General features: G+C 44.0%; 2 protein-coding genes and 1 long non-coding RNA gene across 4 annotated transcripts; 1 reads left to right on the plus strand and 2 right to left on the minus strand.

The window, feature by feature from the left end:
• Nucleotides 1–3,592: 3,592 nt before the first annotated feature.
• LOC124127731 lies at nt 3,593–4,246 on the minus strand. Its single transcript, XR_006860057.2, has 3 exons — nt 4,217–4,246; nt 4,038–4,108; nt 3,593–3,671 (listed from the first exon to the last, which is right to left on the minus strand). It is a non-coding gene; the product is annotated as an uncharacterized LOC124127731 (long non-coding RNA).
• Nucleotides 4,247–32,375: 28,129 nt separating this feature from the next.
• Nucleotides 32,376–47,602, plus strand: LOC124126466 (chitin deacetylase 7-like). Of its 2 annotated transcripts, XR_007222827.1 has the most exons (9): nt 32,376–32,524; nt 33,473–33,723; nt 33,884–34,051; nt 39,391–39,551; nt 40,056–40,140; nt 44,094–44,208; nt 45,974–46,100; nt 47,055–47,218; nt 47,319–47,602. XR_007222827.1 is itself a non-coding variant. In XM_048402139.1 (8 exons), the coding sequence occupies exons 2-8, from the start codon at nt 33,510–33,512 to the stop codon at nt 47,148–47,150; spliced, it is 966 nt and encodes a 321-aa protein (XP_048258096.1). In that variant the 5' UTR covers nt 32,376–32,524; nt 33,473–33,509; the 3' UTR covers nt 47,151–47,602. The 2 variants fall into 2 exon arrangements, 1 of the variants encoding a protein (XP_048258096.1); XM_048402139.1 differs by having other exon boundaries at nt 47,055–47,602.
• Nucleotides 47,603–48,542: 940 nt separating this feature from the next.
• Nucleotides 48,543–52,328, minus strand: LOC124126464 (calmodulin-like). The gene is made up of 3 exons (XM_048402140.1): nt 52,098–52,328; nt 50,323–50,420; nt 48,543–49,324 (listed from the first exon to the last, which is right to left on the minus strand). Exons 1-3 carry the CDS (start codon nt 52,239–52,241, stop codon nt 49,126–49,128), a joined length of 441 nt encoding a protein of 146 aa, XP_048258097.1. The 5' UTR covers nt 52,242–52,328; the 3' UTR covers nt 48,543–49,125.
• Between the last annotated feature and the right edge of the window lie 19,761 nt (nt 52,329–72,089).

Genomic DNA, 72,089 nt, shown 5'->3' on the forward strand with positions numbered 1-72,089 from the left:
AGACATGAAGCACCCATAAACATTATGTGTTAGGCGTGAAGCACCAATAAACAGTGTGCTAGACGTGATCGAATCACCAATAAACATTGTGTGTTAGACATGAATTACCCATAAACACTGTGTGTTTGACGGGAATCACCATTAAACTTTGCGTGTTAGACGTGAATCAGCGATAAACTTCGTGTGTTAGACGTGAATCACCAATAAACATTGTGTGATAGTCTCAGTAATACATAACATACCTTGCTAAAGTGGATTCTGAAAGATACCAATGAGCTTACATAAATATTTGCATAACACTTACACAATCACTTTACGAAATTACTTTCATCACACATACACCACTGCTGACCTCATACATTCACACAACTAACATCATACATACACACTAGTAACATCACGCATACACACTACCCACATCACACATACACAGGAGTCACATCACACATAGACATTACTAACATCACACATACACACAAGTAACATCACACATACCCACTACTAACATCACGCTTACACCACTACTTACATCACACATACACACTAGTAACATCATACATACAGACTACTAACATCACGTTTTACACCACTACTTACATCACACATACACACTAGTAACATCACGCATACACACTACTCACATCACACATAGACATTACTAACATCACAAATACACACTAGTAACATCATACATACAGACTACTAACATCACGTTTTACACCACTACTTACATCACACATACACACGAGTCACATCACACATAGACATTACTAACATCACACATACACACTAGTAACATCACGCATACACACTAGTCACATCACACATACACACGAGCCACATCACACATAGACATTACTAACATCACACATACTCAACAGTAACATCACACATACCCACAACTAACATCACGCATACACACTACTCACATCACACATACACACGAGTCACATCACACATGCACACGAGTCACATCACACATAGACATTACTAACATCACACATACTCACAAGTAACATCACACATACCCACTACTAACATCACACATACACACTACTCACATCACACATAGACACTACTAACATCACACATACACACTAGTAACATCACACATGCACACTACAAACATCACACATTCACACTACCCGCATCACAACATCACACATATACACTTGTCATATCATGCATACACACTAGTAACATCACACATATACACTTGTCACATCATACATACACACTAGTAGCATCACACATACACACTAGTCACATCATGCTTACACCACTACTTACATCACACATACACACTACCCGCATCACAACATCCCACATATACACTTGTCACATCATACATACACACAAGTAACATCACACATACACACTACTTACATCACACATATACACTTGTCACATCACACATACACACTACTAACATCACACATGCACACTGGTAACATCACACATACACACTAGTCACATCACGCTTACATCACTACTTACATCACACATACACACTAGTCACATCACGCTTACACCACTACTTACATCACACATACACACTACTAATATCACACATGCACACTGCTAACATGATACACACACACTACCCGCATCACAACATCCCACATATACACTTGTCACATCATACATACAAACAAGTAACATCACACATACACACTACTTACATCACACATATACACTTGTCACATCACACATACACACTACTAACATCACACATGCACACTGGTAACATCACACATACACACTAGTCACATCACGCTTACATCACTACTTACATCACAGATACACACTAGTCACATCATGCATACACACTACTCACATCACACATAGACATTACTAACATCACACATACACACTAGTAACATCATACATACACACTAGTAACATCACGTTTTACACCACTACTTACATCACACATACACACGAGTCACATCACACATAGACACTACTAACATCACACATACACACTAGTAACATCACGCATACACACTACTCACATCACACATACACACGAGCCACATCACACATAGACATTACTAACATCACACATACTCACAAGTAACATCACACATACCCACTACTAACATCACGCATACACACTACTCACATCACACATACACACGAGTCAAATCACACATGCACACGAGTCACATCACACATAGACACTACTAACATCACACATACACACTAGTAACATCACACATGCACACTACAAACATCACACATTCACACTACCCGCATCACAACATCACACATATACACTTGTCATATAATGCATACACACTAGTAACATCACACATATACACTTGTCACATCATACATACACACTGTTAACATCACACATACACACTAGTCACATCACGCTTACATCACTACTTACATCACACATACACACTAGTCACATCACGCATACACACTACTCACATCACACATAGACATTACTAACATCACACATACACACTATTAACATCATACATACAGACTACTAACATCACGTTTTACACCACTACTTACATCACACATGCACACTAGTAACATCATGCTTACACCACTACTTACATCACACATGCACACTAGTAACATCATGCTTACACCACTACTTACATCACACATACGCACTAGTTACATCACGCTTACGCCACTACTCACATCACACACACGCACGAGTAACATCATGCTTACACCACTACTTACATCACGCATGCACACTATTAAGATCACGCTTACACCACTACTTACATCGCACATAAGCACTAGTAACATCATGCTTACACCACTACTTACATCACACATACGCACTAGTAACATCATGCTTACACCACTACTTACATCACACATACGCACTAGTAACATCATGCTTACACCACTACTTACATCACACATATGCACTAGTAACATCATGCTAACACCACTACTTACATCACACATACGCACTACTAATATCACGTTTACGCCACTACTTACATCACACATACGCACTAGTAACATCATGCTTACACCATTACTTACATCACACAAACGCACTAGTAACATCATGCTTACACCACTTCTTACATCACACATACGCACTAGTAACATCATGCTTACACCACTACTTACATCACACATACACACTAGTAACATCATGCTTACACCACTACTTACATCACACATGCACACTAGTAACATCATGCTTACACCACTACTTACATCACAAATACGCACTAGTAACATCATGCTTACACCACTACTTACATCACACATACGCACTAGTAACATCATGCTTACACCACTACTTACATCACACAAACGCACTATTAAGATCACGCTTACACCACTACTTACATCACACATACGCACTAGTAACATCATGCTTACACCACTACTTACATCGCACATACGCACTCGTAACATCACACATGCACACAACTAACATCACACATACGCACTACTAATATCACGTTTACGCCACTGCTTACATCACGCATACACACTACAAACATCCCGCTCACACAAGTGCTCTGTATGTAATTATTAACCCGACTGATCATTAAAATCATTTCCAGTACCCATGATGACCCTACCTTCCACTTGAACCCTCTCTTGATTGATTTCAACACCTGTTTTCTTTAAGTCTTCGTAAACATTGCTATCACAGTCGGGGGCAGTGGAATCTGAAACCAAGGGTGATTGTTGACTGTATGTAGTGAACTTGTACCCATTTGGGGAGTCGAACCTAGGCCTTCGGCGTGACGAGCGAGCGAGTGAGTGAGTATGGTTTTGCGCCGCTTTAGCAATATTCCGGCAACATCACGTCGTGGGACACTAGAGATGGGCTTCAGGTATTATACCAATGTGGGGAAACGAACCTGGCCTTCGGCTATACGAGCGAACGCTTTAACCACCCGACTACTCCACCGCTCCAGTAGTGCTAAGAACATTACTGTTTACATATAGGTGTTCTCCTCTCCTCTCCTCTCCTCTCCTCTCCTCTCCTCTCCTCTCCTCCCCTCTCCTCCCCTCTCCTCTACACTCCTCACCTGCTTGCTGACCAGACTGTTGACCTTCCCGGCGACCTTCATGTTTTTCTGTCCGACGCCTAGACTTCATCCTGCAACAGAGAGTCACACGTACATGTTTGTGGGGGAAAAGTACGTATCGACGAGGTGGAAGTTATTTAGTTGTTTTAGTGGTTTCACAGACTAGAGGAGACACCTACCTTGCTTCAGAACGTCGCCGTGATACACCTGGAATATAACGAAAGAGCTGAACATATGTACACACAACATATGTACACACAACATATGTACACACAACATATGTACACACAACATAATGCGTACTCCTGTAGCACATGTAATGTGGAGCCCAGCCAAGTGACACGGACGGACTGGCAAATTACAAAGTTCATGTGTACCTTTCTTACCTCTTTTGGGCAACTTCAACAAAACAACTTCTTCATTAGTTTCAAGATGGTAAATAAAGAGAAGACGCAACTAACAATAAAACCCTACCACGCACTGTTTCCTGAGATCTCACCTTCATTCATATTCCTGTCCGTCCACGCACTGTTTCCTCAGATCTTACCTTCGTCCACCAGGTTATATTCTTGTCTGTCCATGCACTGTTCCCTCAGATCTTACCTTCGTCCACCAGGTTATATTCCTGTCTGTCCACGCACTGTTTCCTCAGATCTTACCTTCGTCCACCAGGTCATATTCCTGTCTGTCGATGCGCTGTTTCCTCAGGTCTTACCTTCGTCCACCAGGTTATATTACTGTCTGTCGACGCGCTGTTTCCCGTGATCTTACCTTTGTCCACCAGGTCATATTCCTGTCCGTCAACGCACTGTTTCCGCAGATCTTTTCTTCATTCACCAGGTCATAGTCCTGTCTGTCCACGCACTGTTTCCTCAGATCTTACCTTCGTCCACCAGGTCATAGTCCTGTCTGCCCATGCACTGTTTCCTCAGATCTTACCTTCGTCCACCAGGTCATATTCCCGTCTGTACACGCACTGTTTCCGCAGATCTTACCTTCGTCCACCAGGTTATATTCCTGTCTGTCAACGCACTGTTTTCTCAGATCTTATCTTCGTCCACCAGGTTATATTCCTGCCTGTACACGAACTGTTTCCTCAGACCTTACCTTCGTCCACCAGGTTATATTCCTGTCCGTCCACACACTGTTTCCTCAGATCTTACCTTCGTCCACCAGGTCATATTCCTGTCTGTCAACGCACTGTTTCCTGAGATCTTACCTTCGTCCACCAGGTCATATTCCTGTATGTCCACGCACTGTTTCCTCAGATCTTACCTTCGTCCACCAGGTCATATTCCTGTCTGTCCACGCACTGTTTCTTCAGATCTTACCTTCGTCCACCAGGTTATATTCCTGTCTCTCAACGCTCTGTTTCCTCAGATCTTACCTTCGTCCACCAGGTCATATTCCAGTCGGTCCACGCACTGTTTCCGGAGATCTTACCTTCGTCCACCAGGTCATATTACAGTCTGTCCACGCACTGTTTCCGGAGATCTTACCTTCGTCCACCAGGTCATATTCCTGTCTGTCCACGCACCGTTTCCGGAGATCTTACCTTCGTCCACCAGGTTATATTACTGTCTGTCCACGCACTGTTTCCTCAGATCTTACCTTCGTCCACCAGGTCATATTCCTGTCTGTCCACGCACTGTTTCCTCAGATCTTACCTTCGTCCACCAGGTTATATTCCTGTCTCTCAACGCTCTGTTTCCTCAGATCTTACCTTCGTCCACCAGGTCATATTCCAGTCGGTCCACGCACTGTTTCCGGAGATCTTACCTTCGTCCACCAGGTCATATTACAGTCTGTCCACGCACTATTTCCGGAGATCTTACCTTCGTCCACCAGGTCATATTCCTGTCTGTCCACGCACCGTTTCCGGAGATCTTACCTTCGTCCACCAGGTTATATTACTGTCTGTCCACGCACTGTTTCCTCAGATCTTACCTTCGTCCACCAGGTCATATTCCTGTCTGTCCACGCACTGTTTCCTCAGATCTTACCTTCGTCCACCAGGTTATATTCCTGTCTCTCAACGCTCTGTTTCCTCAGATCTTACCTTCGTCCACCAGGTCATATTCCTGTCTGTCCATGCACTGTTTCCTCAGATCTTACCTTCGTCCACCAGGTCATATTCCTGTCTGTCCACGCACCGTTTGTTCGCCAGGATTTCTTCGTACATGTCACCAGTTGATGACGAAGCAGGTACTGTAATGAGTGAGTATTGTTTTACTCCGCTTTTATCAATAGTTCAGCAATATCACAGCGGGTCAACAAAGGAAATATTAATACTTATATCACTTCTAACATTAATTGAAGGCTTTGCATTTTCCCATAATTTCATACGTCCGGACGTCCATACGTCCATAAGTGCATCATTGTGGTGTTTTAATCAAAGTACCTACATCACGAATGCCTGTGAATAGTCGCTTCAAGAGCAGGTGAAACAAGTGACGTAAAGCATCGGCACTCATCCGGGATACAGTCAATAAAACACCCACCAGATGCCCACAATCAGTGACACAGTCAACAGATGCCCACAATCAGTGACACAGCCACCAGGTGCCCACAATCAGTGGCACAGCCACCCAGATGCCCACAATCAGTGACACAGTCACCAGGTCCCCACAATCAGTGACACAGTCAACAGATACCCACAATCAGTGACACAGCCACCCAGATGCCCACAATCAGTGACACAGTCACCAGATGCCCACAATCAGTGACACAGTCACCAGGTCCCCACAATCAGTGACACAGTCAACAGATACCCACAATCAGTGACACAGTCACCAGATACCCACAATCAGTGACACAGTCACCAGATGCCAACAATCAGTGACACAGTCACCAGGTCCCCACAATCAGTGACACAGTCAACAGATGCCCACAATCAGTGACACAGCCACCCAGATGCCCACAATCAGTGGCACAGTCACCAGGTCCCCACAATCAGTGACAGTCAACAGATGCCCACAATCAGTGACACAGTCACCAGATACCCACAATCAGTGACACAGTCACCAGATCCCCACAATCAGTGACACAGCCACCAGGTGCCCACAATCAGTGACACAGTCAACAGGTCCCCACAATCAGTGACACAGCCACAAGACGCCTAAAATCAGTTACACAGCCACCATATACCCACAATCAGTTACACAGTCACCAGACGCCCACAATCAGTGACACAGCCAACAGATGCCCACAATCAGTGACACAGCCACCAGGTCCCCACAATCAGTGACACAATCACCAGATGCCCACAATCAGTGACACAGCCACCAGATGCCCAGAATCACTGACACAGTCAACAGATGCCCACAATCAGTGACACAGTCACCAGGTCCCCACAATCAGTGACACAGTCACCAGGTCCCCACAATCAGTGACACAGTCACCAGATGCCCACAATCAGTGACACAGTCAACAGGTCCCCACAATCATTGACACAGTCACCAGATCCCCACAATCAGTGACACAGTCACCAGGTCCCCACAATCAGTGACACAGCCACCATATGCCCACAATCACTGACACAGACACCAGATACCCACAATCAGTGACACAGTCACCAGATGCCCACAATCAGTGACACAGTCACCAGATGCCCACAATCAGTGACACAGCCACCAGGTCCCCACAATCAGTGACACAGCCACCAGATGCCCACAATCAGCGACACAGTCACTAGATGCCCAGTCCTCCAGGTGTGACGAACCTTGTTCCTGTGTCCTCCTTGATGCGCTGTAAGACAAACACAAGCTGATTCAGTTGTCCATACAAGTGCAGATACTAATGCGAAAATTTCTTTATTATTCCTCTTTGTCGTGAACGACAGCGATACATTACCGATGCTCAATAATGTACACACTTTCGTGAAAGGATGCAGTAAATACAAGGGCTAGACGTACGGTAAAACAGGGTGAAAAACATAGGTAAAGGAAGGTATAAAACAGAGGTAATAGAAGGAATGAAATAACGGTAAAGAAGGGAATGAAACACAGGTAAGAGAAGGAATGAAATAACGGTAAAGAAGGGAATGAAACACAGTAATAGAAGGAATGAAATAACGGTAAAGAAGGGAATGAAACACAGGTAATAGAAGGAATGAAATAACGGAAACTGAGGGAAAGTAACCCAGGTAATAGAAGGAATGAAATAACGGTAAAGAAGGGAATGAAACACAGGCAAACACAGGTAATAGAAGGAATGAAATAACGGTAACTGAGGGAAAGTAACCCAGGTAATAGAAGGAATGAAATAACGGTAAAGAAGGGAAAGTAACACAGGTAATAGAAGGAATGAAATAACGGTAAAGAAGGGAATGAAACACAGGTAATAGAAGGAATGAAATAACGGTAACAGAGGGAATGAAACACAGGTAATAGAAGGAATGAAATAACGGTAAAGAAGGGAATGAAGCACAGGTAATAGAAGGAATGAAATAACGGTAACGGAGGGACTGAAACACAGGTAATAGAAGGAATGAAATAACGGTAAAGAAGGGAATGAAGCACAGGTAATAGAAGGAATGAAATAATGGTAACGGAGGGAATGAAGCACAGGTAATGGAAGGAATGAAATAACGGTAAAGAAGGGAATAAAGCACAGGTAATGGAAGGAATGAAATAACGGTAACGGAGGGATTGAAACACAGGTAATAGAAGGAATGAAGTAACCGTAAAGAAGGGAATGAAACACAGGTAATAGAAGGAGTGAAATAACGGTAACGGAGGGAATGAAACACAGGTAATAGAAGGAATGAAATAACGGTAAAGAAGGGAATGAAACACAGGTAATAGAAGGAATGAAATAACGGTAAAGAAGGGAATGAAACACAGGCAAACACAGGTAATAGAAGGAATGAAATAACGGTAACGTACGGAATGAAACACGGGTAATAGAAGGAATGAAAATAACGGTAACAGAGGGGGAATGACACAAAGGTAATAGAAGGAATGAAATAACGTCAACGGAGGGAATGAAGCACAGGTAATGGAAGGAATGAAATAACGGTAAAGAAGGGAATGAAGCACAGGTAATGGAAGGAAGGAATAACGGTAACGGAGGGATTGAAACACAGGTAATAGGAGGAATGAAATAACGGTAAAGAAGGGAATGAAACACAGGTAATAGAAGGAATGAAATAACGGTAATAGAAGGAATGAAACACAGGTAATAGAAGGAATGAAATAGCGGTAACGTACGGAATGAAACACAGGTAATAGAGAGAAGGAAATAACGGTAAAGAAGGGAATGAAACACAGGTAATAGAAGGAATTAAATAACGGTAAAGAAGGGAATGAAGCACAGGTAATAGAAGGAATGAAATAACGGTAACAGAGGGAATGAAGCACAGGTAATAGAAGGGATGAAATACGGTAAAAAAGGGAATGAAACACAGGTAATAGAAGGAATGAAATAACGATAAAAAAGGGAATGAAGCACAGGTAATAGAAGGAATGAAATACGGTAAAAAAGGGAATGAAACACAGGTAATAGAAGGAATGAAATAACGGTAACGGAGGGAATGAAGCACAAGTAATAGAAGGAATGAAATAACTGTAACGGAGGGATTGAAACACAGGTAATAGAAGGAATGAAATAACGGTAAAGAAGGGATTGAAACACAGGTAATAGAAGGAATGAAATAACGGTAAAGAAGGGAATGAAACACAGGTAATAGAAGGAATGAAATAATGGTAACGGAGGGAATGAAGCACAGGTAATAGAAGGAATGAAATAATGGTAACGGAGGGAATGAAGCACAGGTAATAGAAGGAATGAAATACGGTAAAAAAGGGAATGAAACGCAGGTAATAGAAGGAATGAAATAATGGTAACGGAGGGAATGAAACACAGGTAATAGAAATAATGAAATAACTGAAAAGAAGGGAATGAAACACTGGTAATAGAAATAATGAAATAACGGTCACGGAGGGAATGAAACAGGTAATGAAAGGAATAAAAAGGTCAATTGAAGCAATGGTATATCAAGGTGTAAAACAAGGGTAAAGTTACGGTCAAGGGAGGCATGAAGCAGTGGTAAAGTGAGGCATGAAGCAGTTGTAAAGAGAGGCATGAAGCAGTGGTAAAGTGAGGCATGAAGCAGTGGTAAAGAGAGGCATGAAGCAGTGGTAAAGGTAGGAATGAAGCAGTGGTAAAGAGAGGCATGAATCAGTGGTAGAGAGAGGCATAAAGCAGTGGGAAAGAGAGGCATGAATCGGTGGTAACGGGAGGAATGAAGCAGTGGTAAGGAGAGGCATGAAGCAGTGGTAAAGGGAGGAATGAAGTAGTGGTTAAGGGAGGCATGAAGCAGTGGTAGAGGGAGGCATGAAACAGTGATAAAGGGAGGAATGAAGCAGGGGTGAAGAGAGGCATGAAGCAGTGGTAGAGGGAGGCATGAAGCAGTGGTAAAGGGAGGCATGAAGCAGTGGTGAAGAGAGGCATGAAGCAGTGGTGAAGAGAGGCATGAATCAGTGGTAGAGAGAGGCATAAAGCAGTGGTAAAGAGAGGCATGAAGCAGTGGGAAAGAGAGGCATGAAGCAGTGGTAACGGAAGGAATGAAGCAGTGTTAAAGAGAGGCATTAAGCAGTGGTAAAGGGAGGAATGAAGCAGTGGTAAAGAGAGACATGAAGCAGTGGTAGATGGAGGCATGAAGCAGTGTTAAAGGTAGGAATGAAGCAGTGGTGAAGAGAGTCATGAAGCAGTGGTAAAGGGAGGCATGAAGCAGTGGTAAAGAGAGGCATGAAGCAGGGGTAAAGAGCGGCATGAAGCAGTGGTAAAGAGGGGAATAAAGCAACAGAAAATAGAGGAATGAAGCAGTGGTAAAGAGAGGAATGACGCAGCGGTAAAGGGAGGCATGAAGTAGTGGTTAAGTGAGGCATGAAGCAGTGGTAAAGAGGGGAATAAAGCAACAGAAAATAGAGGAAGGAAGCAGTGGTAAAGGGAGGAATCACGCAGCGGTAAAGGGAGGCATGAAGCAGTGGTAAATGGAGGCTTGAAGCAAGGATGAAAGGTGGAACGAAGCAGTGGTAAATCGAGGCATGAAGCAGTTGTAAAGGGTGGCGTGAAGCAGTCGTAAAGGGAGAAATGAAGCAGTCGTAAAGGGATGAATGTAGTAACGTTAAAGTTGGGAATCAAGCAGCGGTAAGGGAAGGCATGAAGAAAGGATGATTGGAGGAATGAAGCAGTGGTAAATGGAGGAATGAAGCAACGGTTAAGTGGGGAATGTAGCAGTTGTAAAGGGAGGCTTGAAGCAGTGGTAAATGGAGGCATGAAGCAGTGGTAGAGGGCGGAATGAAGCAGTGGTAAAGTGGGTAATGAAGCAGTGGTAAAGGGAGCAACTAAGCAGTGGTAAAGGGAGGAATGAAGCAGTAGTAAAGTGGGGAATGAAGCAGTGGTAAAGGGAGGCATGAAGCAGTGGTAAAGGGAGGCATGACGCAGTGGTAAATGAAGGAACGAAGCAGTGGTAAAGGGAGGAATGAAGCAGTGGTAAAGTGGGGAATGAAGCAGTGGTAAAGGGAGGAATGAAGCAGTGGTAAAGGGAGGCATGAAGCAGTGACAGGGGGAGGAATGTAGCAGTGGTAAATGGAGGAACGAAGCAGTGGTAAAGGGTGACATGAAGCAGTGGCAAAGGGAGGCATGAAGCAGTGGTAGAGGGAGGAATGAAGCAGTGGTAAAGTGGGTAATGAAGCAGTGGTAAATGGAGGCATGAAGTAGTGGTAAAGAGAGGAGTGATGGAACGGTTATGGGAGGAATAAAGAGTGAGTGAGAGAAGCAGTATTCATATACTGACAAACCTTATAATCTTTAATTTCATCATCACGCGATCTGGAAACAATGCGCAAAACAAAATGTATTTTAAGTAAAGGCATACGTAACATATATCACTGATATTCGTTGATATACAATCAATCTGGCAGTTTTACACACACATACATAGGTGTACCATCGATCTAGCACACTCACACAAATTACTGTATTGTACGTTCCTTATACTGACGGTACAATCCCCTGACACTGTATAGTACCTTCCTTATACTTCCTTATACTTCCTTATACTGACGGCTCAATCTCCTGACACTGTATAGTACCGTCCCTATACTGACGGTACAATCTCCTGACACTGTAAAGTTCCTTCCCTATACTGACGGCAAAATCTCCTGACACTGTATAGTACCTTCCTTATACTGACGGCACAATCACCTGACACTGTGTAGTACCTTCCTTATACTGACCGTACAATCTCCTGACACTGTAAAGTACCTTCCTTAAACTGACAGCACAATCTCCTGACACTATATAGAACCGTCCCTATACTCACGGTACAATCTCCTGACGCTGTATAGTACCTTCCTTATACTGACGGCACAATCTCCTAAAAATGTTTAGTACCGTCCCTATACTCACGGTACAATCACCTGACACTGTATAGTACCGCCCCTATACTGACGGCACAATCTCCTGACGCTGTATAGTACCGTCCCTATACTCACGGTACAATCTCATGACACTGTATAGCACCTTCCTTATACTGACGGCACAATTTCCTGACACTGTAAAGTACCTTCCTTATACTGACGGTACAATCTCCTGACACTGTATAGTAACTTCATTATACTGACGGTACAATCTCCTGACGCTGTATAGTACCTCCCTTACCTTGTCGGTACAATCTCCTGACACTGTATAGTACCTTCCTTATACTGACGGTACAATCTCCTGACACTGTATAGTACCTTCCTTATACTAACGTCACAATCTCCTGACACTGTATAGTAACTTCCTTATACTGACGGTACAATCTCCTGACACTGTATAGTACCTTCCTTATACTTACGTCACAATCTCCTGACACTGTATAGTACCTTCCTTATACTGACGGTACAATCTCCTGACACTGTATAGTACCTTCCTTATACTGACGTCACAATCTCCTGACACTGTATAGTAACTTCATTATACTGACGGTACAATCTCCTGACACTGTATAGTATCTTCCTTACCTTGTCGGTACAATCTCCTGACGCTGTATAGTACCTTCCTTATACTGACGGCACACTCTCCTTACACTGTATAGTACCTTCCTTATACTGACGGTACAATCTCCTGACACTGTATAGTACCTTCCTTATACTGACGGTACAATCTCCTGGCACTGTACCTTACCTTCCTTATACTGACGGTACAATCTCCTGACACTGTATAGTACCTTCCTTATACTGACGGTACAATCTCCTGACACTGTATAGTACCTTCCTTATACTGACGGTACAATCTCCTTACACTGTATAGTACCTTCCTTATACTGACGGTACAATCTCCTGACACTGTATAGTACCTTCCTTATACTGACGGCACAATCTCCTGACACTGTATAGTAACTTCATTATACTGACGGCACACTCTCCTTACACTGTATAGTACCTTCCTTATACTGACGGCACAATCTCCTGACACTGTAAAGTACCTTCATTATACTGACGGTACAATCTCCTCACACTGTATAGTACCTTCCTTACCTTGTCGGTACAATCTCCTGACGCTGTATAGTACCTTCCTTATACTGACGGCACACTCTCCTTACACTGTATAGTACCTTCCTTATACTGACGGTACAATCTCCTGACACTGTATAGTACCTTCCTTATACTGACGGTACAATCTCCTGACACTGTATAGTACCTTCCTTATGCTGACGGCACAATCTCCTGACACTAAATTGTATTTCCTCATACTGACGTCACAATCTCCTGACACTGTACATTATCTTCCTTATACTGACGGCACAATCTCCTGACACTGTATAGTACCTTCCTTATACTGACGGTACAATCACCTCACACTGTATAGTACCTTCCTTATACTGACGGCACAGTCTTCTGACACTGTATAGTACCTTCCTTATACTGACGGTACAATCTCCTGACACTGTATAGTACCTTCCTAATGCTGACGGCACAATCTCCTGACACTACATTGTATTTCCTCATACTGACGTCACAATCTCCTGACGCTGTACATTATCTTCCTTATAATGACGGCACAATCTCCTGACACTGTATAGTACCTTCATTATACTGACGGTACAATCCCCTGACACTGTATAGTACCTTCCTTATACTGACGGCACAATCTCCTGACACTGTATAGTACCTTCCTTATACTGACGGTACAATCTCCTGACACTGTATAGTACCTTCCTAATGCTGACGGCACAATCTCCTGACACTACATTGTATTTCCTCATACTGACGTCACAATCTCCTGACGCTGTACATTATCTTCCTTATAATGACGGTACAATCACCTGACACTGTATAGTACCTTCCTTATACTGACGGCACAATCTTCTGACACTGTATAGTACCTTCCTTATACTGACGTTACAATCTCCTGACACTGTATAGTACCTTCCTAATGCTGACGGCACAATCTCCTGACACTACATTGTATTTCCTCATACTGACGTCACAATCTCCTGACGCTGTACATAATCTTCCTTATAATGACGGCACAATCTCCTGACACTGTATAGTACCTTCATTATACTGACGGTACAATCACCTCACACTGTATAGTACCTTCCTTTTACTGAAGGTACAATCTCCTGACACTGTATAGTACTTTCATTATACTGACGGTACAATCACCTCACACTGTATAGTACCTTCCTTATACTGACGGTACAATCCCCTGACACTGTATAGTACCTTCCTTATACTGACGGTACAATCTCCTGACACTGTATAGTACCTTCCTTATACTGACGTCACAGTCTCCTGACACTGTATAGTACCTTCATTATACAGACGGCACAATCACCTGAGACTGTATAGTACCTTCCTTATACTGACGGTACAATCTCCTGACACTGTAAAGTACCGTCATTAAACTGACTGTACAATCTCCTGACACTGTAAAGTACCTTCATTATACTGACGGTACAATCTCCTGACACTGTATAGTACCTCCATTATACTGACGGCACAATCCCCTGACACTGTAAAGTACCTTCCTTATACTGACGTCACAATCTCCTTACACTGTAAAGTACCATCATTTAACTGACGGTACAATCTCCTGACACTGTATAGTACCTTCATTATACTGACGGTACAATCTCCTGACACTGTATAGTACCTTCCTTATACTGACGGTACAATCTCCTGACACTGTATAGTACCTTCCTTATTCTGACTTCACAATCTCCTGACACTGTATAGTACCTTCCTTATACTGACGGTACAATCTCCTTACACTGTAAAGTACCTTCCTTATACTGACGGTACAATCTCCTGACACTGTATAGTACCTTCCTTATACTGACGGCACAATCTCCTGACACTGTATAGTACCTTCATTATACTGACGGCACAATCTCCTGACACTGTATAGTACCTTCCTTATACTGACGGTACAATCTCCTAACACCGTATAGTACCTTCCTTATACTGACGTCACAATCTCCTGACACTGTAAAGTACCTTCCTTATACTGACGGCACAATTTCCTGACACTGTATAGTACCTTCCTTATACTGACCGTACAATCCCCTGACACTGTATAGTACCTTCCTTATACTGACGGCACAATCTCCTGACACTGTATAGTACCTTCCTTTTACTGACGTCACAATCTCCTGACACTGTATAGTGTCCTCAATCTCCTGACACTATATAGTACCTTCTTTATACTGACGGCACAATCTCCGGACGCTGTACCTTACCTTCCTTATAATGACGGTACAGTCTCCTGACACTATATAGTACCTTCCTCATACTGACGGCACAATCTCCTGACGCTGTACCTTACCTTCCTTATAATGACGGTACACTCTCCTTGCACCGTACGTTGCTATGACGACTATGGCGATTGCGATCAGACATCCGCACGCGCCGATTGCGACGCCGAGATTCACGTCCAGCGTCTTGCTGTTGTCGTCTGATGGAGCCAGGTAACATACTTGGGTTACACATTTGTATTCAAACAATTTATACATTCAAGACGTCACCACTACACACCATACATGTCACCACCAAAACAGCTAAATAGCAGCTAACTTCAGGGGTTTTGTTTAAAGATAGTAAAGCCGAGGGTGAGGAAGTGGCATAAGGGCCGATTGTTAAAGACATCCCGTCTATTGTTAACCCTCCCGTCTACTGTTAACCATCCGGTCTACCGTTAACCATCCAGTCTGCTGTATATTTCCAATCCCCCACATGTGCAGCTGTCAACACACTGGCGTCCTCTCGCAGACATAGGGCTTATTCTAAAAATCCCAGAATCCTAACTCTAACCCTAACGTTTCCATTCTTATCTGCAGTTTCAATACTTGTCTTCACATTTCAGAACATTGGACGTTGGAAACATTAAGTCCTAATTTCATCTTCTTCTCTAACTATGAGTTTCACAAGGAAGAAGAAAATGTCATGCTAGAAAATAGAATAATACTCCCGTCTACTGTGAAGTTTCACATTCACTATATAACCATCCCGTCTACTGTGTAGTTTCAAATTCAATATATATCCATCCTGTCTACTGTGTAGTTTCACATCTACTATATAACCATCCCGTCTACTGTGTAGTTTCACATTCACTATATAACCCTCCCGTCTACTGTGTAGTTTCACATTCACTATATAACCCTCCCGTCTACTGTGTAGTTTCACATTCACTATATAACCCTCCCGTATACTGTGTAGTTTCACATTCCCTGCATAACCCTCCCGCCTACTGTGTAGTTTCACATTCACTATATAACCATCCCGCCTACTGTGTAGTTTCACATTCACTATATAACCCTCCCGTCTACTGTGTAGTTTCACATTCACTATATAACCCTCCCGTCTACTGTGTAGTTTCACATTCACTATATAACCCTCCCGTCTACTGTGTAGTTCCACATTCAATATATAACCCTCCCGTCTACTGTGTAGTTTAACATTCACTATATAACCCTCCCGTCTACTGTGTAGTTTCACATTCACTTTATAACCCTCCCGTCTACTATGTAGTTTCACATTCACTTTATAACCCTCCCGCCTACTGTGTAGATTCACATTCACTTGATAACCCTCCCGTCTACTGTGTAGTTTCACATTCACTTGATAACCCTCCCGTCTACTGTGTTGTTTCACATTCACTATATAACCCTCCCGGCTACTGTGTTGTTTCACATTCACTATATAACCATCCAGTCTACTGTGTAGTTTCACATTCACTATATAACCCTCCCGCCTACTGTGTAGTTTCGCATTCACTATATAACCCTCCCGTCTACTGTGTAGTTTAACATTCACTATATAACCCTCCCGTCTACTGTGTAGTTTCACATTCACTATATAACCCTCCCGTCTACTGTGTAGTTTCACATTCACTCTATTACCCTCCCGTCTACTGTGTAGTTTCACATTCACTATATAACCCTCCCGTCTACTGTGTAGTTTCACATTCACTATATAACCCTCCCGTCTACTGTGTAGTTTCACATTCACTATAAATCCTCCCGTCTACTGTGTAGTTTAACATTCATTATATAATCCTCCCGTCTACTGTGTAGTTTCACATTCACTATATAACCCTCCCGTCTACTGTGTAGTTTCACATTCACTCTATTACCCTCCCGTCTACTGTGTAGTTTCACATTCACTATATAACCCTCCCGTCTACTGTGTTGTTTCACATTCACTATATAACCCTCCCGTCTACTGTGTAGTTTCACATTCACTATAAAACCCTCCCGTCTACTGTGTAGTTTCACATTCATTATATAACCCTCTCGTCTACTGTGTAGTTTCACATTCACTATATAACCCTCCCGGCTACTGTGTTGTTTCACATTCACTATATAACCATCCCGTCTAATGTGTAGTTTCACATTCACTATATAACCCTCCCGCCTACTGTGTAGTTTCGCATTCACTACATAACCCTCCCGTCTACTGTGTAGTTTAACATTCACTATATAACCCTCCCGTCTACTGTGTAGTTTAACGTTCACTATATAACCCTCCCGTCTACTGTGTAGTTTCACATTCACTATATTACCCTCCCGTCTACTGTGTAGTTTCACATTCACTATATAACCCTCCCGTCTACTGTGTAGTTTCATATCCACTATATAACCCTCCCGTCTACTGTGTAGTTTTACATCCACTATATAATCCTCGTATCAACTACCTGTTTTTCCATCCCGTCTACTGTTAACCATCCTGTCTACTGTTTACTATCCGGTCAACCGTTAACCCTCCCGTCTACTGTTAACCATCCGGTCTACCGTTAACCATCCCGTCTACTGTTAATCATCCCGTCTACTGTTAACCATCCGGTCTACCGTTAACAATCCCTTCTACCGTTAACCATTCCGTCTACTGTTAACCACCCCGTCTACCGTTAACCATCCCGTCTACTGTTAACCATCCCGTCTACTGTTAACCATCCGGTGTACCGTTAACAATCACGTCTGCTGTATATTTCCAATCAACCACATGTGTAGCTGTCCACAGACTGGCTTCCTCTCGCAGACTTGGGGCTTATTCTAAAAATCCCAGAATTCTAACTCTAACCCTAACTCTAACCCCAACCCTGAAATAATGTTGCATGGTGAATGACTTAACTTACATTTAAGAACTTAAGACAATAAAGGTGATGTGTGAAAAGTGTTACCAGTCAGATCAAGATAAAACTCGCTGCTTCCACAGATGTTGCTGACATTAACGCTGTATGTCGTCGTCGTCCTCTTCCACGTATACAGGGGGGCTGGGTTGGCATAGACACTGAAGTCCTGGACGCTACCGATAGTGAATGATGAACCAGTCGAATTTGGAGCACCTGTACAGGTAACAACAGGTGAGACAGGAGTAAATGTACAGGTAACAACAGGTGAGACAGGAGTACCTGTACAGGTAACAACAGGTGAGACAGGAGTACCTGTACAGGTAACAACAGGTAAGACAGGAGCACCTGTACAGGTAACAACAGGTGAGACAGGGGTACCTGAACAGGTAACAACAGGTGAGACAGGAGTACCTGTACAGGTAACAAAAGGTGAGACAGGAGTACATGTACAGGTAACAACATGTGAGACAGGAGTACCTGAACAGGTAACAACAGGTGAGACAGGAGTTCCTGTACAGGTAACAACAGGTGAGACAGGAGCACCTGTACAGGTAACAACAGGTGAGACAGGGGTAAATGTACAGGCAACAAGAGGTGAGACAGGAGTACATGTACAGGTAACAACAGGTAAGACAGGAGCACCTGTACAGGTAACAACAGGTGAGACAGGGGTACCTGTACAGGTAACAACAGGTGAGACAGGAGTACCTGTACAGGTAACAACAGGTAAGACAGGAGCACCTGTACAGGTAACAACAGGTGAGACAGGGGTACCTGTACAGGTAACAACAGGTGAGACAGGAGTACCTGTACAGGTAACAACAGGTAAGACAGGAGCACCTGTACAGGTAACAACAGGTGAGACAGGGGTAAATGTACAGGTTACATCAGGTGAGACAGGAGTACCTGTACAGGTAACAACAGGTGAGACAGGGATACCTGTAAAGTTACCAACAGGTGAGGTAGGAGTACCTGTACAGGTAACAACAGGTGAGACAGGCGCAGATTATTCCTGTCTTACCTGTTGTTGCCTGTACATTTACTCCTGTCTTACTCGTTATCCTACTTGCTACTTGTACAGGTACTCCTACCTCACCTGTTGCTACCTGTACATTTACTCCTGTCTTACCTGTTGTTACTGGTACAGGCACTCCTGTCTCACCTGTTGTTACCTGTATATTTACTCCTATCTCACCTGTTCTTACCTGTACATAGTATTGCTATTGACACTCACACAACACATCTAGTTGTGTATACTGTTGCCTGCTCGTGTTGCTGAGGGAGGCAGTACATACATAGTAATGGTATTGACACTCACACAGCACATCTAGTTGTGTATACTGTTGCCTGCTCGTGTTGCTGAGGAGGGCAGTACATACATAGTAATGGTATTGACACTCACACAGCACATCTAGTTGTGTATACTGTTGCCTGCTCGTGTTGCTGGGGGAGGCAGTACATGGATAGTAATGGTATTGACATTCAAACAGCACATCTAGTTGTGTATACTGTTCTCTGCTCTAGTTGCTGAGGGAGGCAGTACATACATAGTACTGGTATTAACACTCACACAGCACATCTAGTTGTGTATACTGTTGCCTCCTTGAGTTGCTGAGGGAGGCAGTACATACATAGTAATGGTATTAACACTCACACAGCACATCTAGTTGTGTATACTGTTGCCTGCTTGTGTTGCTGAGGGAGGCAGTACATACATAGTAATGGTAGTGACACTCACACAACACATCTAGTTGTGTATACTGTTGACTGCTCGTGTTGCTGGGGGAGGCAGTACATACATAGTAATGGTAGTGACACTCACACAACACATCTAGTTGTGTATACTGTTGACTGCTTGTGTTGCTGAGGGAGGCAGTACATACATAGTAATGGTAGTGACACTCACACAACACATCTAGTTGTGTATACTGTTGCCTCCTTGAGTTGCTGAGGGAGGCAGTACATACATAGTAATGGTATTAACACTCACACAGCACATCTAGTTGTGTATACTGTTGCCTGCTTGTGTTGCTGAGGGAGGCAGTACATACATAGTAATGGTAGTGACACTCACACAACACATCTAGTTGTGTATACTGTTGACTGCTCGTGTTGCTGGGGGAGGCAGTACATACATAGTAATGGTAGTGACACTCACACAACACATCTAGTTGTGTATACTGTTGCCTGCTTGTGTTGCTGAGGGAGGCAGTACATACATAGTAATGGTAGTGACACTCACACAGCACATCTAGTTGTGTATAGTGTTGACTGCTTGTGTTGCTGAGGGAGGCAGTACATACATAGTAATGGTAGTGACACTCACACAACACATCTAGTTGTGTATACTGTTGACTGCTCGTGTTGCTGGGGGAGGCAGTACATACATAGTAATGGTAGTGACACTCACACAACACATCTAGTTGTGTATACTGTTGACTGCTTGTGTTGCTGAGGGAGGCAGTACATACATAGTAATGGTAGTGACACTCACACAACACATCTAGTTGTGTATACTGTTGCCTCCTTGAGTTGCTGAGGGAGGCAGTACATACATAGTAATGGTATTAACACTCACACAGCACATCTAGTTGTGTATACTGTTGCCTGCTTGTGTTGCTGAGGGAGGCAGTACATACATAGTAATGGTAGTGACACTCACACAACACATCTAGTTGTGTATACTGTTGACTGCTCGTGTTGCTGGGGGAGGCAGTACATACATAGTAATGGTAGTGACACTCACACAACACATCTAGTTGTGTATACTGTTGCCTGCTTGTGTTGCTGAGGGAGGCAGTACATACATAGTAATGGTAGTGACACTCACACAGCACATCTAGTTGTGTATAGTGTTGACTGCTTGTGTTGCTGAGGGAGGCAGTACATACATAGTAATGGTAGTGACACTCACACAACACATCTATCTGTGTATACTGTTGCCTGCTTGTGTTCCTGAGGGAGGCAGTACATATAGTGATGGTATTGACACTCACACAGCACATCTAGTTGTGTATACGGTTGCCTGCCCGTCTTGCTGAGGGAGGCAGTACATGCATAGTAATGGTATTGACACTCACACAGCACATCTAGTTGTGTATACTGTTGCCTGCTCGTGTTGCTGAGGGTGGCAGTACACTCGACACGGACAGCCTGACCACACGTGACAGCCAGCTGTCGGGACACTCTCCGACCCAATTTGCTGGAGGTGTCGTTAGTGCCGTCTATGTGGATGGTCAATGTCGGTTCGGCGTTGCTGTCTACGACACAGGTCGCTGTGACGATGTTGACGTTGCAGGTTTGTTTGGGGGTGACCTCCAGTGTTAGGTTATCCATATCTGCAACAGACATGGGATATTCTCAACGTTCTATAAGTGTAAAAGACGCCGTAATATTATGTGGATTATGATCATTGATTTGTCTGCACCAGTTCGAAGCTCGTGGGTTTCACGAAACGTTTAAAATATACATTGTTGCCATCTAAACTGACATGAGGTTACGGAACTGAAATTATGTTCAAAGCGTCATAAAACAAAATTTACCCACTCGCAGTATTTGAGACATAGGCGAAAGTAGAAGAAGATTTTATTTTCAAAAGTTATACCAATATGATTGTTTGTGTCAGAGATGTAGAATATTATTTTCAAACAAATATTTTGTTTCTAATAGCATACAGTTTCGATAGATTGTGCAATTTCTAAATTAAGGGGAGATTACTCCTACTTCCATACTTACACTCGACTGTCACCGTGAACTGAACAGTGTTACTCCTTCCTTCCGTACACGTGTAGTTGCCTTCCTGGCTGATCGCGGATTCTGACCAATACCGGAAGTACTTGGTCAGGTCGGCCTCGTCCTCCCAGGCAAACGTCGTGTTCACTACCGAGGTCACATGATCAGAGCAATCAAGAAGCAATGGCCTCCCTTCTACGACTGTAACGGACACCCTCTTCTGCGCGCTAGTTACTGTAACGACAGAACACATCATACAGTTATCTGACGTTTGTTTCTTTGATGTCTTTAATATCCCCGGGGCGGTCGGGTAGCCTAGTGGTTAAAGCGTTCGCTTGTCACGCCGAAGACCAGGGTTCGATTCCCGACATGGGTACATTGTGTGAAGCCCATTTCTGGTATCCCCCGCCGTGATATTGCTTGAATATTGCTAAAAGCGGCGTAAAACCATACTCACTCACTCACTCACTCACTTTAATATCCCCCGTCCCAACCCCCTCACACACAAAAGAAAATAGAATTAAAGGTTTTGGGATGGTAAACACCCTGTATTCGGAATACACATTGTATTAGTGTTGTATAAGTCAATAGTGTTTATTCCTAATACAGGATATTCAGCATCCCAAAACTACATTGCAGATATCGCTGCAATGAAACTGCATCACAATGCTTTGCGGACCATTGTGACATCATTGTTACCATGGTGTCACGATGAAATGACATCACCAGTGGCTCTTCTACTGAAGCTGTTAGCAATACCTTTTACACTTAAGACACTGCTTTTTACTGTCTATAAACTGACAAAGTTGGAAGACTGGTGTTGAATGATAGATAGAATCTCGCCCCTGTGTCTTTTGATATAAAATATATCAACACTCGTCGATAAAAGTTTAAAACTCCTGGGCAAGCTCGAAAAATTTGCATTCATCTCTCACAAACATTGCCTAAACATTGCAGGTTTTCTTGGGAGGAATGTGCGCTTTAATATATACATAACGGTAAGTGATTTGTCAGTCGGACGGTCGATGTAGTACCAACTGAACCTGCTTGTTTTACAGTGGCGTAAGTAAATATATAGGCATACTTGCCTTTCGCGGCAATCCTTCGGTCTGTCCTTCATCAAAGGGACGGTACTCTAACTCGCATTTGTCTAGAGTCTGCCTGTCCTATCATAACGTTACGAAGTGCAGGGTAGGATGTGTCCACAGCGACAAAATGAAACAAGGTAACAATTCGGACTTATTTCAAGCCAAATCAACTGTTTTTCAATTTAGGAAAAGGAATCAAGCACAGATATAGCCGAGTGTCCTTTGTTTACTACAATACCTCAGTTACGTCCCTTTTAGACACTTTCGCAGTCTTTTATACAGTAAACTACGTTTATAACGAACACGCTTATAACGAACTGACAGATATAGCGAACTTATTTTTTAGTCCAGGCCATTTGATGTATATATGCTGTATATATGCTTGTGACGAACTACGGTTATTACGAACTACAATTTGAGTTCGTTGTAACCGTAGTTTACGGTACTATCGTTTTGATAATGATAACAATTACCACCGCTGTTTCTCCAGATACACGAGAAATTCTGACTCGATCGTCAATTGACAGGGCGACACCATGTTTGTTTGTACCAATCCGACCGTTCATATTTACATCTGTATCCGTATATGACACCAACAGATACCGTGTTTTCCCAGGACAGGGAATCGTAAAACTCAGTACACGTCTTTATCACCCAGAATGAGGAAGTGTCTCGACTCCTTTGTGAACAGATTCCTTTACCACCGACCCATGGAGAGGAAAACAAAGTAGACTATGTTATAACCCAGAACAAGGAAGTGTAAAACTAAGTAGACTATGTCATAACCCAAAGTAAGGAAGGGTAAAACTAAGTAGACTTTGTTATAACCAAGGACAAGGAAGGGTAAACCTAAATAGACTTTGTAATAACCAAAGACAAGAAAGAGTAAAACTAAGAAGACTTTCTTATAACCCAGAACAGGGAAGTGTAACATTTGGTAGACTATGTTATAACCCAGGAGAAGAAAGTGTAAAACTAAGTAGACTTTGTTATAACCCAGAACAAGGAAGGGTAAACCTAAGTAGACTTTGCTATAACCCAGAACAAGGAAGTGTAAAAATAAGTAGACTTTGTTATAACCCAGAACAAGGAAGTGCAAAACTAAGTAGACTTTGTTATAACCCAGAACAAGGAAGTGTAAAACTAAGTAGACTTTGTTATAACCCAGAACAAGGAAGTGCAAAACTAAGTAGACTTTGTCATAACCCAGAACAAGGAAGGGTAAAACTAAGAAGACTATGTTATAACCCAGAACAAGGAAGGGTAAAACTAAGTAGACATTCTTATAACCCAGAACAAGGAAGGGTAAAACTAAGTAGACTTTGTTATATCCAAGGACAAGGAAGGGTAAAACTAAGTAGACTTTGTTATAACCCTGAACAATGAAGTGTAAAACTAAGTAGACTTTGTTATAACCAAGGACAAGGAAGTGTAAAACTAAGTAGACTATGTTATAACCCAGACCAAGAAAATGTCAAACTTAGTAGACTTCGTTATAACCAAAGACAAGAAAGAGTAAAACTAAGAAGACTATGTTATAACCCAGAACAAGGAAGTGTAAAACTAAGTAGACTTTGTTGTAACCAAGCACAAGGAAGTGTAAATCTAAGAAAACTATGTTATAACCCAGAAAAAGGAAGCGTAAAACTAAGTACAATTTGTTATAACCCAGAACAAGGAAGAGTAAAACTAAGTAGACTTTCTATAACCCAAAACAAGGAAGTGTAAAACTAACTAGACTTTGCTATAACCCAGAACAAGGACGGGTAAACCTAAGTAGACTTTGTTATAACCCAGAACAAGGAAGTGTAAAACTAAGTAGACTTGGTTATAACCCAGAACAAGGAAGTGTAAACCTAAGTAGACTTTGTTATAACACAGATCAAGGAAGGTCAAAACTAAGTAGACGATGTTATAACCCAGAACAAGGAAGGGTAAAACTAAATAGACTTTGTTATAACCCAGAAAAAAGAAGAGTAAAACTAAGTAGACTATGTTATAACCCAGAACAAGGAAGGGTAAAACTAAGTAGACTATATTATAACCCAGAACAAGGAAGTGTAACATTAAGTAGACTATGTTATAACCCAGAACAAGGAATAGTAAAGCTAAGTAGACTTTGTTGTAACCAAGGACAAGGAAGTGTAAATCTTAGAAAACTATGTTATAACCCAGAACAAAGACAAGGAAGTGTAAAACTAAATAGACTTTGTTGTAACCACGACAAGGAATTGTAAATCTAAGAAAACTATGTTATAACCCGGAACAAGGAAGTGTAAAACTAAGTAGACTTTGTTATAACCAAGGACAAGGAAGGGTAAACCTAAGTAGACTTTGTTATAACCAAGGACAAGGAAGGCTAAATCTAAGAAGACTATGTTATAACCCAGAACAAGGAAGTGTAAAACTAAGTAGACTTTGTTATAACCCAGAACATGGAAGAGTAAAACTAAGAAGACCATGTTATAACCCAGAACAAGGAAGTGTAAAACTAAGTACACTTTGTTTTAACCCAGAACAAGGAAGGGTAAAACTAAGTACACTTTGCTATAACCCAGAACAAGGAAGGGTAAAACTAAGTAGACTTTGTTATAACCCAGAACAAGGAAATGTCAAACTAAGTAGACTTTGTTATAACCCAGAACAAGGAAGTGTAAAACTAAGTAGTCGATGTTATAACCCAGAACAAGGAAGTGTAAAACTAAGTAGACTTTGTTATAACCCAGGACAAGGAAGTGTAAAACTAAGTAGACTTTGTTATAACCCAGAACAAGGAAGGGTAAAACTAAGTAGACTTTGTTATAACCCAGAACAAGGAAGGGTAAAATTAAGTAGACTTTGTGATAACCAAAGACAAGAAAGAGTTAAACTAAGAAGACTATGTTATAACCCAGAACAAGGAAATGTCAAACTAAGTAGACTATGTTATAACCCAGAACAAGGAAGTGCAATAGTAAGTAGTCTATGTTATAACCCAGAACTAGGAAGTGTAAAACTAAGTAGACTATGTTAGAACCCAGAAAAGGGAAGTGCAAAAGTAAGTAGACTATGTTATAACCCAGAACAAGGAAGTGTAAAACTAAGTAGACTATGTTAGAACCCAGAAAAAGGAAGTGCAAAAGTAAGTAGACTATGTTATAACCCAGAACAAGGAAGTGTAAAACGAAGTAGACTATGTTATAACCCAGAACAAGGAAGTGTAAAACTAAGTAGACTATGTTAGAACCAAGGAAGGACAAGGAAGTGTAAAACTAAGTAGACTATGTTTTAACCCAGAACAAGGAAGTGTAAAACTAAGTAGACTATGTTAGAACCAAGGAAGGACAAGGAAGTGTAAAACTAAGTAGACTATGTTAGAACCAAGGAAGGACAAGGAAGTGTAAAACTAAGTAGACTATGTTAGAACCAAGGACAAGGAAGTGTAAAAGTAAGTAGACTATGTTATAATCCAGAACTAGAAAGTGCAAAACTAAGTAGACTATGTCATAACCAAGGAAGGACAAAGAAGTGTAAAACTACGTAAACTATGTTATAACCCAGATATAACCCACTTTGGGCACATTCTACCCTGCACTTCGTAACATCATGACATGACAGGCAGACACAAGAAAAATGCGACGTCTTATAGACTAGAGTAAGAGTACTCTCACTTAGATATTAGATACCAGATACTAGATAACAGATACACGATACAAGATACAAGATACAAGATACAGGATACTTGTAACTAGATACCAGATACTAGATACTAGATACCAGATACCAGATACTAGATACTAGATGATAGATACCATATACTAGATAGTAGATACCAGATACTAGATACCAAATACTAGATGCTAGATACCATATACTAGATATTAGATACTAGATACCAGATACTAGATACTAGATGCTAGATGCCATATACTAGATATTAGATACTAGATACTTGATACTAGATGCTAGATGCTAGATATTAGATACAATATACTAGATACTAGAAGCCAGATACTAGATACTAGATACCAGACACGAGATACCAGATACTAAATACTAGATACCAGATACTAGATAATAGATGCTAGATGCTAGATACTAGATATTATATACTAGATACTAGATACCATATACTAGATACTAGATGTTAGATACCATATACTAGATATTAGATACAAGGTACCAGATACTAGATGCTAGATACCAGATACTAGATGCTAGATACCATATACTAGATATTAGATACTAGATACTAGATATCGGATACTAGATCCTAGAGACTAGATACTAGATACCGTATACTAGATATTAGATACTAGATACCAGATGCTAGATACTAGATACTAGATACCAGATACCTGATACCAGAATCAGTTCCGGTTTTGTCCACAATTTTTTAACATAGATCTATGCACAGATTATCGACTAGAATTAGATATATTCAAGTAGATTGATGTCTTGTTTTCCGTTTGTCACAATGACCTGTGACATGAGACCCCTTCTGGGTGCGTTCTAAGACAGATGGCCTATTTCCTCAATGTTTAAGTACGCGGTCCAGGGGGCACCATTTTAGGGGCTCTTGTCATGGTTTCCATGTAGATAATCTTTCTGTGCCAAAATGTTATCTTTCGGTTACAAATTAAAATAAACTCAAATTTCAGAACACTGCAACTCACCTGTGACGAGCGTTGCCACAACTACCAGGAACACAGGCATGATGAAGTCGCCGACCACGGCTGCCGTCAATGACGTAGCAGCTCCACGCCCTGCTCCTCCCGTGTGTTTGGTCCACACAAAGTGATATGCACAATACTCGACAAGGAAATGCATGTAACCGAGCAGAAGTTCTTAGGGAAAGCTGATATATACAGGGAAACATGTAATGAAACAGTTCCTGATGATAAGCAGGTGTTGCGTCACACATGAGATACACCTGCATTAACACGTCTGACCCCATCGTATTGCCCTGCCCCATACCTCTCTCAGAGTGAGTGAGTGAGTGAGTGAGTGTGGTTTTACGCCGCTGTTAGCAATATTCCAGCAATATCACGGCGGGGGACACACATTGTACCCATGTAACCACTAGGCTACCCGACCGCCCCGCAGTCAACACGTACAGCTTGAATCCGGATGGGATGTGTTGTTTACACAGCAGAAGTAATTTAAAATTAAGATATCGATATCGTACATATTTTCAGGTCCCTCGATCACTTGATTGTCTGGTTTGTTTGCATGGATACTGCTCCGTGGCGTCAGACAAACAACGCTACCTTTTGCAAGAGTGAGTGAGTTTGATTTTACGCCGCTTTTAGCAATATTCCAGCAATATCACGGCGGGGGACACCAGAAATGGGCTTCACACATTGTACCCACGTCGGGAATCGAACCCTGGTCTTCGGCGTGACGAGCGCACGCTTTTACCGCTAGGCTACCTGACCTCCCCAACTTTTGTGTAAAGGTAAAGTTTGAGTGGTGGTAGCGGGACGATTGTTAACGAGAACCTGGTGTCATCACTGATTTTCAGTGCTCCATTCAAATAATCTTTGACGCTATTTTGCCTTTTATCCCTAATGGAGTTTGTTTCGGGGTTTAATTGAGACTGGCTGCACTCTTGCCTTGACTCACACGTTTAACATAGTAACCACGTGACCCCTGGGGCAGGCAGGTTAGTGAGGTCCACCGCAACACCGGATAGGTCCAGGCCATCTTGCCAACATCTCGCAATAGAAACAAAACACAAAGTTGATGGTGAAAGCGAGTGATTCTTGCTTCTGTCGTCAGTAGAGCCAAATGTGTTGCTTTCATCCCTATCCGGTGGTCACTGTGGCCTTGACATTCGGAGGCTCGTCGTCTTCAATGGGGTTGAAACAGTTAACACATTCACACTGTAGACAGACAGCACGACTGCATTCACATCACCTTCCTTGTGGGTGGTCGACAAGAGTTCAGAGAAATTAAAATCGCTGTCGTCTAAGGCGCCACTATACTCTGTGCAGAGTTGCGTCCCTTGGGCATGCCAGTAACCTGTGATTGTTGGTTCGAATCCCGGTTCGCCACGATTATGTTTCTAGGTTTGTCAGCACCATACCCGTGCTCGTGGGTTTCACCGAAGTGGTAAACGTCTGAGGCCGGCGTCACTTCAGGCTTTCCTCCCACTTGAAGCTGAGACGACGTGATATCTGTTTCGGTTTGTACTCTATTTAGTTACAAAAATGGAAATCACCGTTACAACATGATTGAAAACAAACACCAACTGACAATAAAGATGTTTACCATCTTGCAGCATTGACCGCATAATATATAGCGCGTGATTGCCCGTACAGTGACGGTCACAAAACACTATATTGCGTTGGTTTTATTGTCAGTTTCACACAGATGAGTTTGTTTGAGATATTGTTGATATTGCGAACGCTTTAACCACTAGGCTACCCGACCGCCCCTTGTTTGAGATAAGGGTATGATGAATTTCATTGTTTTATTAAGAGCATGACAATTCAATTGCATCTGTGAGTAGGTAGGGGACCTCAGGCCTCAGTGGCTGCAGAGAGACTTCAGGATCGTTGGGTTGAACAAATAGTACCCGCCTACATTGCTAAGATGCATAGGGCGGTCGGGCAGCCCAGTGGTTAAAGCGTTCGCCCGTCACGCCGAAGACCCGGGTTCGATTCCCGACATGGGCACAATGTGTGAAGCCCATTTCTGGTGTTCCCCGCCGTGATATTGCTGGAATATTGCTAAAAGCGGCGTAAAACCATACTCACTCACTCACTCACCCACTAAGATGCATAAGTTGCAAACAGTAATAAGATGCATGACCCTCTCATTACACAAGGACGGGTGGGTGGGGGAGGTTAGAGTTGGGTGAGGGTGCTAGGGTGATATCAGCTCGGGTGGTATCACAGTGGTTATCTCGCTCAGCACCTCCACTCCACGACTTCCGCTGTTTGAGATAACACCCGGTTGTGTTATCACTGTGGAGACAGTCATCGGGTGCAGGTTGAATTTGTGGGGCCTCTTTATGTATTCTAACGATCTGTTTACAATAATTAATGGATTCAAATTTACGACTGATCGACTAAACTGCAAATATGGTGCACAGAGAAGGATTTTTACTCAATAGCAACACTGACAATATGCTATGAGCATTAGCGAATAGTGAACAGTAAGTACAATCTCGTGCAAGATGTGAAGGTATGACGTCATGTATTAAGTACAAGTTTGTACAAGGTGTGAAGATATGACGTCATGCATTAAGTACAAGTTCATACAAGGTGGAGACCGCCTCCGTGGTCTAGTGGTAGAGCGTCCGCCCAGAGAGCGGAAGGTCCGGGGGTCGATCCCCGGCCGCGTCATACCAAAAGACGTTAAAAGATGGTACTTGTTGTTACCCTGTCTGGCGCTCGGCATTAAGGGGTTAAAGCAAGGACTGGTCGGCTCGGTGTCAGTATACTGTGTCTGAGTGGGGTATTCATGTTAAACTACGGCATGGTATCTCAGTGGGCTAGCACTATAAATCGGCATCAGTCCGGTCTAGTACAAGCAGCCACACACACACACACGTGCATGCACGTCGCTATATAAGTGCAATAATCTCATTCCTCATTCAAGGTGGGAAGATATGACGTCATGCATTAAGTTCAAGTTTGTACAAGGTGGTAAGATATGACGTCATGCATTAATTTCAAACATGGTGGGAAGATATGACGTCATGCATTAAGTACAATTTTGTACAAGGTATGAAGATATGACGTCATATATTTAATCTAAGTTCACACAAGGTGGGAAGATATGACGTCATGCATTAAGTACAAGTTCACACAAGGTGGGAAGATATGACGTCATATATTTAATCCAAGTTCAAACATGGTGGGAAGATATGTCGTCATGCATTAAGTACACGTTCGAACAAGGTGGGAAGATATGACGTCATGCATAAAGTACAAGCTCATACACGGTGTGAATATATGACGTCATGCATTTAGTACAAGTTCGATGTCACCTCTCAAGATGTGAAGATATGACGTCATGCATTAAGTACAAGTTCGAACAAGGTGGGAAGATGTGACGTCATGCATTAAGTACAAGTTTGTACAAGGTGGGAAGATATGACGTCATGCATTAAGTACAAGTTTGTACAAGGTGGGAAGATATGACGTCATGCATTAAGTTCAAGTTCGAACAAGGTGGAAGATGTGACGTCATGCATTAAGTACAAGTTCGAATAAGGTGTGATGGTATGACATATCACCTCTCACAGGTTTACAGCCGATGTCTCCTCTCACGATTTTACTAATAGAACAGCAGTTTTATTGATGATATTAATTTTATTAATGATGGTTATTTTATTGATGTTATTGGTTTTATTGATGATATTGACTTTATTGATGTAAGTGGTTGTAGAAATGCTATTGACTTTATTGATGTCATTTGGTTTTATTGATGTCAATAGTTTTATTGATGATATTGATATTGCTATTATATGTTTTATTTATTTTATTGATGTTAATGGTTGTATTAATGTTATTGATTTCATGGTGTTGATTTTATTTATGTTGGTTTTATTGATGATATTGATTGTATTGATGTAATTCACTTTACTGGTGATATTGGTTGGTGATGTTATTGATGCTATTATTTCATTGATGATATTGATTTTATTGATGATATTTGTGGGTGATGTCACTGATGTTATTGGTCACATATAACTTGCATGTATTTTACGTGTTTTTATTTTTCAAAACAGTTTTAACATGACCGATACGATGTTCCCCGGTGCTGCAAACACTATCAGGCCTGATGTTGGAACAGGGGCCGATATTAGATGAGTGTCATTGGTGTCAGTATCATAGAGTGTGGCCTGATATTGCGAGGTGGGGGGGTATGGGGGTTGTGAGAGAGGGGCTGATAGTGGGTCCTGATAGGGCTGTCGTGAGTGCTTGTAGGGACACAGGTAGCTAAATACCCGCCACATCCCCCGAGACTCTCAGTCCAACCTGAGGGACACGGCCACACACATCTACACAGCACAAGCCGTTCACCAACTGACGTGCAGTACCAATACAAGTAAGTACACGACCTAGACTTAAAGTTGACGACCGCACAGCATCAAGACGAATTAACTTAGGATTTGAAACTAAACGTAGACTTGGTGTTGAAATCTGTGCAGCACCAATACACCTACGTTGTTGAGTAAATTAAGTTCGACAGCAGCGGCACCAATTCCGATTACTTCAGCCGAATATAATGACCTTTTTCTCTCACCGAAATCGACTAAATGTATATATTTATGAAAATTCATGTTGTCTTTAATTACCTACACACATTCCCAGCCTGCATGAGTTGGTTTGTTGTTTAACGCCGCACTCAGCAATATTCCAGCATTATGACGGCGGTCTGTAGATAATCCAGTGATTAATATCATGAGAGTCGATCAACGCAATTGGGATCGATGACATGCATCAACCAAGTTGACCGCCCGATCCCGTTAGTCGCCTCCTACGACAGGCATAGTCGCCTTTGCCGGCAAGCATGGGTTGCTGAAGACCTATCTTCACGGCAAGCATGGGTTGCTGAAGACCTATCTTCACGGCAAGCATGGGTTGCTGAAGACCTATCTTCACGGCAAGCATGGGTTGCTGAAGAGCTATCTTCACGGGTCTCAGCCCGCATGAACAAGACGAGAACATTGCACGTCATCATCATTTGGATTGTATCATTGTAAAGTGTGTTTAAAATTGTATTACTTGCTATCTCTACCTTACAGACTCCACTGACAACACCGTCTGTGACAAAGTCACACAATATCCACAAAACTATCTAGTAATGAGTTTCGGAATCGGGGCGGTCAGGTAGCCTAGTGGTTAAAGCGTTGGTCCGTCACGCCGAGTACCCGTGTTTGATTCCCGACATGGGTATAATGTGTGAAGCCCATTTCTGGTGTCCCCCGCCGTGATATTGGTGGAATATTGCTAAAAGCGGCCTTAAATCAAACTCACTTACTAACTGTTTCAGAATCTCCCAAAATCACGAGAATCTCTGCTCAGTCAGAATGTTGTCACTGGCTCTACTGTGCTGCGTTTTGGCGAGTGTGTCGGCTCAGTGTCAGCCAGGCGGGAACTGTAAGCTCCCAGACTGCCGCTGTTGGTTCGATGAAGACATCCCAGGGGGCCTTGCGCCGGATGAGACCCCTCAGGTTGTCCTGGTGACATTCGAGGACGCCGTGAACGAGGTGAACGCCGACATATACAAGTCCCTATTCACAGGTAACAAAAATATGGTTTCTTATTGACAGGTAACAAAAGTACTGTTTCCTATTCACCGGTAACTATTTTACACTTACTCCTCCCCAATCCTGTCAATCAACACACTAAGCGCTCCCCTATCCTGTCAGTAACCACACTGACAATCTCTTTGTCTCTTCAGGTACCAATCCTAACGGCTGCCCAGCCAGAGGAACATTTTTTATCAAGAACCTTGACACAAACTATGACATCGTGCGTGACTTGTTCGACGATGGCCATGAGATTGGAGCCAACTCTCTTGATGGTTCCTACCCTGCTAACGAGGAAGATTGGAGGACTATGCTGCAGAGTGAGTGATATGTATACCACTATAATACCTTACCCTAACCCTAACCCTAACCCTGACCCTGAACCTAACCCTAACCCTGAACCTAACCCTAACCCTGAACCTAACCCTAACCCTAACCCTAACCCTAACCCTGAACCTAACCCTAACCCTAACCCTAACCCTAACCCTAACCCTAATCCTGACCCTGAACCTAACCCTAACCCTAACCCTAACCCTAACCCTAACTCAAAACCTAACCCTAACCCTAACCCTGACCCAAACTCTAACCCTAACCCTAACCCTAACTCTCACCCTAACTCAAAACCTAACTCTAACCCTAACCCTAAACCTAACCCTTACCCTTACCCAAACCCTAACCCTGAACCTAACCCTAACCCTAACCCTAACCCTAACCCTAACCCTAACCCTAACTCTAACCATGGACTAAGGAGGGCCGGAGGACCACGGTCCAGCGTATGCAATGTGTATGCTATCCCTGTCTAATGTGTATGCTTAACTTTCGGGTTCAATTGGTCTTCAGCCATCTGTATAGGTCATCAATGGCAACTAGCAGGATCGGGTGGTCATGCGCACTCACTTGGTTGATTAGTGCCACTGTGTCCCAATTTCGTAAATCAATGGTCATGGTGTTAATCATTTGATTGTCTTGTCCAGAATCAATAACTTAAGGAGCACTGTCATGAAGATGAAATATCTATAAGCCCTAGCTCTAACCCAAAGGTGTTAATACACGCAAATTACGCAACGCTGATTCTTTAGCCTCACCCTTATTTGAACCCTATTTTGGCCATAACGACGACGATGAAAATAGCTTTAAGTAAAAGAATGGTGAAGTTAAATATTATATAACATAAACATAACTAAATATACTTTCATGGTTAACTCTGAGGTGAACTTTTACGTTGCTATAATAACTTGCAAATGTTGTCACAAACAGCTTTCATCAAGAAACCTAAACTCACCATTATTTCAAAAACGTTAAAGATGGTTTATCTTACAGGGTGTGACCTCTCAACGTGTTATCTCATGGTGTTATTGTTGTGGTCGCTGAACGTGTAACCTCATGTTGTATAGGGTGTGACCTCTCAACGTGTTATCTCATGGTGTAATGGTTGTGGTCGCTGAACGTGTAACCTCATGTTGTATAGGGTGTGACCTCTCAACGTGTTATCTCATGGTGTAATGGTTGTGGTCGCTGAACGTGTAACCTCATGTTGTATAGGGTGTGACCTCTCAACGTGTTATCTCATGGTGTAATGGTTGTGGTCGCTGAACGTGTAACCTCATGTTGTATAGGGTGTGACCTCTCAACGTGTTATCTCATGGTGTAATGGTTGTGGTCGCTGAACGTGTAACCTCATGTTGTATAGGGTGTGACCTCTCAACGTGTTATCTCATGGTGTAATGGTTGTGGTCGCTGAACGTGTAACCTCATGTTGTAAAGGGTGTGACCTCTCAACGTGTTATCTCATGGTGTAATGGTTGTGGTCGCTGACAGTGTAACCTCATGTTGTATAGGGTGTGACCTCTCAACGTGTTATCTCATGGTCTAATGGTTGTGGTCGCTGAACGTGTAACCTCATGTTGTATAGGGTGTGAACTCTCAACGTGAAACCTCATGTTGTATAGGGTGTTACCTCGCATCCTGTAATCTCATGTTTATATGGGGTGTGACCTCTCAACGTGTAATGTCATGTTGTATAGGGTGTGACCTCCCAACGTGAAACCTCATGTTGTATAGGGTGTGACCTCTCAACGTGAAACCTCATGTTGTATAGGGTGTGACCTCTCAACGTGAAACCTCATGTTGTATAGGGTGTGACCTCTAAACGTGTAATCTCATGTTATATAGGGTGTGACCTCGCATCCTGTAATCTCATGTTTATATGGGGTGTGACCTCTCAACGTGTAACCTCATGTTGTATAGGGTGTGACCTCGCAACCTGTAATCTCATGTTTATATGGGGCGTGATCTCTCAACGTGAAACCTCATGTTGTATAGGGTGTGAACTCTGAACGTGTAACCTCATGTTGTATAGGGTGTGACCTCTCAATGTGTAATGTCTTGGTGTATAGCATATGACCTCTCAAGGTGTAATCTCATGTTGTATAGGGTGTGACCTCTCAACGTGTTATCTCATGGTGTAATGGTTGTGGTCGCTGAACGTGTAACCTCATGTTGTATAGGGTGTGACCTCTCAACGTGTTATCTCATGGTGTAATGGTTGTGGTCGCTGAACGTGTAACCTCATGTTGTATAGGGTGTGACCTCTCAACGTGTTATCTCATGGTGTAATGGTTGTGGTCGCTGAACGTGTAACCTCATGTTGTATAGGGTGTGACCTCTCAACGTGTTATCTCATGGTGTAATGGTTGTGGTCGCTGAACGTGTAACCTCATGTTGTAAAGGGTGTGACCTCTCAACGTGTTATCTCATGGTGTAATGGTTGTGGTCGCTGACAGTGTAACCTCATGTTGTATAGGGTGTGACCTCTCAACGTGTTATCTCATGGTCTAATGGTTGTGGTCGCTGAACGTGTAACCTCATGTTGTATAGGGTGTGAACTCTCAACGTGAAACCTCATGTTGTATAGGGTGTTACCTCGCATCCTGTAATCTCATGTTTATATGGGGTGTGACCTCTCAACGTGTAATGTCATGTTGTATAGGGTGTGACCTCCCAACGTGAAACCTCATGTTGTATAGGGTGTGACCTCTCAACGTGAAACCTCATGTTGTATAGGGTGTGACCTCTCAACGTGAAACCTCATGTTGTATAGGGTGTGACCTCTAAACGTGTAATCTCATGTTATATAGGGTGTGACCTCGCATCCTGTAATCTCATGTTTATATGGGGTGTGACCTCTCAACGTGTAACCTCATGTTGTATAGGGTGTGACCTCGCAACCTGTAATCTCATGTTTATATGGGGCGTGATCTCTCAACGTGAAACCTCATGTTGTATAGGGTGTGAACTCTGAACGTGTAACCTCATGTTGTATAGGGTGTGACCTCTCAATGTGTAATGTCTTGGTGTATAGCATATGACCTCTCAAGGTGTAATCTCATGTTGTATAGGGTGTGGCCTCTCAACGTGAAACCTCATGTTATATAGGGTGTGACCTCTCAACGTGTAACCTCATGTTGTATAGGTGTGGCCTCTCAACGTGAAACCTCATGTTATATAGGGTGTGACCTCTCAACGTGTAACCTCATGTTGTATAGGTGTGGCCTCTCAACGTGAAACCTCATGTTGTATAGGGTGTGAACTCTGAACGTGTAACCTCATGTTGTATTGGGTGAGACCTCTCAACGTGTAACCTCATGTTGTATAGGGTGTGACCTCTCAACGTGAAACCTCATGTTGTATAGGGTGTGACCTCTCAACGTGTAACCTCATGTTGTATAGGGTGTGACCTCTCAACATGTAACCTCATCTTGTATAGGTTGTGACATCTCAACATGTAACCTCATCTTGTATAGGGTGTGACCTCTCAACGTGTAACCTCATGTTGTATAGGGTGTGACCTCTCATCGTGTAATCTCATGTTGTATAGGGTGTGACCTCTCAACGTGTAACCTCATGTTGTATAGGGTGTGACCTCTCAACGTGTAATGTCATGATGTAAAGGGCGTGACCTCTCAAAGTGTAATCTCATGTTTATATGGGGCGTCACCTCTCAACGTGTAATGTCATGTTGCATAGGGTGTGACCTCTCAACGTGTAACCTCATGTTGGATAGGGTGTGACCTCGCAACCTGGAATCTCATGTTTATATAGGGCGTGACCTCTCAACGTGTAATGCCATGTTGCATAGGGTGTGACCTCGCAACCTGTAATCTCATGTTCATATGGGCCGTGACCTCTCAACGTGTAACCTCATGTTGTATAGGGTATGACCTCTCAACGTGTAATCTCATGTTGTAAAGGGTATGACCTCGCAACCTGTAATCTCATGTTGTATAAGGTGTGACCTCGCAACCTGTAATCTCATGTTTATGAAGGGCGTAACCGCTCAACGTGTAATGTCATGTTGCATAGGGTGTGACCTCTCAACGTGTAACCTCATGTTGTATAGGGTGTGACCTTGCAACGTGTTGCCTCGTGTTGTTGAGGGTGTGACCCCACAACCTATAATTTCACTTTGTATAGGGTATGACCCCTCAACCAAAGTCTCGTGTTGTATAGAGTGTAATCTCTCAACCTGTAATCTCGTGTTGTATAGAGTGTAATCTCTCAACCTGTAATCTCGTGTTGTATAGAGTGTAATCTCTCAACCTGTAATCTCGTGTTGTATAGAGTGTAATCTCTCAACCTGTAATCTCGTGTTGTATAGAGTGTAATCTCTCAACCTGTAATCTCGTGTTGTATAGGGTGTAATCTCTCAACCTGTAATCTCGTGTTGTATAGAGTGTAATCTCTCAACCTGTAATCTCGTGTTGTATAGAGTGTAATCTCTCAACCTGTAATCTCGTGTTGTATAGAGTGTAATCTCTCAACCTGTAATCTCAACATATGATAATCTAATGTTGCACAAGGATTGACCTCTCAACATGTTGTCTCAAGGTATAATAATCACATGTTGTATAAAGTGTGATCTCTCAATCTATAATCTCAACGTATAGAAATCTAATGTTGTACAAGTATTGACCTCTCAACGTGTTGTCTCAACGTATAGTAATCTCATGTTGGATAAGGGGCGGTCGGGTAGCCTAGTGGTTAAAGCGTTCGCTCGTCACGCCGAAGACCCAGGTTCGATTCCCGACATGGGTACAATGTGTGAAGCCCATTTCTGGTGTCCCCCGCCGTGATATTGCTGGAATATTGCCAAAAGCGGCGTAAAACCATACTCACTCACTCACTCACTCATGTTGGATAAAGTGTGATTTCCCAACCTGTAATCTCAACGTATAGTAACCTAATGTTGTTCAAGGATTGACCTCTCAACGTGTTATCTTAACATATAGTAATCTAATGTTGTACAAGGATTGATCTCTCAACCTGTAATCTCAACGTATAGTAACCTAATTTTGTACAAGGATTGACCTCTCAACCTGTAATCTCAAGGTACAGTAATCTAATGTTGTACAAGGATTGACCTCTCAACCTGTAATCTCGACGTATAGTAATCTAATGTTGTACAAGGATTGCCCTCTCAGCCTGTAATCTCAACGTACAGTAATCTAATGTTGTACAAGGATTGACCTCTCAACCTGTAATCTCAACGTAAAGTAATCTAATGGTGTACAAGGATTGACCTCTCAACGCACAGTTACTTCATGCTGTATGGGGCGTAACTAAGGTTCGGTAATTCTCGATATGACGCTGTTTGTTTCAGCAATCAAACGTGAACTCGCGGATGTTGGCATAACCGGAAATGAAGTAAAGGGTGTCAGAGCACCAGAGTTGAGAGCCGGCGGCCTCGACGAGTTCATCGGCATGGGCGACAACAACTTTGACTACGACGCCTCCTGTATCACGTCTGAGTTTGATACACAGGTAGATGTGATATAAGCCCAGTGATAACAGGCAAACTGTGACGATAAGGAGGGCTTGGCAGTTGGCATAGATGAAGATAGTGATGGGGGCAGGTAGGATAGATGAAGATAGTGCTGGGGGCAGGAAGGATAGATGAAGATGGTGATGGGGCAGGAAGGATAGATGAAGATGGTGATGGGGCAGGAAAGATAGATGAAGATGGTGAGGAGATGGGAAGGATAGATGAAGATGGTGATAGGGGCATGTGGGATAGATGAGGATAGTGAGGGGGCAGGAAGGATAGATGAAGATAGTGGGGGGGGGGGGGGGGGGGGGCATGTGGAATAGATGAAGATAGTGATGGGGTAGGAAGGATAGATGAAGATAGTGATCAGGCAGGAAGGATAGATGAAGATAGTGATAGGGGCATGTGGAATAGATGAAGATAGTGATAGGGGCATGTGGGATAGATGAAGATAGTGATAGTCAAAGGATAGTCAAAGGGTTTCTATTCTGTTTTTGCAGGCCAACCTGAAATGGCCGTACACCTACGACTTTATCCCCGGACCTTCCTGCAACGACGGCGAGCCACCAAACGCGCCCTTCCCTGGTGAGTACATCCCCATGTATATCCCACCCTTCCCTGGTGAGTGCCTCCCTATGTATATCCCGCCCTTCTGTGATGAGTAAATCCCCATGTATATCCCACCCTTCCCTTGTGAGTGCTTCCCCATGTATATCCCGCCCTTCTGTGATGAGTAAATCCCCATGTATATCCCACCCTTCCGTGATGAGTAAATCCCCATGTATATCCCACCCTTCCGTGATGAGTAAATCCCAATGTATATCACACCCTTCTGTGATGAGTAAACCTCCATGTATATCCCACCCTTCCGTGATGAGTAAACCTCCATGTATATCCCGCCCTTCTGTGATGAGTAAACCTTCATGTATATCCCACCCTTCCGTGATGAGTAAACCTCCATGTATATCCCACCCTTCCGTGATGAGTAAACCTCCATGTATATCCCACCCTTCCGTGATGAGTAAACCTCCATGTATATCCCACCCTTCCGTGATGAGTAAATCCCCATGTATATCCCACCCTTCCGTGATGAGTAAATCCCCATGTATATCCAACCCTTCCCTGATGAGTGCTTCCCCATGTATATCCCGCCCTTCCCTGGTGAGTGCTTCCCCATGTATATCCCGCCCTTCCCTGGTGAGTGCTTCCCCATGTATATCCAACCCTTCCCTGGTGAGTGCTTCCCAATGTATATCCCACCCTTCCGTGATGAGTAAATCTCTATGTATATCCCACCCTTCCGTGATGAGTAAATCCCCATGTATATACCACCCTTCCGTGATGAGTAAATCCCCATGTATATCCCAGCCTTCCGTGATGAGTAAATCCCCATGTATATCCCACCCTTCCGTGATGAGTAAATCCCAATGTATATCCCACCCTTCCGTGATGAGTAAATCCCCATGTATATCCCAGCCTTCCGTGATGAGTAAATCCCCATGTATATCCCACCCTTCCGTGATGAGTAAATCCCCATGTATATCCCATCCTTCCGTGATGAGTAAATCCCCATGTATATCCCACCCTTCCGTGATGAGTAAATCCCAATGTATATCCCACCCTTCCGTGATGAGTAAATCTCTATGTATATCCCACCCTTCCGTGATGAGTAAATCCCCATGTATATACCACCCTTCCGGGATGAGTAAATCCCCATGTATATCCCACCCTTCCGTGATGAGTAAATCCCAATGTATATCCCACCCTTCCGTGATGAGTAAATCCCCATGTATATCCCACCCTTCCGTGATGAGTAAATCCCCATGTATATCCCACCCTTCCGTGATGAGTAAATCCCCATGTATATCCCATCCTTCCGTGATGAGTAAATCCCCATGTATATCCCACCCTTCCGTGATGAGTAAATCCCAATGTATATCACACCCTTCTGTGATGAGTAAACCTCCATGTATATCCCATCCTTCCGTGATGAGTAAATCCCCATGTATATCCCACCCTTCCGTGATGAGTAAATCCCAATGTATATCCCACCCTTCCGTGATGAGTAAATCCCAATGTATATCCCACCCTTCCGTGATGAGTAAATCCCCATGTATATCCCACCCTTCCGTGATGAGTAAATCCCCATGTATATCCCACCCTTCCGTGATGAGTAAATCCCCATGTATATACCACCCTTCCGTGATGAGTAAATCCCCATGTATATCCCATCCTTCCGTGATGAGTAAATCCCCATGTATGCCCCACCCTTCCGTGATGAGTAAATCCCCATGTATATCCCACCCTTCCGTGATGAGTAAATCCCCATGTATATCCCATCCTTCCGTGATGAGTAAATCCCCATGTATATCCCACCCTTCCGTGATGAGTAAATCCCCATGTATATCCCACCCTTCCGTGATGAGTAAATCCCCATGTATATCCCACCCTTCCGTGATGAGTAAATCCCCATGTATATCCCACCCTTCCGTGATGAGTAAATCCCCATGTATATCCCATCCTTCCGTGATGAGTAAATCCCCATGTATATCCCACCCTTCCGTGATGAGTAAATCCCAATGTATATCCCACCCTTCCGTGATGAGTAAATCCCCATGTATGCCCCACCCTTCCGTGATGAGTAAATCCCCATGTATATCCCACCCTTCCGTGATGAGTAAATCCCCATGTATGCCCCACCCTTCCGTGATGAGTAAATCCCCATGTATATCCCATCCTTCCGTGATGAGTAAATCCCCATGTATATCCCACCCTTCCGTGATGAGTAAATCCCAATGTATATCCCACCCTTCCGTGATGAGTAAATCCCCATGTATATCCCATCCTTCCGTGATGAGTAAATACCCATGTATATCCCACCCTTCCGTGATGAGTAAATACCCATGTATATCCCACCCTTCCGTGATGAGTAAATCCCAATGTATATCCTACCCTTCCGTGATGAGTAAATCCCCATATATATCCCACCCTTCCGTGATGAGTAAATCCCCATGTCTATCCCACCCTTCCGTGATGAGTAAATCCCAATGTATATCCCACCCTTCCGTGATGAGTAAATCCCCATGTATATCCCACCCTTCCGTGATGAGTAAATCCCCATGTATATCCCATCCTTCCGTGATGAGTAAATCCCCATGTATATCCCACCCTTCCGTGATGAGTAAATCCCCATGTATATCCCACCCTTCCGTGATGAGTAAATCCCAATGTATATCCAACCCTTCACTTGTGAGTGCTTCCCCATGTATATCCAACCCTTCCCTGGTGAGTGCTTCCACATGTATATCCAACCCTTCCCTGGTGAGTGCTTCCCAATGTATATCCAACCCTTCCCTGGTGAGTGCTTCCCCATGTATATCCCGCCCTTCCCTGGTGAGTGCTTCCCCATGTATATCCCACCCTTCCCTGGTGCGTGCTTCCCCATGTATATCCCACCCTTCCCTGGTGAGTGCTTCCCCATGTATATCCCACCCTTCCCTGGAGAGTGCTTCCCCATGTATATCCCGATCTTCCCTGGTGAGTGCTTCCCCATGTATATCCCACCCTTCCCTGGTGAGTGCTTCCCCATGTATATCCAACCCTTCCCTGGTGAGTGCTTCCCAATGTATATCCCACCCTTCCCTGGTGAGTGCTTCCCAATGTATATCCCACCCTTCCCTGGTGAGTGCTTCCCCATGTATATCCCACCCTTCCGTGATGAGTAAATCTCTATGTATATCCCACCCTTCCGTGATGAGTAAATCTCTATGTATATCCCACCCTTCCGTGATGAGTAAATCCCAATGTATATCCCACCCTTCCGTGATGAGTAAATCTCTATGTATATCCCACCCTTCCGTGATGAGTAAATCCCCATGTATATACCACCCTTCCGTGATGAGTAAATCCCCGTGTATATCCCACCCTTCCGTGATGAGTAAATCCCCATGTATATCCCACCCTTCCGTGATGAGTAAATCCCCATGTGTATCCCACCCTTCCGTGATGAGTAAATCCCCATGTATATCCCACCCTTCCGTGATGAGTAAATCCCCATGTATATCCCATCCTTCCGTGATGAGTAAATCCCCATGTATATCCCACCCTTCCGTGATGAGTAAATCCCAATGTATATCACACCCTTCCGTGATGAGTAAATCCCAATGTATATCACACCCTTCCGTGATGAGTAAATCTCCATGTATATCGTCAGTATATCAATGCTAACTTCAGTATATCAATGCTTGACTCCGTTCCTGGGTTAAAATAGGTCTCTAGCAACCCATGCTTGTCGTAAAAGACGACTAACGGGATCGGGTGGTCAGGCTCACTGACTTGGTTGATGCATGTCATTGTATCCCAATGCGTGGATCGATACTCATGATATCAATCACTGGATTGTCTGGTCCAGGCTCGATTATTTAAAGACCACCGTCACATAGCTGGAATATTGTTGAGTGCGGCGTTAAACAACAAACAAACAAACAAACAGTGCGTCTCTGGTTCTCACTGCCTGACTCTATTTATTGTGTGTGCAGGCAAGTGGCAGTTTCTGGTGGCAGCCCTCTCTAACAATGGCACGACATGTGCAACGCCAAGTGCCTGCACCAACTTGCTGACCCAGACAGAAGTCTTTGACCTATTCTTCAACAGGTAAAACCACGTGATATTAATCGCACACGTGCACTCGTACAGACACACACGCGTGCACTCGTACAGGCACACACATGCACTCGTACAGACACTCATGTGCTCTCGTACAGACACATGTGTACTCGTACAGACACACATGCGGCACTCGTACAGACACACATGCGGCGGCACTCTTACAGACACACACATGCACTCGTACAGACACACTTGTCCACTCGTACAGGCACACACATGCACTCGTACACACACATGCACTCGTACAGGCACACACGTGCACTCGTACAGACACACATGCGGCACTCGTACAGACACACACGTGCACTCGTACAGACACACATGTCCACTCGTACAGACACACATGCGGCACTCGTACAGACACACACGTGCACTCGTACAGGCACACACGTGCACTCGTACAGACACACATGCGGCACTCGTACAGACACACACGTGCACTCGTACAGACACACATGTCCACTCGTACAGGCAGACACATGCACTCGTACAGACACACATGCGGCACTCGTACAGACACACACGTGCACTCGTACAGACACACTTGTCCACTCGTACAGGCAGACACATGCACTCGTACAGACACACATGCGGAACTGGTACAGACACACATACACTCGTACAGACACGCACGTGCATTCATACAGACATACACGCACTCGTAAATATTCACGTGCACTCATACAGGCACATGTGCACTCGTACACACATACACGCGCACTCGTACAATCACACATGCGGCCCTCGTACAGACACACACGTGAACTCGTACAGACACACATGCGGCACTCGTAGAGGCACACACGTGCACTCGTACACACACATGCACTCGTACAGGCACACACATGCACTCGTACAGGAACACACATGCACTCGTACAGGCACACACATGCACTCGTACACGCACACACGTGCACTCGGACACACACATGCACTCGTACAGGCACACACATGCACTCGTACAGACACACACGTGCATTCGTACAGACACACACGTGAACTCGTACAGACACACATGCGGCACTCGTAGAGGCACACACGTGCACTCGTACACACACATGCACTCGTGCAGACACACGTGCACCCGTATAGACACACACGTGTAGTCACTGACACACGTGCACTTGTACAGACACACACGTGTAGTCACTGACACACGTGCACTTGTACAGACACAAACGTGCTCACACAAGTATCGCAAAGATGTAAAGTAACGAATTCATACAAAAACATGTCCTTCAGGTTAAACTGGTACACAATGGTGTATGCAAGAGTACAGCTTTGTACCTGTATGTGTTTAAAAGTTATCTAAGAATTTAACGTCAGTTTGAATGGGTTCATTGAAGCCTGAACGATTTAAGAGCGCTTGTTGAACTGTGAACATCCGAGCTTGCGAGAACTTTTCTGTCCATTCACAGGTGTGTGAACTTTGAATATCAAATCACGTGACTTTGCCTTCGTCATGAAAGGACAGTGTAAACCTTAAAGTATGAAATTATATACTATTAACTGTACATATATGTACAACTGTTAAAACGGCGGGGATGTGTACTTGTATATTGTCCCATTTATTACACGTGACATTGCTTCTTCTACACACGCTATTTAGTTTAGTGGTAACAATATTACGTCACAATGTGGTATAGCAGAATTACGTCACAATGTAGTATAGCAGAAGTACGTCACAATGTAGTATAGCAGAATTATGTCACAATGCGGTATAACAGTATGACGTCACAATGCTGTTTAGTTTCGCCTCGCACTACGAGGGCGACCGGTCTCCCTTCACCCTCATCATCAACCCCGACTTCGTCCTTGTGCCGTACAAGCTGGCAGGGCTCAAGGAGTTCCTGGAGTACGTCAGAGCTGCATTCGAGGTAACCTTGACCTCTCTCTCTACCATCTGACCTTGACCTCTCACTATACCTGTTGTTCTTGACCTTTCACTTCGCCATCTGACCTTTACCTCTCACTCTACCTGTTGTTCTTGACCTTTCACTTCACAATCTGACCTTGAACTCTCACGCTACCAGTTAACTTTGACCTCTCACTCCAACTTTGCTTGTTAACTCTGATTTACCTGGTAATACTGATCTGACTCTCTACCTGGTAACCTTTCACCTCTCACATTAACTAATAACCTTGACCCCCATATCTATCCGGTAACACTCACACCTCGTTCTACCTGGGGGGCACGGGTGTCCCACTCGTCTAAGGCGCCGCGATTCGCTGTGCAGAGTTGTGTCCCTTGGGCACGCCAGAAACCTATGATTGTGGGTTCGAATCCCGGTTCGCCCCGATTATGTTTCTAGGTTTGTCAGCACCATACCCTTGCTCGTGGGTTTCACCGAAGTGGTAAACGTCTAAGACCTGCATCACTTCGGGCTTTCCTCCCACATTAAGCTGATACGCCGTGATATAACTGGAATACTGTTAAAAGCGGCGTTAAAACCAAATTCACTCACACACTCACTCTACCTGATAACACGTCTGACGTGACCAGTGAAGATCCAGGCGTGCCGTAAAAGGCGACTATTTTGGTCGTAAAAGGGATCGGATGGTCAGCCTCGCTGACTTGGTTGATGCATGTCATCGATCCCAATTGCGTGGATCGATGCTCATGATATTAATCACTGGATTGTCTGGCCCAGACACGATTACAGAACGCCGGCAAATAGCTGGAATACTGCTGAGTGCTGCGTTAAACAACAAACGAACACATTAATCTGACGTTTCATGTCCATAATCTGAAGGCCTGTATATTCTCAGTGTGTGTTTCTGGTAGTCTGATGGTGTGTCTGTGGTTAATGCCTGCTGGTTGTGTGTTGCAGGACACATGGATTCTACCAATGAACAAGGCGCTGGACTGGATCAAAGACCCCACACCCAGTCTGAACATCTCAACCTTCCAGCCGTGGTCCTGCTAGCTGGAGGCGACTGATGCCGCCTCTGCATGTTGACCTCCATCGGCCCGTATCACACGCATCTACCTACCAGCTGGAGTCGACTCGACTCGACCTGATCCGTCCGCTAACCACACCTCCTTCGCTGACCCCCACTCCAGAAAAATCATATATCATCTTAATCACCCGATGTTCTAAAGTTATGTTATTTACTTGATCTCAGGCTGAATAACCTCCCAGGGTGGCCTCTGACACCCCACCCCTCATGTAGTGTCGCCTATATCTGACACATACCCCCACCCCCTCATGTAGTGTCGCCTATATCTGACACCCCACCCCCTCACGTAGTGTCGCCCATATTTGACACACCCCGACTCATGTCGCCTATATCTGACACCCCTTCATTCAGCGTCCACATCCCAGGTCACGTGTTATACATGCTAATTTCAAAGTGTATTAAATATAACCTGATTCTGTTCTTTTCTTATTATTATTCTTTAAGTAAACACATTACAGGGCGGTATGTTTAGGTTCATTAAACAGGGGAGACAACTCGTCATGTCATATCGTGACGATCTCCTGTGTGGCATTTGTTTATGTTTCAATGACGGATATATACTGTTGTGTGCAGCTCGGCGCATGTCAGTACTTCGACACATACTCACGGGTGTATCTCCAAGTATATAAGTACTTGGATATATACTATTTTGTGCAGCTCAGCACAAGTTTGTTTGTTTGTTTGTTTGTTGTTTAACGCTGCACTAAGCAATATTCTAGCTTTATGACGGCGGTCTGTAAATAATCGAGTCTGGACCAGACAATCCAGTGATTGACATCATGAGCATCGATCCACGCATTTGGGCTACGATGACATGCATCAGATTAGTCAGCGAGCCTGACCACCCGACCCCGTTAGTCGCCTCTTACGACAAGCAGAGTCACAGCTCAGCTCTTATCGCGGTAGATCAATGGCACATAACACAGGCCACAGACATAGTGAATGAGTGAGTTCGGTTTAACGCCGCTTTTAACAGTATTCCAGTTATATCGCGGCGTGTCAGCTTAATGTGGGAGGAAAGCCCGAAGTTATGCAGGTCGTTCACTCGTCTAAGGCGCCACGATTCGCTGTGCAGAGTTGTGTCTCTTGGGCACGCCAGAAACCTATGATTGTGGGTTCGAATCCCGGTTCGCCCCGATTATGTTTCTAGGTTTGTCAGCACCATACCCGTGCTCGTGGGTTTCGCCGAAGTGGTAAACGTCTGAGACCTGCATCACTTCGGGCTTTCCTCCCACATTAAGCTGACACGCCGCGATATAACTGGAATATTGTTAAAAGCGGCGTTAAACCAAACTCACTCACTCACTCATTTCCACAAACGACATGACCTTCTCAGAGACAAGAAACAAGCAACGCAGTAAGCACATTATGATTTATACAGATTACATGATATAGCATTAAGTATATACTGCTGAGAAGCCTTGACCATGGCTTGCCGACTCCCTCGAGACAGGGGATGATGGCGCGAGTTTCACAGCGGCCGAGTGGTCTGTGTGTTGACCGCTGCATGACGCGAGATGGTCAAGGCGCACGGAGTATTGAAAAAAAGGAACTAACGTTCATTGCATTGACATCGTGATTGATGGAGCAGACCCCCCTCGTAGATGTCCGGCATCGCCATTGACAAGACGCAGCACCCATCAACCCTGCCCCACTCACTGGATTGTCTGGTCCAGTTCAGGCTGCCGTCATATAGATAATGTTTCTGAGGGTGCTTAAGCAACAGATAAGGCCTCGGCCAGTTGGATTGACAGCGGAGCCGATGTGAAGCCGATGTGAAGCCGATGTGAAGCCTGGAGATTCAATGAGTGGGTGACTCAGTCAAGAAGGCGAGGCGAAACGGTCAAAAATCGAAACGCATCGTCAAGGGCGATGACTCTTCATACGTCCTATCAAGGAGATAACTAGACTACGGGCGAGTGTCATAAACAAGGGAGATAACTACTCGTCGTTTTCCCACTTGTCCAGGAATTCCTGCAGAGTGACCATACCGTCGTCTCCAGCAACTGCGTCGATAGTGTTGTCGATGACCGTTTCGCTGTAGCCACAGTCCGTTAACAACGCGCGGAACTCATTGCGGTCAAGCTTCCCGTCGCCGCTCTTGTCCGTTTTTTTAAACAGTCTCCTCACGTGACACTTCCTACAAGCAATGATAGAGTGAGGTGTAAAATGACATCACTGTGTGGTATACCAGTATTACGTCACAATGTTGTATAATAGTATGACGTCACTATGTGGTATAATAGGGAGAGAATATGGTTTTACACCGCTTCTAGCAATATTCCAGCAATATCACGGCGAACCCGGGTGACGAGCGAACGCTTTAACCATAAGGCAACCCCACCGCCAGGCGAGGTAACAGTATTAAGTCAATGTGTGGTATAACAATATTACGTCACTGTGTGGTAGTACAGTATGACGTCACTGTGTTGTATAACAGCATTACGTCACTGAGGTATAACAGTATTACGTCACTGTGAGCTATAACAGTATTAGTCACAATATTGTATAACGGTATTACGTCACTGTGTGGTATAACGGTATTATGTCACTGTGTGGTATAACAGTATTACGTCACTGTATGGTATAACAGTATTACGTCACTGTGGTATAACAGTATTACGTCACTGTGTGGTATAACGGTATTATGTCACTGTGTGGTATAAGAGAATTACATCACTGTGTGGTATAACGGTATTACATCAATGTGTGGTATAACAGTATTACGTCACTGTGTGGTATAACAGTATTACGTCACTGTGTGGTATAACGGTATTACGTCACTGTGTGGTATACCAGTATGTCGTCACTGTGTGGTATAACAGTATAACATCACTGTGTGGTATAACAGTATTACGTCACTGTGTGGTACAACGGTATCACGTCACTGTGTGGTATAACAGTATTACGTCACTGTGTGGTATAACAGTATTACGTCACTGTGTGGTATAACAGTATTACGTCACTGTGTGGTACAACGGTATCACGTCACTGTGTGGTATAACAGTATTACGTCACTGTGTGGTATAACAGTATTACGTCACTGTGTGGTATAACAGTATTACGTCACTGTGTGGTACAACGGTATCACGTCACTGTGTGGTATAACAGTATTACGTCACTGTGTGGTATACTTACTCAATCTTATCTTTAGGAACTTTTCCTGTGACGTAATCATTGAGCTCTTGCAGTGAGAGTCGCGAGTCGTCGGAGGTGTCGTATGTGTTGAACGTTTGCTGTTGGACAGAGAAATAAGACCAATGAAATGCAACAACCTTCTCTCGATACTACAACACTACAACACTACAACATTGCAATATACAATATCGATTAAACAAACTAAAGTATTCACGGAAATGAAAAATAAAATAAATGCAGTTAATATACAAAATATATAAATATTCAAACAACTCAATGAGTACTAATTGGGCCTTGGCACAAATACAGCGCATCAAAGGTTTTTATGTCTTTTTACACGACAAAGTGTGTAAAAATATGAACAAAACAGACTATTGTGAAACTGGGCATAACCAGGTGTTAGTAGATCAAGGTGAATGTCCATGAACTGTGACACCTTGACGACAGGTGAAAACAGGTGCTTGAAACCCACGTGCATGTGATTTGTCAGTGGTTAGTGATTTGTTAGTGGCATTATGGGATGGTGAATCATCGTCAAAATATCAGAACGTAAAAGTAACATATTCCCTTCTCAAACAACAACTTTATATGTCATTATTATTATGTACATAAACATAGCTGTTATTTTTATTGCTGTTTCGATAACTTTTTTTCCAGGCTTATTTGCATAATGCCTATAGCCTGTTTCTGCCATGTCAATTTGGACTTAGTTTTATTTTCGAATGTTGAAAGTGCTTACAAATTACCTCCTCTAAAGTACATTTTGTATTGAGCGCTGAGATAAAACTTTTCCAGTTGTTTTGTTATTTTGTATTTACATCTACGTAATGCTTTGTGTCGATTACTAAATCCAGCAAAACAGGTTTTTTCATTTCCACGAGTACTTTAGGGCCTATAACCTTCTCTATTGTCACACTACAACACAACAATACTACAATGCTACAACACTACTACACCATCCCATTTGTAACAAGTAGACCCTCTCTAGTGTCACACTACAACACTACACTACAACACCACACTACAATACTACAACACTACTACACTACAACACCGTCCTGATTGTAACGAGTATACCCTCCCTATTGCCACACTACAACACACAGCGTGGGTCCCACGTTCTGCTGTAGGCGCTGCACGACGACTGAAAAACACAAACGTGAACCCGACCGCGGCAACAGCCTTCGCCTGTGTGCACGTTTGCATCAGCGGTACCAACATATCATCGAGTAAGTTACTCACGTGCATGTTATAACACATAATGAAGCATGTTATAAACACATAGTGCAGCATGTTACTCACATGCATGCTATAAACACTCAACCATGTACTCGCTCTGTTGTGAGGTGCTGGGAAATGGAGTTTAACGTAGTGTTCAACTGTATAGCGGCGTGCATGCACGTGAAAATGTGGTTTCTTGAATTACTGCCGGTTTTTCAGTGTAAGCCCACTGACTATGTAAATTGCAGCATCGTATCTCAGTGACTGAGATACGATGCTGCAATGTACATGGACACCGTAGCAGACACAGTCCACTGACTCCGAGTCAACCAGTCCTTGTGTAATTCCTTAATGGTGCACGCCAGGCTGAGAGACAATACGTACAATCTCTTAACGTCTTTTAGTGTGGTGCGGTCGGGGATCGAACCACCGACTTTCACTATCCGGGCAAGCGCTCTACCTCTAGACCACGGAGGCGGTCCGCTCTCTTACGAACCTGTTATACCAATTCCGAAATTTCGATCTCCATGGAAATAGCAGAGTAAAGAACTTACCGCTACTTCTTCCATCCCATCTATCCCGTCACAGAACACCTTGAATTCGCCGAACGTGACTGTACCGTTGTCATCCGTGTCCATCTTGTCAAAAGCCTCGCGCACACAATCCAATATATTGTCCACTGCCTTTTGGTTTGCCATCGTTGTGTGTAATGTTCGTCTGTCAGCGGTAGGAAACACGACCGTCTGCTTTCTCGAGCTCGCTACGAATGCCAGCAGACGCCAGGGAATGCAAGCGAGGCCGACGAAAAATGAAAGCGAGGTTTATGTCAGGCTGCGCAAATCCTCGCGTTGTTTCCACGACACATGACCCGTCGTTTTACCGGGCTATCCATCACTCTGACTCTCCTGTCACGTTAACCTCTCGACAGAAGTCCATTTCAGCACACAAATGAGCACATTTATGTGCACGCGCGAACACCTCACGGACAGACCAGGTTTATACACATACAGTAACATGCGAGAGTTATGCGTTAAAGATAGGCACATGCGAACATCTCACAGAGACATGAGAGTTATTTTAGAGAGATACAAGAGAACACCTCACGGGGAAATGAGCTTTATATATGGAGAGAGACACATGCGAACACCTCACTAAGAAAATAGCCTTATATGTGGAAAGACATGCGAACGCCTCACGGAGAAATGAGCTTGATATATGGAGAGAGGCACGTGCGAACACCTCACTAAGAAAATAACCTTATATATGGAGAGACACATGCGAACGCCTCACGGAGAAATTAGCCTGTATATGGAGAGAAACACATGCGAACACCACACTAAGAAATTAGCCTGTATATGGAGAGAAACACATGCGAACACCTCACGGAGAAATTAGCTATATATATGGAGTGAGGCACATGCGAACACCTCACGGAGAAATTAGCTTTATATTATGGAGAGAGAGACACATGCGAACACCTCACAGAGTGAGTGAGTGAGTGAGTGAATTTGATTTTACGCCGCTTTTAGCAATATTCCAGCAATATCACGGCGGGGGACACCAGAAATGGGCTTCACACATTGTACCCATGTCGGGAATCGAACCCGGGTCTGCGGCGTGATGAGCTAACGCTTTAACCACTAGGCTACCCGACCGCCCCAACACCTCACAGAGAAATGAGCGTTATATTATGGCGAGAGACATATGCGAACACCTCACAGAGAAGTCAGCGGTATAATACATTTGCTGTATGTACGTGACACGGATAATGTATTTGCGCAGCCTAACAGCGCGCATCGATCCAGGACCAGTCTAGCCAGTCTACTGACCACCATGTGTTCACGCTGGGCACGCCCCCGGCATACCTCGGACCTGCTCGACTGGTCTGTGAGGTGGGCGGGGCCAGGTGAACCGTGACGACTACATGCCTGACACACAGGATGGGTGGGTCAAACACGTACTCCATGATGTTGTCTGGTCAAGTATGCCATTGTAAGGACAAGTATAGCATTGTTACCTGTATCATTGAGCTGCCAGGCATTGCATTGTGATGACAGCTAGATTATAGATCTTGAGATTGGCCGGGCGTGTGATGGGGAGGAGAGGGGACATGTACCCTAAGACAAGGGCAGCCAGACTCACATGTACTCTGATACAATGCTTTCAAACTCACATGTACGTTGATACAACGCTTTCAAACTCACATGTACGTGATACAACGCTTTCAAATTTACATGTACGTTGATACAACGCTTTCAAACTCACATGTACGTGATACAACGCTTTCAAACTCACATGTACGATGATACAACGCTTTCAAACTCACATGTACATTGATACAACGCTTTCAAACGCACATGTACGTTGATACAACGCTTTCAAACTCACATGTACATTGATACAACGCTTTCAAACTCACATGTACATTGATACGACGCTTTCAAACTCACATGTACGTTGATACAACGCTTTCAAACTCACATGTACATTGATACAACGCCAGCCAAAGTCACATGTACCCTGATACAACGCTTTCAAACTCACATGTACATTGATACGACGCTTTCAAACTCACATGTACGTTGATACAACGCTTTCAAACTCACATGTACATTGATACAACGCTTTCAAACTCACATGTACATTGAAACAACGCCAGCCAAACTCACATGTACGTTGATACAACGCTTTCAAACTCACAAGTTTATTGATACAACGCTTTCAAACACATGTACTTGATACAACCCCAGCCAAACTCAAATGTACCCTGATACAACGCCAGTCAAAGTCACATGTACCCTGATACAACGCCAGCCAAACTCACATGTACCCTGATCCAAGGCCAGCCAAACTCACATGTAACCTAATACAAGGCCAGCCAAACTCACATGTAACCTAATACAAGGCCAGCCAAACTCTCATGAGAACCACCCGCATACAGCACTGTATCTAGATATACCCTGATACAGCACTGTCTTTAGATATACCCTGATGCAGCACTGTCTTTAGATATACCCTGATACAGCACCGTATCTAGATATACCCTGATACAGCACTGTATCTAGATATACCCTGATACAGCACTGTATCTAGATATACCCTGATGCAGCACTGTCTTTAGATATACCCTGATGCAGAACTGTCTTTTGATATACCCTGATACAGCACTGTCTTCAGATTTACCCTGATACAGCACTGTCTTTAGATCCACCCTGAAACAGCACTGTCTTTAGATATACCCTGATACAGCAGTGTCTTTAGATAAACAATGATACAGCACTGTCTTTAGATATACCCTGATGCAGCACTGTCTTTAGATATACCCTGATACAGCACTGTCTTCAGATATACCCTGATACAGCACTGTCTTCAGATATACCCTGATACAGCACTGTCTTCAGATATACCCTGATACAGCACTGTCTTCAGATATACCCTGATACAGCATTGTCTTTAGATATACACTGATACAGCACTGTCTTTAGATATACCCTGATCCAGCACTGTCTTCAGATATACCCTGATACAGCACTGTCTTTAGGTATACCCTGATCCAGCACTGTCTTCAGATATACCCTGATACAGCACTGTCTTTAGGTATACCCTGATCCAGCACTGTCTTCAGATATACCCTGATACCGCACTGTCTTCAGATATACCCTGATACAGCACTGTCTTCAGATATACCCTGATACAGCACTGTCTCTAGATATACCCTGATACAGCACTGTCGTCAGATATACCTGATACAGCACTGTCTTCAGATATACCCTGATCCAGCACTGTCTTCAGATATACCCTGATACAGCAGTGTCTTCAGATATACCCTGATCCAGCAGTGTCTCTAGATATACCCTGATACAGCACTGTCTTTAGATATACCCTGATACAGCACTGTCTTTAGATATACCCTGATACAGCACTGTCTTTAGATATACCCTGATAAAGCACTGTCTCTAGATATACCCTGATACAGCACTGTCTTCAGATATACCCTGATGCAGCACTGTCTCTAGATATACCCTGATACAGCACTGTCTTCAGATATACCCTGATACAGCACTGTCTTCAGATAAACCCTGATCCAACACTGTCTTCAGATATACCCTGATACAGCAGTGTCTCTAGATATACCCTGATACAGCACTGTCTTTAGATATACCCTGATGCAGCACTGTCTTTAGATATACCCTGATACAGCACTGTCTTCAGATATACCCTGATACAGCACTGTCTTCAGATATACCCTGATACAGCACTGTCTTCAGATATACCCTGATACAGCACTGTCTTCAGATATACCCTGATACAGCACTGTCTTCAGATATACCCTGATCCAGCAGTGTCTCTAGATATACCCTGATACAGCACTGTCTCTAGATATACCCTGATCCAGCACTGTCTTCAGATATACCCTGATCCAGCACTGTCTTCAGATATACCCTGATACAGCACTGTCTTCAGATATACCCTGATACAGCACTGTCTTCAGATATACCCTGATACAGCACTGTCTTTAGATATACACTGATACAGCACTGTCTTTAGATATACCCTGATACAGCACTGTCTTTAGATATACCCTGATCCAGCACTGTCTTCAGATATACCCTGATACAGCACTGTCTTTAGGTATACCCTGATCCAGCACTGTCTTCAGATATACCCTGATACCGCACTGTCTTCAGATATACCCTGATCCAGCACTGTCTTCAGATATACCCTGATACAGCACTGTCTCTAGATATACCCTGATACAGCACTGTCGTCAGATATACCCTGATACAGCACTGTCTTCAGATATACCCTGATCCAGCACTGTCTTCAGATATACCCTGATACAGCAGTGTCTTCAGATATACCCTGATCCAGCAGTGTCTCTAGATATACCCTGATACAGCACTGTCTTTAGATATACCCTGATACAGCACTGTCTTTAGATATACCCAGATACAGCACTGTCTTTAGATATACCCTGATAAAGCACTGTCTCTAGATATACCCTGATACAGCACTGTCTTCAGATATACCCTGATGCAGCACTGTCTCTAGATATACCCTGATACAGCACTGTCTTCAGATATACCCTGATACAGCACTGTCTTCAGATAAACCCTGATCCAACACTGTCTTCAGATATACCCTGATACAGCAGTGTCTCTAGATATACCCTGATACAGCACTGTCTTTATATATACCCTGATACAGCATTGTCTTCAGATATACCCTGATACAGCACTGTCTTTAGATAAACCATGATACAGCACTGTCTTTAGATAAACCATGATACAGCACTGTCTTCAGATATACCCTGATACAGCAGTGTCTCTAGATATACCCTTGTTGTAGCTGGGACTATCAGGTGGCCAGATCTCAAGTTTCTGTCCTGTTGGCAACTATGTCAGGTCAGGTCTACACAGACGAGGAACTGCCTACCACATACCAGCATACCAGAGATCACGTGAAAGATATGTGTAACAACCACGTTTCTGAAACGCAGTAGAAGGATTCTCGGTATTTTAAAATATCCTCCTTCCCACAACACTCGAGCTATGACAACCTCCATCTTCCCACAACACTCGAGCTATGACAACCTCCACCTTCCCACAACATTCGAGCTATGGCAACCTCCATCTTCCCACAACACTGTAGCTATGACAATCTCCATCTCCCACAACACTCGAGCTGTGACAACCTCTACCTTCCCACAACACTCGAGCTATGATACACTCCACTTTCCTACAACACTCGAGCTGTGACAACCCCCACCTTCCCACAACACTCGAGCTATGACAATCTCCATCCCCCACAACACTCGACCTATGACAACCTCTTCCTCCCACAACACTCAAGCTATGATAAACTCCACCTTCCTACAACACTCGAGCTGTGACAACCTCTTCCTCCCACAACACTCGAACTATGACAACCTCCACCTTCCCACAACACTCGAGCTATGACAACCTTCACCTTCCCACAACACTCGAGCTATGACAACCTCCACCTTCTCACAACACTCGACCTATGACAACCTCCACCTTCTCACAACACTCGAGCTATGACAACCTCCACCCTCCTACACCACTCGAGCTATTACAACCTCCATCTTCCCACAACACTCGAGCTATGACAACCTTCACCTTCCCACAACACTCGAGCTTTTACAACCTCCATCTTCCCACAATACTCGAGCTATGAAAACCTCCATCTCCCCACAACACTCGACCTATGACAACCTCCATCTTCCCACAACACTCGAGCTATGACAACCTCCACCTTCCCACAACACTCGACCTATGACAACCTCCATCTTCCCACAACACTCGAGCTATGACAACCTCCACCTTCCCAAAACACTCGAGCTATGACAACCTCCATCTTCCCACAACACTCGAGCTATGACAACCTCAATCTTCCCACAACACTCGAGCTATGGCAACCTCCATCTTCCCACAACACTCGAGCTATGACAACCTCCACCTTCCCACAACACTCGAGCTATGACAACCTTCACCTTCCCAAAACACTCGAGCTATGACAACCTCCATCTTCCCACAACACTCGACCTATGACAACCTCCATCTTCCCACAACACTCGAGCTATGACAACCTCCACCTTCCCAAAACACTCGAGCTATGACAACCTCCATCTTCCCACAACACTCGAGCTATGACAACCTCAATCTTCCCACAACACTCGAGCTATGGCAACCTCCATCTTCCCACAACACTCGAGCTATGACAACCTCCACCTTCCCACAACACTCGAGCTATGACAACCTTCACCTTCCCACAACACTCGACCTATGACAACCTCCATCTTCCCACAACACTCGAGCTATGACAACCTCCACCTTCCCACAACACTCGAGCTATGACAACCTTCACCTTCCCACAACACTCGAGCTATGACAACCTTCACCTTCCCACAACACTCGACCTATGACAACCTCCATCTTCCCACAACACTCGAGCTATGACAACCTCCACCTTCCCACAACACTCGAGCTATGACAACCTTCACCTTCCCACAACACTCGAGCTATGACAACCTTCACCTTCCCACAACACTCGAGCTATGACAACCTCCATCTTCCCACAACACTCGAGCTATGACAACCTCCACCTCCCCACAACACTCGAGCTATGACAACCTCCACCTTCCCACAACACTCGAGCTATGACAACCTTCACCTTCCCACAACACTCGAGCTATGACAACCTCCATCTTCCCACAACACTCGAGCTATGACAACCTCCACCTTCCCACAACACTCGAGCTATGACAACCTTCACCTTCCCACAACACTCGAGCTATGACAACCTTCACCTTCCCACAACACTCGAGCTATGACAACCTTCACCTTCCCACAACACTTGGCAAATGGGAAACTCGTCCTCCTTTTGCAAACACTGATCCAGGTCATCTCTATTCTGACATTGGCAATACTGTTCTCGAATACTTGGGTAGGTCATCTCTATTCTGACATTGGCAATACTGTTCTCGAATACTTGGGTAGGTCATCTCTATTCTGACATTGGCAATACTGTTCTCGAATACTTGGGTAGGTCATCTCTATTCTGACATTGGCAATACTGTTCTCGAATACTTGGGTAGGTCATCTCTTTTCTGACATTGGCAATACTGTTCTCGAATACTTGGGTAGGTCATCTCTATTCTGACATTGGCAATACTGTTCTCGAATACTTGGGTAGGTCATCTCTATTCTGACATTGGCAATACTGTTCTCGAATACTTGGGTAGGTCATCTCTATTCTGACATTGGCAATACTGTTCTCGAATACTTGGGTAGGTCATCTCTATTCTTACATTGGCAATACTGTTCTCGAATACTTGGGTAGGTCATCTCTATTCTGACATTGGCAATACTGTTCTCGAATACTTGGGTAGGTCATCTCTATTCTGACATTGGCCATACTGTTCTCGAATACTTGGGTAGGTCATCTCTATTCTGACATCGGCAATACTGTTCTCGAATACTTGGGTAGGTCATCTCTATTCTGACATCGGCAATACTGTTCTCGAATACTTGGGTAGGTCATCTCTATTCTTACATCGGCAATACTGTTCTCGAATACTTGGGTAGGTCATCTCTATTCTTACATCGGCAATACTGTTCTCGAATACTTGGGTAGGTCATCTCTATTCTTACATCGGCAATACTGTTCTCGAATACTTGGGTAGGTCATCTCACCGTCAGTTTCAACAAAAGTAGAGAATATTTGTTTTAGGGTAAAACTACAGGAAAATACACCAATGTCTGGCAACGTTATTTATGTAGCAAGAACATCTCCGAACAAACCAAAGTTCCAAACACAACATTGTGACGGTCAAGAAGCACGCGATCTCTGACAGAATGAGCAAGAGGCGGTGTGCCAGACTTACCATTGTCACTCCGACTCGGTTGCGAGTAGACACGTATTGTTTTCTTGGAACCAAACAATCAAAGACAATTTATTAAACACAGTTAAACAATAACAAGGTTAAGAAAGAAGCAGCTTTGATCACGTGCCATTGGAATGTTGCACGTGCATGTTTCTCAATCTGTCATCAGCAGATTGTTGGCCCGATGCCAAAAAACACAACGTCGATGATCGACGCCGCTCTGGACGCTCAGGGGCAACAACTTGTCAGAACAGATTAGTCAGAATGCTGGCAGTAAGAAAATGGCTGCAAACTACCACTTGCGTCCGGCAAGTGTGTAAGAATACATACCCAAAGGGTTCGAAATCGTCTGCATAGACGGCATTTGCGCGTATGACGTCCACGTGTCATCCCACTGCACGTCATATGAATCGGAGCTGCCAGTGGTGAGGTGAGGTTAAATGGGGTTTAACGTCACGTCCAAGATTATTGCACTTATATAGCGACGTGCATGTTAGTGTGTGTGTGTTTGCGTGGTTGCTTGTACTAGTCCGGACTGATGCCGATTTATAGTGCTAGCTCACTGAGATACCATGCCGCAGTTTAACATGAATACCCCACTCAGACACAGTATACTGACTCCGAGCCGACCAGTCCTTGTTTTAGCCCCTTAATGCCGAGCGCCAGACAGGGTAACAACAAGTACCATCTTTGAACGTCTTTTGGTATGACGCGGCCGGGGATCGAACCCCGGACCTTCCGCTCTCCGGGCGGACGCTCTACCACAAGACCACGGAGGCGGTCGCCAGTGGTGTAGGGACGTCAGCACTGGGATAACTGAGGTTGGGTTAATGTCATGTTTTCTGACGATTCGAGGTTCACTCTCGTCTTCCAGGACCGAAGAAGTCCAGTTTGGAGACGTCCTAATGAGCGTTTTATGGACGTTAACGTCATACAACATGTTCGTTTTGGGGGTGGGTCCATAGAAGTATGGGGTGGTATCACAGTGACTACGCTTCATATTGCTCATGGCAGAGTCACAGGTCAATACTCTCGGGACATCATCAGTGTACCATTGGTGGTGCCACTTGCACAACTTGTTGGGCAACGTTTCATCTCTCAAGACCGCCAGCGTGGTCTAGTGGTAGAGCGTCCGCCCGGGGAGCTGAAGGTCTGGGGTTTCTTTTAAAGATGCTACTTGTTGTTACCCTGCCTGGCGCTTGGCATTAAGGGATAAAAAAGGTCGGCTCAGGGTCAGTATACTGTGTGTCTGAGTGGGGTATTCGTGTTACACTGCGGCATGGTATCTCAGTGAGCTAGCACTAACAAATCAGCATCAGTCAGGACTAGTACAAGCAGCCACACACACACACACGTGCATGCACGTCGCTATATCAGTGCAATAATCTTGGACGCGACGTTAGAGCCCATTTCACCTCACCTTCGTCTCTCGTGATGATGATGCACGTGCACATCATGCCAGGATTGTGAACCAGTTCCTCCAACACTAAACCAGCCATGACCAGTACTTAGTCCTGACCATCCCCCCGTCTTGGACGTCATTAGCTGACATTGATCGACTCGTCTGAAGCATGCCTCGTGCATGTCTGGCCGACGGGGGTTGTTTTACCCGATACCAGTGACGTTGGCTGCAAACTGACTCGCGACTTCTTAACAGCCACCATCCCATCACATTCATCAAGTCTGGACCAGTGATTGGCATCATGAGCATCGATCCACGCAACTGGGATATGATGACATACATCAACCAAGTCAGCGGGCCTGACCACCCGATCCCGTTGGTCGCCTCTTACGTTTGCTGAAGCGACGTGCACGCGTGTGTGTGTGGCTGCTTGTACTAGTCCGGACTGATGCCTATTTATAGTGCTAGCTCACTGAGATACCATGTCGCAGTTTAACATGAATACCCCACTCAGACACAGTATACTGACTCCGAGCCGACCAGTCCTTGTTTTAGCCCCTTAATGCAGAGCGCCAGACGGGTAACAACAAGTACCATCTTTAAACGTCTTTTGGTATGACGCGGCCGGGGATCGACCCCCGGACCTTCCGCTCTCCGGGCGGACGCTCTACCTCTAGACCACGGAGGCGGTTTGAGAGGCTTGGGCGAAACAGAGAACTGAACTGACATTGTCAATAACTACGTTTGTGACGAACACGCTTATAACGAACTGACGGATAAAACGTACTGTTTGTTTGTCCCGGGCATTTGCTGTGTATATTTTGTATAAATGCTTATAACGAACAACGGTTATAACGAACAAAAATTATTAGCCCTTTGAGTTCGTTCTAACCGTAGTTTACTGTTTACTGAGTAACAACCTATCAGACATCCCATCATCAGTGCATACTGGCGTGTAGGTCAGTTAAAACACTATGTTCGACATATCGTACACACACGTATTCAATTATTGGACATATTTAGTGCCGTACTGTTAATGTATTCTGTCCTTGCTCTTATAAAGCGTCAGGCTGCTAAATTATTCTTCACCGGTTAGCATTGGATATTATCATTCAATTGCCTGTGTTGTCCAGCTTCCCAGCGTCAACATCGTACGGAACACTGCGTCTGCAGCAGTGGGTGACTAATGTATATTTGACTGGTACATGGCATGATGGGATCTCGGCCAACTCTCGGCCTACAGATAACGATGTAAAGTTGCTTATTATAAATTTCTTACTTAGTCTCCAAAAGCTGGCAACTCTTTCAACCACCTCACCCATTCATCCCCTGTGAACGCAGAGCTCCACGTTACCCAGGAAACACCTTGCACGTTATTTGCTGTGTTCGTGGGAAAGGCTTCTGTGTTTCCGGCCACGGTTCGGTGGCTTCAACATACACGTGTTCCCAGGCCTGCTCGGGCGAAGCACCTTGTTATGCTGTTTGCTTCTTTGTTGTTTGACGCCGCACTCAGCAATAATCCAGCTATATGACAGCGGTCTGTAAATAGTCGAGTCTGGACGAAGCAATCCAGTGATTGACATCATGAGCATCGTTCCACGCAATTGGGATACGATGACATGCATCAACCAAGTCAGCGAGCCTGACCACCCGATCCCATTAGTCGCCTCTTACGACAAGCAGTTTCGCCTTTTTACGGCAAGCATGGGTTGCTGAAGATCTATTCTAACTGGGATCTACACGGGTCGTCACTTATGCACAACACGGGGCTGAGCAGGACGCCGACAGCAGGATTAACGCCAACAGATAGTTGCAAACCTGTTTTATAAATGTTGTAAATACGAGGAAGTGTGTGGTTGTATCCCTGCACTGCAGGCTCAGTGACGGTCCTGCCCGGTAATAAACACACAGTGTGGTATGTGCCGATATTACTCAACATGTTCCACACACGAAATGCGTATCATCTGTGACATATGTGAGGGGGCGAGGAGGATCGCCCCCCGCGGGCAGGAAATCCTCAACTTGGAAGTGTTGATTGCATTCTTATCTGTCTCAGTCTCGCCCTGTCAACATGTCACGTGACTCACAAACCGATACATCGTCGTGATGACTGGTTTTGTTTCCTTTTTGTTTAAAGCCGCACTCTGCAATATTCCAGCTATATCTCGGCGGTCTGTAAGTAATCGAGTCTGAACCAGACAATCCAGTGATTGACATCATGAGCATCGATCTTCGCAATTGGGAAGCGATGACACGCATCAACCAAGTCAGCAAGCCTGACCACCTGATCCCGTTAGTCGCCTGTTACGACAAGCATCGTCGCATTTTACGACAGGAATTGATTGCTGAAGTCCTATTCTACCCCAAATCTTCACGGGTGTGATGACTGGTCCACAGCTTGGAAGATCTGTAACATACGCAGAGTCGCAGGTTGTAAAATACGTGGCTTGTAATATACGTCGTACGTAGCCTGTAATATACGTAGCTTGTAAAATACATCGCATGTAATATACGTGGCCTGTAATATACGTGGCCGGTAATTTATATGGCCTGTAATATACGTAGCCTGTAATATACGTAGCCTGTAATATATGTGGCCTGTAATATACGTAGCCTGTAATATATGTGGCTTGTAATATACGTCGTACGTAGCCTGTAATATACGTAGCTTGTAAAATACATCGCATGTAATATATGTGGCCTGTAATATACGTGGCCTGTAATATATGTTGCCTGTAATATACGTAGCCTGTAATATACGTAGCCTGTAATATATGTGGCCTGTAATATACGTGGCCTGTAATAAATGTAGCCAGTAACATACGTGAGCTGTGGGCCTGTAATATACGTGGCCTGTAATATATGTTGCCTGTGATATACGTGGCCTGTAATATACGTGGCCTGTCAGATACGTGGCTTGTAATATACGTGGCCTGTAATATACGGGGTCTGTAATATATATGGCCTGTAATATATGTAGCCTGTAATATACGTAGCCTGTAATATACGTGGCCTGTAATATACGTGGCCTGTCAGATACGTGGCTTGTAATATACGTGGCCTGTAATATACGGGGTCTGTACTATATGTGGCATGTAATATACGGGGTCTGTAATATACGTGGCCTGTAATATACGTAGCCTGTAATTACCACAAATGGGGACCGGAAGGAATGTTACAGACAATACTCATGGCATTTCATTGGCAACACAACCTCATCATTATACTTCCCAAATACATGAGTTGGGTGAGGCTTTCAAAAAGTTTGTTTAACTAATTAAGCACTTTTCGGTCTCACCCAATTTTTCAGATACCTTATCACATATGCCGCGGTGGAGTTCCCGAAAAAGTTAATGCTTGGTACCCAAGTGGTAAACTGGATTAGTCCCGATAATAAACTACTCAAATAAATTAATTAGGTGAGAGGCTTCTCTTACCTCCGCATTGTCCGTTGACATTACATAGCCTCCAATCTCATTGAAGTCAGATCTTAGTTCTCGCTATCGCTGAACAAAGATCTGAGGACATCCCATTACAGGTCACATCAGAACAACCTTTCATCCAACCAATCAGAGCGTCGCTTACCAGATCATGAAAGTGACAGACGGAATGTGTTTTCTAATCACGCAACCTCGAAATATTTAACACGGGGTATTCCGAACGACAGTTACGGGTTTTATGATTATATCCACACAATCTAGGCCATCTGTAAGCCATTCTAGAAGTTTCTTTTTAACAGTTTTCATTTTTTTTAATCGAGAATACGTCAAAATATATTTCGAAGTGTAGCTAACCCCTGATTGGCTATTGTCGATTTCTTGTCAGTCATTTCATTGATCAGTCAAAGTTCGCAGAAGGTCGTTCTGATGTGACCCGTAATGGGATGTCCTCAGATCTTTGTTTAGCGGTAGCGAGAACTGAGATCTGATTTTAATGCGATTACAATGCCTCACAATAACTTATGATCGTGTTCTCGGAACTTTGTTTAGCGGTAGGGAGAGCAAATATCTTATTGCAATGAGATTGACAAATTGTTATATCAAAATGTGAGACAAAATATTTCCTGTAACTATTTTTCCTATTTGAGATGATGTTTATAGTAGGTTTAAAATGTATTAATATGGCCGTAGATTACTATGTATATTATTTTATGATATACTGAGGGACACAAATAAGGGAACACCATTTCATTGGAGAGTCCCTTTATTTATTCCCAGATTTTAACCCACAGTGACATCCATAGCTTGGGAACAAAACCTGGAAAACAATAAAGGAGCACTTGTATTTTCATGTGTTCACTTATTTGTTTCCCTCAGTATATTTATATTTAACTAAGTAAGAGTGACAAGCAGTTACAGTAGATTATGCCTACTGTCATCTCGGTGCCAAATAGTCAGTAGGCATATTAAACATTTATTGTTTATATATCATTTATGTGTATTCCTCAAAACTAAGTTTAGAGTATAATATATATGGTTGGTTGGTTGATTTGTTGTCTTACGCCGCACTCAGCAATATTCCAGCTATATGACGGCGGTCTGTAAAATAATCGAGTCTGGACCAGACAATCCAGTGATTGACATCATGAGCATCGATCCACGCAATTGGGGTCGATGACAAGCATTAACCAAGTCAGCGAGCCTGACCACCCGACCCCGTTAGTCGCCTTTTACGACAAGCATAGTCGCCTTTTACGGCAAGCATGGGTTTCCTAAGACCTATTCTACCCCGGAATCTTCACGGGCCTAATATATATGGAAAACACCATGATTATTGTGGTGAATGCAATTTGATTATTACATCAATGACGGTGATAAGTGCAATGTTTTAATGGGTATAACTATTTACTTATTTGTTGTTTATTGTGTTACAGGATGAATATTGATATTGGAAAATATATTCGCGGCTCCTCGGTCACAACTCACCCCCAGCAGGCGTTGGTCTGACTGTTGAGGGGCGGTCGGGTAGCCTAGTGGTTAAAGCGTTCGCTCGTCACGCCGAAAAACCCGGGTTCGATTCCCGACATGGGTACAATGTGTGAAGCCCATTTTTGGTGTCCCCCGCCGTGATATTGCTGGAATATTGCAAAAAGCGGCGTAAAACCATACTCACTCACTCACTCTTACTGTTGAGATTTGCACCACACAAACCTGCAACACTTTATTTCCGTGACCTGTTTCTGAGACGTTTTTTCCTGTAACTTTTCTCACAGCACTCCTTGACATACGTGATAAACACGGCGTGCATGCAGTGCACAGTTAAATGCGCAGCTGATGCACTCCTAGAGAGCCCCCAGTTTGTTCAATGACGGTACAAACAGTGATAACGACAGCAGATCAGAAGCCTCCACCAGATGTATTGTGTTACTTGTGTTAATTGTGTCGATTGTTACTGTACTTCTGCTCATTAATTAGTCGGCCACGGTACAGCGGAGATCCTCACCGTCACGCGTCATCCGCTCTCCCATCGATCGCCTCTCCTGGCGTTGCCATGACGACGGGGTGTCTCACGCACCTGCTGTCTGCGCTGAATGAAGTCGCCGTGATCTCACACCGTTACCAACCCTTTGCTTGTTCTTATAAAAGTTTGATTTTCTTTAACTGCGAGTATTTCTTTCAGCCGTGACTCACTGACTGCATTGTCGTTAAGCATGAAGCTATGGAATACTGTAAGGGACATTCGCACGATCTCGCATTCTCGCGATCTCGTATTCTCGACTTTTTGAAACGAGCTAAATATGCCAAAATATCGCGATCTCGCATTCTCGCATTCTCGCATTCTCGTGGGTTTTTTTCTGGCATATTTAGCTCGTTTCCAAAAGTCGAGATCGCGAGAATGCGAGATCGCGAGAATGTCCCTTACAGTATTCCATACGAAGTAGGTCAACCCAGGACGGCGCTATGGTGATGATCACGAGTGACTGTGCATGCAGTAGGTCAGTGTTCACGCTTGGGCGCGCGCGGTTTCTGGTTATGTTAAATCTTTCATTCCCAGCCCTCGCTGTCACAAAGCAGAAGTTCTGCAGCTCGCTGTATGACACATCCCTTGCCTCGGGACAATACGGTGGGCGCGGTGCCCCAAGGACCTCCACAAATAAAGATATATTCTAATTTCGACCTACATATTATACGAATGGTGTGTGTCTACACCCAGACCGCTGTGTAGGGGCCATGCATTAATATACACGACCACCTCGGTTTTAGGTTTGTTCATTCACACACACCACTGCTTGACTTGCCGCCACCTTCTGGTGATCGTAAACACGGGAGGTCGTCGATATACGCTGTTGTCATTCGGCAAACATCGTAAGTTTCCTCCAAAGGACACTTCACTCGTGTTCGCGCAGTGCATGTCGGGAAGGTACAATGGATGTCAGATATCGGCTATGTACATACACTCCGAACAGCGATGTCTCGTCAGTATTCACTCTTGTCCGTGCACCCGGAGCGGTGGGGTAGCCTAGTGGTTTAAGCGTTCGCTCGTCAGGCCGAAGACTCGGGTTCGATTCCCCATATTGGTACAATGTGTGAAGCCCATTTCTGGTGTCCCTCTCACTCTACTAACCGTGTACCAGGTCTACGGGCGAGATACCCTGTCTAGTGGTGAGATACTTTCTGGTGAGACGCTCTGTCTAGTGGTGAGCAACTCTGTCTAGTGGTGAGAAACTTTGTCTCGTGCTAAGAGATGAGATACTCTGTCTAGTGGTGAGATACCCTATCTAAGTGTGAGATACTGTTTTTAGTGGTGGGATATTATGTCTAGTTCCGAGGTACCCTGTCTAGTTGTGAGATGGCGTCTAGAGATACTCTCTTCTAGTGGCGAGGCACTCTGTCTGGTGGTGATATATCCTTTCTAGTGAAGAGATACTGTGTCTAGTGGTGAGACACCATGTCTGTTGGTAAGATATCCCGTCTAGTGGTGAGACACTCTGTCTAGTGGTGATATACCCTTTCTAGTGAAGATATACTGTGTCTAGTGGTGAGACACCATGTCTGTTGGTAAGATATCCCGTCTAGTGGTGAGACACTCTGTCTGGTGGTGATATACCCTTTCTAGTGCAGATATACTGTGTCTAGTGGTGAGACACCATGTCTGTTGGTAAGTTATCCCGTCTAGTGGTGAGACACTCTGTCTAGTGGTGATATACCCTTTCTAGTGAAGATATACTGTGTCTAGTGGTGAGACACCATGTCTGTTGGTAAGATATCCCGTCTAGTGGTGAGACACTCTGTCTGGTGGTGATATACCCTTTCTAGTGAAGATATACTGTGTCCAGTGGTGAGACACCATGTCTGTTGGTAAGATATCCCGTCTAGTGGTGAGACACTCTGTCTGGTGGTGATATACCCTTTCTAGTGAAGAGATACTGTGTCTAGTGGAGAGACATCATGTCTGTTGGTAAGATATCCCGTCTAGTGGTGAGACACTCTGTCTGACTCACCCCAGCCGTGTCTTGACTCACCCAACCGTGTCTTGACTCACCCCAACCGTGGCTTGACTCACCCCAACCGTGTCTTGACTCACCTCGATCGTGTCTTGACTCACTCCGACCGTGTCCTGACTCACCCCAACCATGTCTTGACTCACTCCAACCGTGTCTTGAAACACCCAACCGTGGCTTGACTCGACCAACCGTGGCTTGACTCGACCAACCGTGGCTTGACTCAACCCAATCGTGGCTTGACTCACCCCAACCGTGGCTTGACTCACCCAACCGTGGCTTGACTCACCCAAACCGTGGCTTGACTAACCCCAACCGTGTCTTGAAACACCCAACCGTGGCTTGACTCACCCAACCGTGGCTTGACTCACCCAACCGTGTCTTGACTCACCCCAACCGTGTCTTACAAGCTCCAGCATCAGGGTCTGACTCACCGAAAAGGTCCAGCCGTCACACACCTCAAAACAGAAGCGTGGGACACTGATGACACATTTTTCATCACATCCGAGTCATCCACGAAAGTCCAGATTTAACCGGGCAGCATGGACGGAATTGTTCAAATAACTGAAGAAGACATGTCGTAGCAATGAAACTCGGCGTTCTGCATCACACCAGTACATCACAACCTGTCCACCCGATCCCGTTATTGCCTCTTACGACAAGCATGAGTTGCTGAAGACCAATTCTAACCAGGAAACTAGGGCTCGCCATGCCAGAAATTCTGGTGCAGTGACCGGGTTCTATTTACAATACTTAGGTAGTAGAAACTCTACTACTACCGAGGAAATATCTGGAGCCATTTTGTAGGAAACGGTTTTAATTTTCACACCCTGTGTGTCTATTTAAATTACTGACATCCTTATGGCAAATCTCTTTTGTAATTCATTGTCAGCTGTACACTGTGGAGAATTTTTTAAAAATGCATCTGCAACTATTGAGGATGGACGAGGTACCAGAACAGCAGCCCCTGCCATTGATGCTAACCCCTTCACACGGGGAGAATATTTACTATCTGTTTCTCCACCATGACTGGGATATCACAGAGCTTCTGATACAACGCTTACACCAGATTGTGTCCACATTGTGTCCTTGCAATGACAACCTCACCAACAAAATTGGCATAGTAAAGTAGAAAATTCTCTTTTTCTAGAAAGTTATTTTAGTTTCAAGACACTGTTAACTCCCGAATCCTATATTCTACATTTAGAGCACAAGGATTTGATTAGAATTATGTGTAAATTTAGATGCTCTTCTCACCACCTGAATATTCAAAAATTACGATCCTCAAATGATTTTAATTCCTCAAATGTATTAGAAAGTTTATGTGAAAAACGTGATTTGGAAGTTAAAGAAGATGAGTATCATTTTTTATTGGTATACCCGGCATACAGAAATAGTCGCCAACAATGTATTCCATCATATTTTCATAAATTTCCTTCAGAGGATAAGTTTAAATTGTTAATGGCATTTAGTGATGTACATGTCCAAAAAGGAATTGCTCTGTTCATTAAGAGAAATTTAATTTCTTTATAGTTTGAAACTGAACGAACAAATCATTGTATAATAATAATAATAATTGATTTGTAAAGCGCCTAATATCCATCGACAGTTGCTCACTGGCGCTGAGACAAAGTTAAAAAGTAATGTCTATGTACATATGCCAACAAACAGGAGATCTATTGAAAGGGCTGAAGTGAAGAAGTGGGTTTTGAGGAGAGACTTAAACGTTTCCTTAGAAGCAGAGTATGACATTTTGTTCCACGCATGCATGCAAGCTGTAATGGATGAAATTTCACATTTGTTCGATAAAATATGAATGGATCTTTTGTACTGTAGGCCATGAGGCCCATTATACAGAACTAAACACCCAAAGATCTGGAGAGAGAATGACGCAGTACATGTCCACAATGTCTATACCAGGAGGGGCGGTCGGGTAGCCTAGTGGTTAAAGCGTTAGCTCGTCACGCCGAAGACCCGGGTTCGATTCCCGACATGGGTACAATGTGTGAAGCCCATTTCTGGTGTCCCCCGCCGTGATATTGCTGGAATATTGCTAAAAGTGGCGTAAAACCTCACTCACTCACTCACTCACTATACCAGGAACGTTTCAGACCATGCTGGTCAATGTTGAAACATAGAGGTGTGTGGCTGAATGACCGTTACCCGGACAGAACGAGACTGGCGAGACATGGCAACCGCCGACCCAGTTGTATAGAGTGTCACCAGACACAAGCATGATTTGTGTAAGCAAGGTTTGGTTCTAGTCGTATATAAGTTCCGGGGAACTTTTACTACCAACACGTGTTCCTTTGGTGGTGAATATCGCGTCTCGTTTTGGTTCCAATCGCCATGACATTGTTCCGGTAATACAAGACTTTTCACACATATGTTCCACCTTGTTGGCTATATTAAAAAATGGGGCTTGCGTATTTAATCCTGATATTTTTTCTGGGTCGGAACTAAATCTGGGTGGAACAAAAACCTAACCAATCGCCATGACATTGTTCTGGTCATACGGGAATTTTCACACATATGTCCCACCTTGTGAAACCGTGAAGTGTCTAAAAGAGGGATTTGGTGATGGGGCTATATTAAAAAATGGGGCTTGGCTATTTTGTTGTTTTGTGTTGTTGATGTTTTGTTTTTTCACTGCAATTATATGTATTTAATCCTGATATTTTTTCTGGGTGGAACAAAAACCGGACCCACAAGATCAGCCGCACGGGACATGTGTGGAGATAACAGCTCAACGTGCATCAGTGATTCTCAGAGAGTTGAACAATGTACATTCGTTTTCAGATATGGAGGGGGCGGTCGGGTAGCCTAGTGGTTTAAGCGTTCGCTCGTCACGCCGAAGACCCGGGTTCGATTCCCGAGATGGGTACAATGTGTGAAGCCCATTTCTGGTGTCCCCCGCCGTGATATTGCTGGAATATTGCTAAAAGCGGCGTAAAACATACTCACTCACTCACTCAGATATGAAATACAAGAAAATCTAGGATCTAAACTTATAACATTCCGTTCGATAACAGAACAGAGGAAACGTGTGCAGTGTATGGGTAGACAGACACACATGCTGTTGTTGTGAGTGAGTGAGGTTTTACGCCGCTTTTAGCAATATTCCAGCAATATCACGGCGGGGGACACCAGAAATGGGCTTCACACAATGTACCCACATAGGGAATTGAACCCGGGTCTTCGGCGTGACGAGCGAACCCTTAGCCACAAGGCTACCCCACCGCCCCTTTGCTGTTGTTAATATTGCTAGTGAATATAGGAAGGTGAAAATAACTGAC

The sequence above is a fragment of the Haliotis rufescens genome, unplaced genomic scaffold (genome assembly GCF_023055435.1).
Source record: "Haliotis rufescens isolate VD_foot unplaced genomic scaffold, xgHalRufe1.0.p SCAF_24, whole genome shotgun sequence".
In the NCBI taxonomy this organism is placed as follows: domain Eukaryota; kingdom Metazoa; phylum Mollusca; class Gastropoda; order Lepetellida; family Haliotidae; genus Haliotis; species Haliotis rufescens.

Bases quoted from the DNA above. Each gene is read 5' to 3' on its own strand.
- LOC124126466 (XM_048402139.1), top strand. From the start codon at position 33,510: ATGTTGTCACTGGCTCTACTGTGCTGCGTTTTGGCGAGTGTGTCGGCT. The intron at 34,052-39,390 runs GTGAGTGATATG...TGTTTGTTTCAG, and splicing joins TTGGAGGACTATGCTGCAGA to CAATCAAACGTGAACTCGCG. The intron at 46,101-47,054 runs GTAACCTTGACC...TGTGTGTTGCAG, and splicing joins ACGTCAGAGCTGCATTCGAG to GACACATGGATTCTACCAAT.
- LOC124126464 (XM_048402140.1), bottom strand. From the start codon at position 52,241: ATGGCAAACCAAAAGGCAGTGGACAATATATTGGATTGTGTGCGCGAG. The intron at 50,421-52,097 runs GTAAGTTCTTTA...TCTGTCCAACAG, and splicing joins ATGGGATGGAAGAAGTAGCG to CAAACGTTCAACACATACGA. The intron at 49,325-50,322 runs GTAAGTATACCA...CATTGCTTGTAG, and splicing joins GTTCCTAAAGATAAGATTGA to GAAGTGTCACGTGAGGAGAC.